General features: G+C 43.0%; 2 protein-coding genes across 2 annotated transcripts; both read right to left on the reverse strand.

Moving 5' to 3' along the window:
- Positions 1-24,812: 24,812 nt before the first annotated feature.
- LOC308090044 (uncharacterized protein) lies at positions 24,813-33,310 on the reverse strand (the record flags this gene model as incomplete). Its single annotated transcript, XM_080435077.1, has 7 exons — positions 24,813-25,397; positions 25,783-26,496; positions 26,740-27,044; positions 27,580-27,605; positions 31,248-31,825; positions 32,190-32,903; positions 33,011-33,310. The coding sequence occupies 7 exons, from the start codon at positions 33,308-33,310 to the stop codon at positions 24,813-24,815; spliced, it is 3,222 nt and encodes a 1,073-aa protein (XP_080291203.1).
- Positions 33,311-47,943: 14,633 nt separating this feature from the next.
- LOC308090045 (UDP-glucuronosyltransferase 2C1-like) lies at positions 47,944-50,180 on the reverse strand (the record flags this gene model as incomplete). The annotated part of the gene is made up of 3 exons (XM_080435078.1): positions 47,944-48,528; positions 48,910-49,623; positions 49,881-50,180. 3 exons carry the CDS (start codon positions 50,178-50,180, stop codon positions 47,944-47,946), a joined length of 1,599 nt encoding a protein of 532 aa, XP_080291204.1.
- Positions 50,181-72,089: the final 21,909 nt, after the last annotated feature.

The following is a 72,089-nucleotide window of genomic DNA, read 5'->3' on the forward strand; positions in this document are numbered from 1 at the left end:
CTGATTTCCTCATTCTGGTCATCTTATTTAAGTTAACCAGAGCTCTCTTCTGAAGTCACCCACAACACAAAACATTGTGGAACAACACCGATTCGCGCAGGCGTTAATATCTACATACATTTATTAGAGAATCATGAAATATTTGTTTGTCGGTGTGTCCTGGACATAATTTTGCATCCACACTGGTAGTTACAAAGTTACAGGCTACCACTCATTTTCAATGGAAGCCAGCGATATGAAGATACAAAGCGACACCCGGCATTTGTAGCTGCTATAAAATCTACAAAGCTACCATTAAAGTTGAGCTGGTTGCAGCTACAAGGGCTCACACTGTAACGCTTCTCCCCCTTATCACACGCTTCTCACACACACACAGTCACACACACACACACACACACACACACACACACATACACACACACACACACACACACACACACACACACACACACACACACACACACACACACACACACACACACACACACACACACACACACACACACACAAAACACACACACACACACACACACACACACACACACACACACACACACACACACACACACACACACTTTCCCATGATATTGTTTCTTCCATGAAAAAGCTGAATTTGATTACCGGAGTCTCAAATGCAGGTCCACGGGTCATCAAATTATTGGCTCAGGAATGTGACAAAAACAAAAAAATCGCCATGAATTCAAGGCTTCACGGGGTGCGTAATTGATAGAAAATAAGTATGTTTTTTGGATGAACTACTCCTTTAAATGCCTTTTCATTTCATGTGTACAATCTATATTGCATTTAGGAAATATACTTTAGTCATAGTTTGTTTATCAAAATACCTGGCTACCATGATAGTAGCCTACCAATAACTATCCCTCAATCTGTATAGTTTTAAAATAACCCCAACAGGTCGGGTCGTTTTATGAATGTGCACAGCAATTCAGTGTTGGACAGACCACTGAATCTGGTTTTTGTTAATGATTCTACCTTCTGTCTAATAATTTGATATGAGATAAATGAGTTTCAAATGCCTCCAAAATTCCATGACACTGGACAGATCTGTCTGTGACTTAATGATCCACCTCATCGCTATCCGGCACAAACCTTGTATCTCCATATTTAAACTTTTTTTGGTGCAAATTAAGGCCCCCTATTTCCTCCAAAAGTAAGAAAATAACTTATCTTCACTTACTGTAACACATCGCAATGTGACATCGCTATTTTAGATATTATTGAAAGTTCTGTCTGTGGTTTTATAAATATTGAACCAATCAAAAGTATCATCAAGAACTTGTGACTAAATAATGACTACACTGGATCCACAGGTTTTTTTTTTCCATTTCTGTTTTGAACATACAAGTTTTCCATCGGACAGCAACGATAAGATACATACTCCATATGTTCTCAGTGTGACTTTCCACTTAACTTTTTCCATTATGATCACAGTCCATATGAATGCATCAAAGTTGAAGCCTTTGTAAAGCAAATTAAAATCCACATCCTGTCGTGCATGGTTTGCAGCTCAAACGCCTTCATTTTTCAGCACTTTTTTTGGTTTTGTTTTGCTTTTGTGTTTTTATGAATGTGTGTTTTCAAAAAAGGCCACATTTATCTGTTTGTCCAAAGTGTTGTCAGATGGAAAGAAGGAATGCGCAACCATAAACCGCATCATGTTCTGTGTATCAGATATAAACGTTTGGCACGTGCCTTACCTTGGGGGAATAGAAAGCCCGGTTTATGGCTGTTGCATGTTATCCAAACCATAATAAAATAAGTACACAATGACAGGTGCACTGACTACAACAAGGATTAGCGGTGTGCAACGCCAAGCAGATAAGAGTGCAGACACACCGTCCTGCGTACACATGTTTCATCCCTATAGTCACTGGCATTTGTGTACAGCAGTGGTTCTCAAACTTTTTCATGTCAAGGACCCCCAAAATGATATGTATCGCGGACCCCCATCTCAAATATTTTGTTCCAGGGACCCCCAGAAGCAAAGATTTGAGTTACAAATGTTTGCTTTCAAATATAATATAAAGATTTGCATTAATGTTCGCGATTTTTCAAAAATAGCAGATCTACAAGCTCATAGCGCCACACTCGGTGCCGTGCTATGAGCTTGTAGATCTGCTAATTTTGAATAGCCAAAGTATAAAATATGGAAAAAGGGATTAAAATGATTGTGACGCTTCATTACCTAATTTTGCTGGGGACGCCCTGGACCCCTGGGGGTCCCCGGAACCCACTTTGAGAAGCAATGGTGTACAGTACGTTCATACAGTACTCCCCTTTTCCACTCGTTGCCCTTATCACAGATGTTACAGCTATACTGTTTTCCAATTACCATAATTTCCATCAAACAAACACATCCTCAAAAATGTTTTCATAGAGGTGTTTTGCACGAGTTCATAGGCCAATGTCAAGCGGAGAGCCATCCGTGTATTTATACAATTACACCCGAAACCTATTATCTTGTTAACTTTGGAAATGCTACACTACAGCAGTGAGGCCATTGGGAATGGATCTGGTGTTTAACCACTTTCAACCTGAATTCCCTATTTTGGCCATGTAATTAGGTAGGTCATATACGTCATGTAACAATGTATTAAGGCTTAAGTGGCTAAGTTCATCGTCACGTGATTCATACCTTATTTTGCTCTCAGGTTTTAATTGCGTACATACTGTACAGTACAGTGGCAGCAGCTGCAGAGGAGCTGTCATAACATGTATTTCTCACTCGCAAAAGGGCATAGCAGTGGCGGCCATTTTGTGGTTCCACATATAGAAAATATTTATATTCATTATTTTAATTATTTCACCAGGCACCTGGTGAATCATGACCATAAAGCATTTCATTCTGTGTCAAAACACATTTGAAAACTGCCAAAAAAAAGGGTATTTATTGAATAATAGTACTGTATATAATATAATTAAATAGTCAAATCTTTTTTGACACTGAATCAACGTTTTTTATGGCCATGATTCACCGGGAGCCTGGGTGTCTTGGTTCCAGGCTTAAAATGATTAATATGAATATTTTCGGAAATCTCTATCGGGAAAAAATGTATGGGCTTTCTATCAATGGAACCACAAAATGGCCGCCAATGCTATGCTCTATTGGGAGTACAGTGTGACATTTTACTTACGTACAGTAATACTACAGCATCTCGAGTAAAGGTCTAGAAGAGATTAATCCTGTAATGGACCGCTCAGGGACCGCTCAGCTAACACCGGACAGTGGGCCACAATTCATGGAGTAATAATATTACTCCATGACTTGTGGCCCACTGTCCGCTGTTAACCTCCCTGAGCACTGCACACAGGCTGCATAATGTCTGTTTCAACATCATTAAAATGATCCATGGTGGTCCTATACAGTTCACGCTCACTGAGGACACAGAACATTGAGATTCTGGACAAGGAATCACAATGCTGTCACACTACGCTTAAGATGAATAGCAGGGGTTCCCAGGCGTTTCATTTCAAGACCCCCCCCCCCCCCCCCCCCCCAGGAATATTTACTCACGACTTATAAAAATGGGTCCGTGACCCAATAATGGGTCACGATTTTTTACTGAATACCATATTTGTCACGGTCCGCTCCTCGGGCCTTGACTTTGTTATTTAGCCTTTGACTGCCCTTATAAGGTCTTGGACTTATTAGGACTGTTCTGTATCCTTGACTGTCCTTTTAAGGTCTTGGACTTATTAGGCCTTTGTTCATTGTTGTTCTGTATCTAGTCTTGTTATTTGTTACTCTGTTGTTGCCCTGCTTTTGTGTACCTTTATTTTGTAGTATTGTTTTCCTGTCTGCCCCTGTAGTTCTGTACCTGCCTTGTCTAACCGGTCTTGTGATTGCCAGTGTTTCCACCTGTGTCCTCTTAGTTCCCCAGCCTATCCCTGTGTTGATTGTCCAGTTGTGTTCACCTGTGTCTAGTTAGTCCTTGTGCATTTATACCTCCCTGTTCTCAGTGTTTGGTTGTTAGTTCATTGTGATTTGTTACGTGTGTTGTATCTTGAGTTGAGTGCAGTTAGTTTGTAGGCTACTCCTGTTCTTTTAGTTAATAAATACTTAGAACCAATTTGTTCAGCCTCTCTCTCCTGCATTTGGGTCCTATATTCTGCCCTGACTCCCTGTCAATATTAGTCAGAAATGTAAACGGCACGAGGTACAGTCAGACATTAAAAGAGTAGTTCATGTAGTAGTTTTTATCGCATTCCTGAGCCAATAATTTGATAACCGGCGGAGTCTCCTGTATAGGAGACACAAAGAGTCTCCTACCGGATACATAAGTATTAGTATGATATCATCAAAATATTGTCTCAGGAATGTGACAAAAACAGAAAAGTCTCCATGAATTCAAGGCTTCATGGGATGTGTGATTGATAGAAAATAAGCAATTTTTTTGGGTGAACTACTCCTAGGCTAAAAGGATAACAAAAAAAGTCATGAGGACTTGTTTTCATTGTGGTCCTATGTATTAATTTCATCAACATAGCATAACAAATATACACAATAATAAATGTCATCAACCATTACAAAACACTATATGAACAAAGGAAAAAAAAATGCGGCAATGAATGACACCTCCTTTCGATGGGAATTTACATTTACCTCTTCTTGTGGTCTCCTGATAGATGTTTTTCAGGCTAATTGAGAACCAGTGATTCACATCATTCAATGGATGGTGTCAGGGAATTCCACATTTTGATGGCAGACCCAGTGTTTGGGGAAACAGTGGAATGGAGAATAGAGAGCTGAGCAAAAAGAAGGCCTCACATGCATAACCTAAAATGTGCATACACACGCACTTAAGCGTATAGACAGACACGGACACTTTTAACACAGCCGTCTCTGTAAAGTTGCCAGTGTACACACTGCACACACACACAGTCTCGTGCACAGTCAGGCGCACACTCAGAGTTTTTAGCTTTGGCACATCAATCCGTTTCAATGACAAAGCCCAGGCCATCCCTCCATAGGCCGCTGCTATCTCAGCGCACCACCAGGCCAGCTAGCCTAGCACCGGCAGCGGTTGGAACCGCAGGGAACGGCAGCGAGGTTGAACTCGTCGTGGGGACGGGTATAAACTCCAACAAAGGGTCGGCTTTGTGCACGAGGAGGAAGGCAGGACTGACAGTTTGGTGAAAACATTGTGGGGAGGTTTTTGTGGCACGTCCTCCGGAGCCCTTCACTTTGCTTTTGTTTCACCATCCGTCACTCAGAGAAGATAAATAGCTACCGCCACAGACATTGTGGTGTCAGGGTTTAAACGGCTCCAAAGCGGTGGGCATTGCTGTGTAGGCAAACTATGGCAAAACATGTGGTTAGAGTTTATGTCGGGGCGGGCAGCTCTAACCAGACATTGACCTGTTCTTGACTCAGCCCTCACAGACTCAGTTGTTCAGTGGTTGTCTCTTTCAATGTTCAATTATCCAAAGCGATTCACAATGTGCAAGAGATCAGAGTAAGTGTGGCATGAACCCTAGTCAGCAAACAAGAGGGTGAACGGTCACATACTGTATGTGCACAGATGGAGTGCAAAGAAAAACAACTTAGTGCTAAGTAACTAGAACTGTCTCATCAAGTCAATGACGCTATAATGTCTATCTAAATAACAATGTGAATAAGTCACTAACATACTTCTGCATCGAATAGCTATAGCATTATGTCAAAAAAAGAGGCGGCAGAAGTGACAAAAGGAACAATAATAATTGTTATTGTTGTGAATTCTCAGACTGGTGGAAAATGGGGAATCAGTCTGCAGTCCTGACTGAGGTGGAGGTCACTCAACAGCTTGGGAGCCCGGAGACAAAACGCTCCAAGCATCCCAGACTCTTCTCCCTCCGGCTTGGAGCGTTTTAGACAAAAGTCTGAAAGAAGCCATGCAATGTCTGCTCACAGCATGGCTTCTATTGCCTTCGAGGAGAGAAAGCATGCACACAGGTGCAGGTAATCTTGTGTAATTAACACCCGGCTCTACTTCACGCATGCCGATCTGCACTGCAGTCCATGTGTGTGCACGTGCACGTGCGGCCCAGATTGCTTGTTGTGGCGAAAGTTGAATTCCGTTACAGTGACAAAACAGGTGGACCACACTGCCAAAATAAATTTGCAAGGTATGCAACACTAGAAAAGGTGTGCACAGCTGACCGACACATTACCAGGGCAGTCTCCAGTGAAGCGCTGAGAGCTTCTCTAACGTGAACAATGTCACATCCCCTCTCTCTGGCTTCAAGAGTTGTGTGTTGAAATCCGTGGCTCCCCTCAGATGGTCTGGGGCAACAGAAAGGGCCTATTGTCCTATAAGTCTGCCATGAGTGAAGGCTTATTGGAAAAACCTGTTGGATGAATGTCATGCAGTCAGAAACATGAGATCCAGGCTCATGGACATGACTCAGATTATCTCACTCTATTCCAAGAGACTCATAATAAGTATGAATTCACTCCATGGAATTAAACAGTCACCTAAACAGGCCCAGCATCCGCCTTTGAAATTGAGTCTATTTAGGAGGTGACAGTTCATATGAATGGCCTGTAGTTTTGCTGTTTTACCCCTGCTGGTGTCAGAAGAAATAACTATTTTTTTTGCCAAACTTTAGACTTGATTTTATTACCTTAATAAACATTGTCATAAATACTATGCTTCCAGTCGCTAGTTTAAAGTCTTCTTTCAATCACCATGATATGAGTTTTGGTAAATTAAGGTCCCATTTATTAAAAAATGTATGATAAAGTAGGGTATGCTCTAGGAGGGGCGGGAGGATTTGATTGACAAGCTACATAACCAATAGCATTCATTTCCGGTTGCATACATACATACATATATCCTACAGGATATGACGCGATATAGAAATATCGCGTCAAAAACGGATTTGAAATTGCTGAAAAATAAGCTTTATTTACGGTCTGTAGAGTCTATGGGCGGAACGCTGTCCATTCCTTTTACAGTCTATGGCTACTACCCTAAGCAAACTCAAAGCTAAGAGCATTACCAAAACAATTTTGAGTTGTTCTGCAACTAGAAATGTCTGAATTGATCTGTATTCATGACATTTAACCAAGTCTATTTAACCAAGACTATCTTCACCTCTCAGCATCTTTTTAACCAGCACTCACACTAAACCACAGCAATGTTAACCACAACATTTTGTTTTCTTTTGTTCTGCATTCAATTAGTCAAATTTGCCTGTTTACAATTATTGCTGACAATAGCCACTCACAGCCAACTTGAACCGAAACTGGTTCCTCACAGTGGTGCCATAGAGAAAGAACCCTTCAGACCAAGGTTCTTTAAAGAACCATTTATTTAAATGCTTCTTTAAAGACCCCTTAACCACTTAAACCCTAATATACTTCATCAACTGGTGTCCCCTAAGGCTCTATACCGCTTTTTTCCTTACACCAAATCTCTTAGTTGAAAATAGCCGACATACAAGCCCACAATGTGTTGCGTTGCAACACGTTGTGAGTTTGTAGATCTGCTATTTTCTGTTCCGTAGAACAGTGGTTCCCAAACGTCTTAGCTTGAGACCCAAAACAGAAATTGTATGTCTCCCCAGGACCCAAACTAGTGAAAATAGCAGATCTACAACCTCAAAAATGTATTTTCTGAAAATGTTAGATTTTGAAAAGCTTTAGAATTGTATTTTTATTGTTGTAGTAAACAAAAAAAGATATTTACTTGTGACCCATGAAAATGGGTCCACGACCCAAACATGGGTCCCGACCCAGTTTTTGGGAAACACTGCTAAAACCATATGAGGAACATTGAGAACCATTTGCTAAATTAAATGGTTCTTTAATAGGAGTGTTTAGGATTCTGGAAGCCAGATTCACATTTCTGAGGAGCCTGGAGACACTTAGTTGTGTGATTGCTTAAGAAGTGACACTTTCTAGAAATTATGACATATCCTACTGCTTTTTTACAGCTCAGCTGTTTCATAAACACCGTAAATCACTTTCCTACCCTTTATCTTGCTCTTTATCAAGTTTGCATTACTTGCTCTTTATCAAGTTTGCATTACAAGACAGTGGCATACACTGGTTCAAGGTTCTTTATTGTCATGCATGAAAGATGTAAGTTGTTTGCCTGAAAGATTGTTAGTTTACCTGCAAATGGAATCCTGAAATAGGCCTATATTATTTTTAAATGTTCATCTTTTTTCTTTTACGGTTCATTGAGTGAAGAGAGACAGGAAACCAGTGTGAAACAGTCGAGGCGTGACAGGAGTCAGATAAGAACCGGGGACTGGCTGCACCACCAGGCACCCCATGAAATAATTCTGAAATATTATATCTAAAATATGATATTATAATTTGTATAGGTGAATGTGGATTTATTTGCATAAATTAACTAGATTCCACCGAAAATGCTTCGTATTTGATCAATAACAAGGATGCCGCTTTTCATGGCTAATTCAGTGGGATGGTGGCCCGGAGTAAATTTTTTATTAGATATCCTGGAAACGTCATTCAGTTTGCAAACGTTATACAATGAACAATGAACTTGCGAGGTTCATAATTCAATGCTAGAATGTACAAATGTCACCAGAATTGTCAACAAGGGTTGTAGAGTTTAATTCCCTCACTAAAACGTTGAGAGCAAACACATTTTGGATAATATTTTTCTTATTTTCTGTTACACTACAATTGATTTGAATGATACATTCAGAAGTACAATAATCCTCTGTTTGAGTGGTGCAGGGTCTTTGGAAGACTTGAACTCATCGTCAGTCGATGCCTGTTGTGTTTCCTCCAATGTTAAACCGCTGTACCAGCTGAATATGACCAGCTATAGTGCTGGAATTCATGAAGTGTCTGAGACAAGACCAAAGTGCCATTCAGGAGGACTCCTCTTCATGATTAATGTGCTGTGTGACACGACGGGGTGCCAGAGATGCATGTCACCCCAAATGTGTCAGCCTCGCTGAACCCAGGCAACACTTCTGACAGGGACAGGAAAGTTTACTCATGTCCAGCTGTTTTGAGTTGCCAGCCACCATGCATGACCTTCAGTCTACTCCCAGAGGAGTATAGGGTGGAGACACAGAGGATCATCAAAGATCCAGACACGCAGGACATTTATTATCAAATAAAAATAGTTTCAATTCAAATTCAATTCATTCACTAACATTTCATTTCCAAGGACCCCCATAACTCTGACAGTGTACAAGTCGAAGCAAATGGACCCGTAAGGCCATTTGTACACTGTCAGAGTTACAGACCTCACCTGTAAGGGTCCATTTTGAACCTCCTCAAGGGTTTTTCTTGTTATTTTAATATAATTCAAATCCAGTATTATCTTGTGTATTGTGTTGGCAACATGAGTGAGTAACAAATAATCCCTCTTGATACTTGACTATGGTCTTGAATTGTAAAGTTGTTTCTGTACATCTGCTCCGTTATCCCAATTTCTCTATCCGTGTGTGTGATTGTCTGACCATAGAAGACAGGTGTGTGTGGACACTGGTTTTGGAGCCTCATGCTGCAACTCTTCAGCAATCTAGCCTCTATATAAGCTCTCTTCACTTTTAGTCAGAGCCTCGCCTGTTGTGCTCTCTGTAGTGTACCTAGAACCTGCTTGATTCCTCCAGTTTGTTTGGTTTTTGGACCTCGCCGAGGCTGATCCCAGCTTAGTAGCCAGCTCTAACTTTGGCCTCAAGTCTTGGCCAGTTGACTTTTCGCCTATAACCCTGTTTGAAGACCTCACTCGATAGCTTCGAGCCATCGTGGAGAGTGAGGTTCCAAACTGAGGTTCCAAACTTTTGCCTTATGATTTTTGTCTTTTGCCATATGTTTTGTTGTTTGCTTGGCTGGCAATGCAACTCTTATTCTGGATGAATCCTCTGTATTATGAGTCTGTTCTTGGGTTCAACTAGCCTATTCAGCTTAACAAATGAGGACAACTTTTACATTTTAACACGTTAGAAAAATGTCCCCTGTGCTGTTTTTGACGTTTACATTACAGGTTATGTAACTACAATCTGTTGAGAGCATTAAAGTACATACACGTATCTGAATACAGAGAATAGGATAGCAATCTATGCGGTATATCTCAAAATATCATAATATAACATATCAATTGCATACGCCACCCAAATCCCCCACAAAGATTGTCCCATGTTTTATGTGGCTGCTGAGCGATTTTCAGATTGAATGGAATCAGTGATGTAGTCCAGGACCCACCGGGGACCCCCAGGGGTCTTTGGGGGGCTTTCCAGGGGCTGGGATAGGATATTGTGGAAAATACAAAAGCCAAATTTAAAACTATTATACGCTATTAATATGAATGAATTTGCACTGGGCGTTAGGTTTGGGTTTAGGTTGAGAATAAAAACATGGTGTTTTATTCTCAATCAGAGTAATCTCCTGTCATGCACGCACACACACACACACACACACACCACACACACACACACACACACACACACACACACACACAGAGAGAGAGAGAGAGAGAGAGAGAGAGAGAGAGAGAGAGATGAGAGAGAGAAGAGAGAGAGAGAGAGAGAGACAGAGAGAGAGAGAAGAGAGAGAGATGAGAGAGAGAGAGAGAGAGAGAGAGAGAGTAGAGAGAGAGAGAGAGAGAGGAGAGAGATGAGAGAGAGAGAGAGAGAGAGAGAGAGAATGGGAGCCTTGGGAGGCAACTGGGGTTAAAAGAAATGTCAAAGAAATGTAACTTACTGTATTGTGCATGTCGTTGCCATTCACCACGGGTGGCTGTTGCATGTGCACACATGCATGTTCATCTATAGTATGTTATACTGTACTGTTATACCATTGGCAATTAATAAACAGGTTTCTGCACAGCTAGGCATGAACGCAGCACTCTTTACATTATCTATGTGTGTGGTAGAAGTAGTACCAGTAGTAGTAGTCGTAGTTCTACTGTTGAAGTTGTGGTTTTTGTGTTAGGTTCATTAGAGAGAGAGTAAGAAACCATAAGCAAACATTCTGCAGAAGTTAGAAATTATGTCTCGGTTTTAGCGTAGAATGCATAATTGTTGCCCATTATATTGTCATTTCATCCATTATTACTTGCTTAGTTTTAGTGAACAAAATTGACGACCATTTAACTTTTGTTCTGTTTCATTTTGGGCCATATTATAACGCTATTCTTATCCAAGTCTACTATAAGCAGCAAACAGTCGTTTTCCAGAAGCCCCTGGTTGCCAAGGTAAATAACGAGGCTTCTAAGACAAAAAAAAGAGAGCAGACCCCTTAAAAAAAACTCATGGCAGAAAGTTCGGTCTGTCAATAAATGAATCAATTAAGTCTCAGGGGTTTTTGCTTCCGATCCCCAAAAAAATGTCTGGGATTTGATGTGTACCAGAACCCAGGCAAATAAAGGTGGTTGCAGCTCAAGGCCAAAGGTCTATATTGGTTTCCACTCTACAAGTTTCCAGTTTTCAAAATCATTCAGTGTTTATCGGACCGGCCTGCTTGTGACTGCATCATACTGGGCTCCCCAGTGAGACACACACTGATTTGTACACTCTCAAGAGCTAAATTAACGCTGACAAATTTTACTGTGTAGGGCAGAAAGAGTGAGTGGCATGTGCAATACATCTCTTCATAGTTTGTATTCTCTTAATTTGAAGCGTTTTCTTGAGCAGGCGTCTTAATTGATAGACTTGCTATCAATCATGTCACCCATAAACACATCTGCAACAATTTTGCAATGCACGTTGCGTACCGTAAATAATAGCTACAGTATAAATACACACACAAATTGTAGTTCTTCAGTGGTTTTATACTGTAACACCACTGCTGTACAAAGAACCAGTTTAGCCCCTGTATGGTTCTTTAGAGGTTTTTAAACTGGCCCTCCAGTTTTCATTCAGTTTCAGCTTAGTTTAGGCATTTATTTAGCGCTATTTGACAAAGGTGCTATGGCACCTTGTGAGGTACATCATCACAAAAGGTTTGCCTTTGATTACAAGCCAAACAACAACTAGTGCTGTTTAGTACCGTTTTTATTTTTAGTGAAGGCGTGCATGAAGCACATTGTTCATAACCCAGGCTTGACTGCTCTCTAACACAGAACACACACAGAAGGTAATCATTATCCAATCAGAAATGATCACAAAAACCTTTGTTTTGTTTCTATCAGTGAGGAACAAGATCGGTACAACATGAAGAAATTCTGTGTAACTTGCACTTCTGTGTACCTGCAGGACGGAGTCCAGAACAAATTCCCCTACAGGGAACAGTACATATATACAGTAACGTATCTTATGAAGGTGAGACAGAGTTGAGGACTTCTTTAAAGTCCCCGTTCACATGTCCCATGGTGTGCTATAAATCCTCGGAAAAATCCTCTCTGTTCAATAACTGTTTTCTCCAACCAAAATGCCCTAAAGCAGCTTAATAGTACCTTTTTCTTTGCTCTATCTTTGGCCTGCTTTAGTATTCCATATCCTATGCATACATTTGATCCTCCAGAATTTGGGTAATCCACAGAGAATGCACCAAAATAACTCGCCACGACCAAGCAGCCATCCATTAATTTCCTCCTTGACGGCCCGGCTCCTCGGCAGACGGGACAGCACGGGTACCACGGTGGTGTCAGTGGTGTGATGGGAGAAGCGCTTGTTTGTTATCACAAAACGTCCGTGCATATACTCCTCACTGAATAATTCTGCATTTGGGAGGTTCTGATTGGCACGCACCTCGTCTGAGTTGCTTTCCCTGCATCAGACCTCTTTTCAGTGAATTCCAGTCTAACATTCAGATTTGAGTTGTGAAACTACTGTATATTAATGTTTTGGAGATATGCAGTGCACAGAAAACAACCAGAAGCTTAAAAAAGACATAACAAAACTATACTAAACTAAACAAAAAACTCTATTCTTGGGGGAGTGGATCTTTCACTCTTTTTGTACGGGCAGTTCTTCCAACAGATGTTGGGGTCAATAACCTTGGCTTCCCTCCGAGGAGCTAAAACAGTGTTCAGAGTGTGAGGGTCTTAAGGTCGCAGACGAGGAGCGGTTGACACGGGGGCGATCATTGTTGTTTTGTCCTCCTGCGAGTAGCGGGGGGAAAAAAGCTGACCACGATCCAGCTCTTGCCACCCGCGGGTGTGTGCACGAAACGAGCAGGAGCATGAGAGTTTCACGGGACCGCGCCCGCTCGCCTCATCGCCCTTCAACGTCTCCGCGCGTCCCAAATAATCGCCCGCCTCTCATTGAAAATGTATTACATAGGCGCGTCAACCGCTCCCCGTTTGAAACGACCTTTACAGTGACCAGAGACCCCGTGACTCTGTGGTTCTCCATCTTGGTCGGACCGAGGGTCGAGTTTGAGTCAGCGACGTTGTTTGTTTTTCACAGTTGGAATATGAACTTTAATATGAACTTTTGGCTTTGTCCATGCAGGCTTGCTTGGCCGAAGCCAGTGCTCTCCAACATAATACAGAGGAATAGAGCGGTTGCAACACACTTGAGGAAAACGTCAGGTCAGTCCAGACATGGTCAGGTCTGGTCCAAACTGCAGATGTGATCAAACAGGGTCTTATGGGGAAAACCCGGAACCTGGATTTTGTAAATGTATTTCAACAAAAGGGACAAAACCCAGGTTTGCTCCTCTCAAGACAAACACAGTGCAGACACGACTGAAATGTGGCGTTTGTTTGTGTAAATAAAATCATGATGTTTTACACACTTTGGCCTGGTCTCTTTCAACATGTGCGTGAGGAATCATTTATGCCTCGTTTCAGTGGTTCTTCCCATTAAGTTTTCCATACAGCAGTGTTGACTCTAAAGGGAACTTTAGGGAAGTTCCATTTGTCATTTTCAAACAGATAGTCTTTTACTCACATTACAGTATATTAGATCATGGGTTTTCAAAGTGGTGTCCACATTTAATTACACTATGCTTCGCTTCACTTCAAATTTAACTTCAAAAAGTGACTAATCTAACAAACTGTTTCAACATCACTACTATGAATTTATTTCTCACATACAATTATGACATTTAAACAATATTAAATTAAAGTGCATTTTAACTAAACATCTTTTCATATCAGGGTGCCTAGAACATAATGATTAAAAATGGGTTCCGATTGCCCTTCTATAGAAAGTCAAATTTGGAGGTCCATGATATGAAAAAGTCAGAAAATCCTTGTTTTTTTTATCCTGGTAAAACAAGTCTTTTTTTACACTTTCAACACTCCACATTATACTGTGAAGACACAAAAGGATCATTGTTTAAACTACAATCAGTTTGTCCTTGTAGACCTCTTCTTAATCCCCACATTTAATACCCCATCATTCCTTCCTGTTGAACGCACTGCTGCACACATGCATGTACAAACAACCAGTGGTGGGAAAAGTACAACATTTCTTTCTTTTAAGCATCAATACTGAAATATAGGAATACTCTGTTACAAGTAAAAGTCCAGAATTCTAAATGTACTTGAGTAAGAGTACAAAAGTGTTGGCATCAAATTGTACTTAAAGTACCAAAAGTACTCATTATGCAGAATGTCTCATTACCCAGTTTTCAAATGTATACAAATCTTTTGTGAGCTTGTAGATCGGGTATTTTCAAATGGCCAAAATGTATATACGGCTGAAGTGGTTAATGTATGTTTTGTGATAATAATCCAAATCTACAAAGTAAGTAGGCCTAGTAACTAAAGTTGTCAAATAATTGTAATGGAGTAAAAGTACAATATTTGCCTCTGAGATGTAGTGGAGTAGAATAGTATTGGAAATTGGAGATACTCAAGTAAAGTACAAATACCTCAAAATTGTACTGTTACTTTACACTGCTGCAAACAACACACATGCACGAGTGCACGTATGCGTGCACACACACACAGAGTTCTCCTCTATATTTCGGTATAAAATACATTTACAGTTCCAAGCTTCTTCTTTCACATCAGCGGATTTACAGCCCTTGGAGCGTTTTCACAGATTTCCCGTCATCATATCATCTATAAGCTCACAGTCATGTACTGTATATCTACCCCATGATAAATGTAATGTAATTCTGCTTGTAGTGGGAGCATGGCTCCCTCACTCATCCTGTAAATCAAGGCCATATGACCTCAGGACATATCGAAGACAATCCAGACAATGATTGCTTCAAGGTGCTCTTCTCTTCTTCTTCTTTTTTTTACTGTCGGACAGAAGATAAATTGTTTTGATAAATCAAAGAACTTGTTTTGTAACTTTGACTTAGTGAAAGGCTATGGATCTCCGTCCTAGCCTTGCATACGTTGAGTAATCATTTGAAGTATGCGGTATGATGGATTATAAGGATTACCGCAAATGCACGGGGAAACAGAAGTAGCGTTCATGTTCCCAGTTTTCCATGAAGACACTAATTTCACAGCGCATACAGTCGTCTCCGCTTTCACCTTTCGGTACGTAGAGTGCCATGACATCACGGTATCACAGATTTCAGTCGACTGTACCTGCCATCCCTCTGTCACTCTCATCTTTACCGCATTTCTGTTGCATAATGATCAGTGAAGCAATGACATGTCAAGTCATGTAAAACTTAAAATGTAAAAATCTTTAAACAGAGAAAAACTGACATTAACCCATTTAGACCTGAGGCTGATTCTAAAAACGCCTTCTAAATCCTGACCTAAACAAATGTATGTTTCTATATACTGTACATAACAAGAACCCCAAAAGGGGTTCCCGTCCTGAAAGGTATAGTTACAAATAGGGGTTCCCGCCCAAAATGGGTTAATATATGTACAGTATATAAGCGCCATTTGCTATCTGCTTTATTGATCTACAAGCTCACAAAGCCTCGCGTTTTTTGCCTCTTGTGATTTTTTTTTTGCCTCTTTTTTTGCCTCTTTCTTATATAATTTGAGTATTTGGCCAATGTTTGACCTGACCAGTTTTTATAGCATAGTTTGTTGATTACTTTTGCAGTAACAGTCTTTTTCTTTTCTTTTTTCAAAGTGCTTGAATTGTCACTTCACTGTCATCTGGGGACCCCCTCCCCCCCCTAAAAGCATGCAGGGACCCCCCTGGGGGTCCAGACCCACAGGTTGAGAACCACTGCCCTAAAAGACACTGTGGCAGTGGGGTGTGTGGTTTGTTGTGCTGCTATTGTGTTGGGAAGAAATGACTTTCAAAATGTATTACATATTTACTTCCTGACCATTTTTGTTTGTATTTCAAACCATGTGAAATGTATTTCACTGAATAAATGACAACGTTATGCTGTTGTGTTCTCTTATTACTCCACAGTGGAAACTTTCACCCCATGATAATAATCCTGCCCAGGAGATGAAACCTGATCTTCTCCATCTTGCTGAATATCTGGTGTGGGTTATGTATTTTACTAGACACATTCTGGACAGTGGATCCTGTGCATGAAAGAGCCGACACTGTCTGTTCACCGAGCTTGGCAGGAGAGCCAGGTCACCGGGTCGTGTACAGCATTGGTTCTCAAAGTGGGGTCCGGGGACCCCCAGGGGTACTTGAGGGGATACCAGGGGGTCCCCAGCTAAATGATTTATAGGAACCAAATGGACCCTTATGGGTCTGTAACTCTTGAGAGTGTACAAATGGAACCAAATGGACCCTAACAGGTCCATTTGGTTCCATTTGTACACTCTCAGAGTTAAGTTAACATTGATTTTACAATATAAATTGGGGTCCCAGAGATAGAGATGCCATTAAATGAGGGTCCGTAACCTAATGCATGTCAAACTGGGGGTCCTTGAAATTAAAGTGGTTGAGAATCGCTGCTAGAGCCGTAAAAATCTTCTCTTATGGGGGTCCCTGGCTTATCTTTTCAAATGGGGGTCCGCGGGCTAATAAGTGTCAATTTGGGGGTCCTTGACATGAAAAAGTTTGAGAACCACTGGTGTACAGTCTGTACACAGTAAAATACCGAGTGTTTATTTAACTCTGAGTGCTGTGCACAAGCTTAAGTCTAACCAAAATGTACCTGGAAGTGTGTACCTTTTGGTTCCATTTATATACACACAAGTTAAATTAACACTCAGGATCAAGTTACTGTTACTAATTCATTTAAGAGGTATATACAGTAGCTCTCTGCGGTTACTGTTGATCCATTAAGACCGGGAACAAATCTTTGTCATTTTATGATTTCTTTGGCTATTAAAACATAGCAGATCTACAAGCTCATAGCGCGGCACAGAGTGCCGTGCTATGAGCTTGTAGATCTGCTATTTTTGAATAAAAAATAGTGAGAAATGTTTTAACTCAAATCTTTGCTTCTGGGGGTCCCTGGAACAAAGCATTTTGAGATCGGGGGCCGCGGCCAAATACATATAATTTTGGGGGTCCTTGAGAAGCACTGATATATAAACATACGTTTTTTATGTTTTATTTTTAGGATTTAGAAGACATTTGTAGAATCCCCATAAGCAAAGATTTGAGTTACAAATGTTTGCTTTAAAAATATATATATATTCAAAAATGTGCACAAATTGTCAAGGTTTTTCCAAAAAGAGAGAGAGATTGTAGATCTGCTATTTTTTGAATAGCCAAAGAAATAAAAAAATGCACAAAAAAAAGTCCCATTTCATTTATTTCAGTGTATTCCTACATTACTATAAAGTTAAAGTGCAGAATGCCAGGATTCATTTCACTGCATTTTCAAGCATTTTATAATTATGTCAATGTGTCCAACACACCTTTGCTTGTCTTTTGCACATGCAGTATAGCAATGATTCTATAAAGGGAATGTGGAGGCTGAATTTATTACCTATGTTTACTTAGTATATTTACTTAGTTGTATTCACTATTTACTTAGTTGCATTTAGTCTGTAATTACTTGTAACCAATAACCATCATATCTACACATTGCAACCATTATATTGTATATTCCATTTAGTATATCGTATTAAATACTGTCTGTATTCTAGGGTCTGCATGTGACCCATGATCCAACTGCACAAAAAAAAGCTTCAGTGGAACAATAGAAATGAAACCAAATGATCCCATAGGGTATTAAATGAACTCTCAGGATTGTACTGTATTAATATCCTCCTCTGGTACAGCTGTTGCTGAAGCAGGATTAGAGGAACCCATTGTAGGATTGCCAGGCATCCTGGAACAGTATTAATTTCAGTAATTTATATAAAAATTTAAAAAATATATATAAAAACAGTCGCACGCAACTCAAAATACAGTTTCCTCCCGTACAGTATTGGATTTATGGCACCTCAGGCTTCTGAGGATGATATCTGGGTGTCCAGCCAGGGTCAGGGTGGATGGACATTGATACACACAGAGGTGTGTATCAATGTGAAGTACTCAAATGTTTTATTTATCTAAAAGTATCAATACCGCAATTTAGAAATACTCTGTTACAAGTAAAAGTCCGGAATTCAAAATGTACTTGAGTAAAAGTGTAAAAGTATTGGTATAAAAATGTTCTTAAAGGAGGAGTTCACCCCAAAAATGACTTATTTCCTATCAATTACACACCCCATGAAGCCTCGATTTCATCGAGTTTTTGTGGCATTCCTAAGACAATAATTTGATGACCGTGTGTATTTCCGGTAGACAAATAATCTACTTTGTGTCTCCTACCGGATACATTAGCCGGTAGGAGACGGGAATCAAATTATTAGCTTAGGAATGCCACAAAAACAAAAAAGAATACATGGATTCAAGGCTTCATAGGGTGTGCAATTGATAGAAAATAAGTCATTTTTTGGGTGAACTCCTCCTTTAAAGTACCAAAAGTAGAAAGTACTCATTATGCAGAAGGTCCTTAAAAATCTTTTGAAAATAGCAGATCTACAAGCTCACAACGCGTCACGCGTTGTGAGCTTGCAGATCTGCTATTTTCAAATGACCGGAATGTATATAGGGCTGAAGTGGTTAATGTATGTTTTGTAATAATAATCAAAATCTACAAAGTAACCAGTAAGTAAAGTTTTAAAACAATTGTAGTGGAGTAAAAGGACTATATTTGGATCCGAGATGTAGTGGAGTAGAAGTAAAAGTATTAGAAATGGGAAATACTCAAGTAAAGTACAAATACCTAAACATTTTACTTAAGTACAGTACTTGAGTAAATATACTTAGTTACTTGTTTACACCACTGGTGTCCGGCCGGGGTCAGGGTGGAGGGACATTGGTAGGCTACACACATGTCAGTTAATGTGCTGGACAGACAGACTCTCTCAACAACACCTACTGATAATAAATAAATAATAAAAGCAGCTGTCCGACGCCAGTCCGGGGCTATTATTCCGCGGACGGGTGCTTGCTTAGATCCTTGCTCCTCTCCACCGCTGTCTCCTGCGTCACAGCTGCTCCAGCCGTCTGTCTCTCCTGTTGTCCACTGCCCCCAAAACACCCCGATGGCAGGTCGGACTCACCCCATGGTCAATAACGACATCGTAGTTACTCCAGCCACCATCCCTCCACTTATTCCCCCTTCACTACTAATCGTCGGCGACTCCATCATTAAACACATCCACTTTCCGAATGCAATTACGCGCTGTTTTCCTGGAGCGACCGTCCCGATTATCTTGGAAAAACTCCCAGGTGTCCTCAATTCAATCCCATCGTCCATCACAAAGGTCCTGGTTCATATTGGCACGAACGACTCATCCCGTCACACTTCCGAGGTGACAAAACAACACTTTTTACGCCTCATTGATTTATTAACTAGTAGTGGAATGATATTTTTTATTTCTGGCCCCATTCCAACGCTTACTGGCAGCGACGAGCGCTTCAGCCGTATTGCTAGTCTGAACACCTGGCTCACTAGACTGTGTCGGCTTCATGATCTTAATTTCGTAGATAATTTTAACTTGTTTTGGGGCCACGCCTCCTTTTTTAACCACGATGGTCTCCATCCGAATAAATTTGGAAGTTTAACGTTAGCTGCTAATCTAGCTCTTAACGTACGTCACTACACAGCCCTGACTACTGACCTGTCCGTCAGCTATTGACATCCCCCTGGTCCTAGTTCCCAGCACTTTAGTTCCGCCCTGCTCTCCAGTCCACTGGCTTCTGGGCTCGGACCACAAATCTCATCTCCCATTTGTAATATCATGCCTATTTCTGCTCCTGAAAACCCTGTTACTCATCTATCACACATCCCAATTCTAATAACTTCCAGACAACCCATACTGACTAGAATCAGACGTTGCGTCGAGCACGCCCTTCTCAGACCCCTGAGACGGTCTATTTCACCCCCCAGTCCAGACTCCACTAATTTCACGATGGCTCTCTTTAACACGAGATCCCTGAATCATAAAACCCGTTGGCTGAATGACCTTTTCACTGCCCGCTCCCTCGATTTTTTGTTCCTCACAGAAACATGGGTTCAGCCTGGTGACTGCACACTCTTTCCTGATCTCCTCCCCCCTGACTGCTCCTTTTTTAATTCCCCGAGGCCCCTAGGCATAGGTGGCGGTCTAGCTACAGTCTATAAATCCCATCTATCATGTCGATTGACTCCAGCCACAGACTATTCCAGCTTTGAACTCCAACTATTTGAGCTAAATCTATCCTCCCCTGTGCTCTTTGCCCTGGTCTATCGCCCCCCAAAATCCAAGGATTTTATTATCGAATTTGGAGACTTTCTATCCGGGATAATGATAAAATATGATCACATCATAATTTGTGGTGACATGAATATTCACGTCTGCTGTGAATCTCGACCCCTAGTTAAGGACTTTTTTAATCTCCTTGAGTCATTTAATCTCACCAGATCTATTACCGGCCCCACACATGAAAAGGGCCACACACTGGACCTTGTTTTGTCTTTTGGCCTTACTATCTCTGTTTTTGACGTTTTTCCGATTCCATGCATCTCAGATCACTTCCCCATATTATTCACCACCTCCATCCCTTGCTCAGTGGTTAATGCTGGTCCCCCTGCACGCCTCACACGCTCCATTAACCCCTTAACTGCACCTCAGTTCTCGCTTATTTTCAACCAATCATTGCTCAACACCCTGGTCTCTCCCTGTGCTCTCAGTGCTGAAGCTCTTCTTGCCCTTCTCAACTCCACCTGTACTGACATTTTGGACTCCGTTGCTCCCTTTCGCCACAATAAACGTTCTAAAGCACCACATGAGCCTTGGCTAAATGACTCAACCCGCGCCCTCAGACGCCTCAGCAGGCGTGCAGAGCGGAAATGGCGCAAAGACAGGCTCCATGTTTCATTGGACATTTTACGGGTCTCCCTCTTCGACTACCAGAGAGCAGTGAAAGCTGCTAAATCATTCTACATCTCCAATCTTGTCACCAATAACAGCCATAAACCTCAGGTTCTCTTTAATATTTTCAACTCCCTCACTAACCCCCGCGAAGCCCCTCCCATCGTCCCTTCTCTCGCCCTCTGTATCGAGTTTCAGAAATTTTTTATTTCCAAAATCTCTGACCTCAGGGCAGCACATCCACTCACGGCCTTAGATCCCACCCCCTCTCCATGTCCTGCAACTCTCTCTCAGTTTGAGCCTATTTCACTCTCTGCCCTCACTGACATAGTTATGCTGCTACGCCCATCAAATTGTCCCTCCGACTGCATTCCCCCCCGCCTTCTCAAAGAGGTTTTTGGTGTGGTTGGTCCTAGTGTCCTCCTGCTAATTAACTCTTGCCTCATATCTGGTTCTGTTCCCCCTGCTTTTAAACATGCTGTTGTACACCCACTACTTAAAAAGAAAAATCTCGACGCTTCCATCCTCTCCAATTTTAGGCCCATTTCCCAGCTTCCCTTTTTATCTAAAGTCCTGGAGAAAGTCGTATACTCACAACTTCAGTCATTTTTATTATCCCATGGTCTCCACGAAAAGTTCCAGTCCGGCTTCAAACCTGGCCACAGCACAGAGACAGCCCTTCTTAGAGTTTTTAATGATTTAATTTTAACAGCTGATAACGGTTCCCCTGCTGCACTGGTGCTCCTCGACCTTTCGGCGGCCTTTGACACGGTTGACCACAATATTTTAATATCACGCCTTGAACACCTTGTTGGCATCTCCGGCACTGTCCTCACTTGGTTCCAGTCCTACCTCTCAGATAGAACCTTCTCCGTGCACATAGGGGAATTTGCGTCACCTGCAACTCCCCTCTCATGTGGAGTGCCTCAAGGCTCCATACTAGGTCCGATTTTATTTCTCCTTTATATATTACCTCTTGGTTCAATTTTTGCTAAACACAATATGCCCTTTCACTGCTATGCAGATGATGTACAAATTTATTTTCCGTTAAAAATCGACTCCAATGATCCATTCCAGCCATTTCTCTCCTGTTTCCTCGATGTCAAGGCCTGGATGGACGCCAATTTTCTCACCCTCAACGAAAATAAAACCGAAATTTTAATTTTTGGACACCATCCTGTCCCACCCTCCAACTCCCTGGGCACTTTAAATTCAAACATCCATTCCTCTGCCAAAAATCTTGGTTTTATTTTTGATAATAATTTTAAACTTGACAAACACATCAGCTCTGTTGTCAAGACAAGTTTCTTCCAGCTTAGACTTATAGCTAAAGTCAAAACCTATCTCCCAAAAAAACAGCTGGAAATGGTTATACATGCATTTATCTCCTCTAGGTTAGATTACTGTAACTCACTGTACACTGGCATTGATCAAGCTTCACTTAGGCGTCTACAGCTGGTCCAGAATGCAGCCGCCCGCCTCCTCACCGGCACAAAAAAATGGGACCATATAACCCCAGTCCTCGCCACTCTTCATTGGCTCCCTGTTCATTTTAGAATTGATTTTAAGGTTCTTTTATTTGTTTTTAAAACCATTCACGGCCTGTCACCCTCCTATCTCTCTGACATAATTGAGCCTTATATCCCAACCAGGGCCTTGAGGTCTGCGGACAAGCTACTGTTGGTCGCTCCTACGACTAATTTGAGGAGTAGGGGTGACCGTGCTTTTGCGGCTGCGGGCCCCAGGCTCTGGAATCTGCTGCCCCTCAACATTAGATCTGCCCAGTCGATTGGGGCTTTTAAAACTTTACTAAAAACTCACTTATTCTCTCTTGCTTTTAGTCGTATTTAGCTATCCTGTTCTGTCCTAATGCTGCATTGTTTTGTTTCTTTTTGTTTTTTCTTTTGTTTTTGCCCTGTGTATATATATATATTTTCTTTTTTGTAGATGCTTCTGTGTGTCTGACTTACCTTGTTTTAACCATGTTCAGCACTTTGGTCGGCTTTGGCTGTTGTAAATGTGCTATATAAATAAAGTTTGATTTGATTTGATTTGATACTGATGTTTGACTTATACAATGAGAAGTGCCTTAATGTGTATATAATGTATAATTAATTATCCTAGAATGTAATCATAGTATACATGTGAATAGATGTGTGTAATAATGGTATTAGAGCTGCACTATGTATACAAGTGCTGAAATTTAAACCATTGAGCTAACAGAGCCGGCCTGCTTGCTCAGGGGATAAATTGAATCTTGGTCAAAATTTCTAGGTGAGACATGACCTTTGACACAAACTAAATGTCTCAAGAGCAGGGAGACATAATAGAACCACAAACCGCAAATCTTTGAATATTATATATCCATTTTTAACTCAAATCTTTGCTTCTGGGGTCCCTGGAACAAAATATTTTGAGATGGGGGGGGGTCCGCGGACAAATATATATAATTTTGGGGGTCCTTGACGTGAAAAAAGTTTGAGAACCACTGATATTATAGCAACACACGTTTTCTTTTTTTTTTAAACTGTTGACACATGCTTCCCCGGTTTTAATGGGTTAAGCCCCCATATGTGTGTCCTCTGTGTGAACGATGTGAATGTCTATTGTGTCATTTCCCTCAGGGTGATTAGCCTATGTCACAGTGATCTTTGGCACAGTTGATGGGGACATGACCTAATGTAAGACAATAAGTACAGATGTACATAGAATGAACATCTGTCCTTCCTCACTGAGAGGGGGGCACACAGCAGGTCTGGGCTTCTGAAGACCAAACAATGGGTCATTATTTAGATTACGCAAAAATGTATGTCTGTCAAATCTGGTGGTCGGACCCAACTTTAATAATATCTCAGGGGAGTGGGATAAGGTATAGAGAGTGTCAGACCAAATGTGATGACATCTGCGAGTCGTAAAATCAGAAAATCTCTTATGGAGGTCTGTGCATCTTTGTGTGAGTTGGATGATGAATGATTCAACTCTTCTGTTTGTTTCTGTGCTCTTGTTTTTAATAAATACGTTCTCTGCTGAAATCTCTGGAGTTTTAGGACTTATTAAGTATTGTGCTTTCACTCCATTTCAAAAGCACCATGCCTATTTTAGACGCAATCTATTTACTCGTCATCTGAACTATTATATGAAATGAGAAAAGATCCAAGCCAAAGTGAAAAGAATATGTGAAATCACTGGTAATTACATTTTCTCAGACTTTCCACAACTCACTGTGGAGCAGAGGGTCTTAACATTTGTGCCCTAGGCACCGGTGTGTAATGTTAGTTTTTCCTCATATGTCAATAATACAGGCTTCTCCATCAATAAGAAATAAACCCGTCATTTTTAGAAGAACATTTTATTGGAAGTCAATACTGTAGTAATACCAACAATACACGACCCAATACAACGCCCTTCAAGATTGACATTGCTGCGAAACTGCTTGACGTTCCCATCAGTGCTGCCAGGATGACTCTGATGCCAAAATAGAGAACATTTTCCCCCATATTATACGTATAATACTCCACACGACTACTAAACTGATTCTGATGTCTGAAGAATTGGCTCGTAGGGTTTGTGATTAATTGAGTGATGTCATTTGTGAGGTAAGTGTCTGTTATGTTCAACGACATACGGAACTCAAAGTATTGTGTATGTGGACAAAGTCTACTTTCTATTGGGTCATTGTTGCTTATCCTTGGTTTTTCTCCTTCCTCTGCAGCACAGGAACCTGACCGTGATCACAGAAGTGAACATGAGGAGACCTACAGCAGTCAGCAGAACCAGGAACACATCCACAGAGTAGTACGCGTACCACGGCATCCTGTAGGCCTCAGTACGCAGGTGAGCCGCTCCTTTGTGACGCATCACAAACTCCACCCAGAAGATGGCGTGGTCCATAGGTGTGATGGGTTGATCCCTGTGCAGACCGGAGAGTCTCTGCATGTTCTTCCTGTAGGTGTCTTGGTGGAGCACCTCGTTTAGACCCTGCTCAAAAGTGTGCCCATTGACGTTAGCGAGCTCTATTATCTTTGCAGCTCCTTTCTCCTGCAGACGCAGCAGGTTGTCATACTGGTCAAAGAACAGGGGTATGCCGAGAACGGGCACTCCGTGGTAAATGGCCTCCTGGACTCCGTTGGTTCCTCCGTGGGCAACAAAGGCCTTGACCTGGGAGTGACCGAGCAGGTCCTTCTGGGGCATCCATTCCACTATCAGGGTGTTGTTGCCCAAAGTAGAAGGACGTTCACCGATGTGCCTCCATATTACCTGACAATGAAATGAAGACCAAAAAAGAAAATACGTTTAAACTGCAGATTGGTTTTTGATTATTCAGACACTTAATTTCAATTTATCGCAAACTAAAATCTCTGGCTGTGTTTATGACTGCCCTTCGCATATCTCGAGAACCATTCATCCAATTAACTTCATGCTTGGAAGGTGCATTGTTGAAAAAGAAATGCAGTGTTGAGTGTGAAGTCAATTGGAGGAGCAGTTCTCCAGAAGCGCTATACACGTTTGAATGGCAGCCACGCCCCGAACGGGTACTGTGTTAGGGTTTTAAATTACTGTTTGATTGACCTCGATTGAATGAATCAAAGTTGATTAACATTGACTGAATGTCACATTCAAATGAAAACGAATTGACTGTTACCTTCTGAGGCATTTTGGCGAAGGCGCTGGCGATCTCATCGGCGATCTCGCTCGGTAAAGCCTTGACCAATGTACCCAGAGTCATGATGATCACACCGTGCTCCCCGGCGCTCTGGACAAACTCCTCCAGCTCTGCCGGCAGTGGCTGGCTCAGCTTGCACTGGTACCCCCCAATGTAGATGACGTTTGGCATGGTGGGCCGTGGGAAGTCGAACACAAAATCTGACCTGAACAGCCATATGTCGGCCTCCTGATGGAGTGTTACGATGTCACATCCGCCCTCTATGTATTTGTCACAGACGGCGTTGTAATGGCGCCCCACGAGGATCCTCTGCTGGAAGAGTATCATGCCATGGAACAGCATGTTCTTGACCCTCTGCATGAAGTTCATCTCGTCTGTGAGGCCGGACCCCGGCACAGGGATGTACGAGAGAGGAGAGGGAGCTATGTCGAAATGCCCCTCCCCGCCGATGTTCCAGCGGGCATTGAGCACCAGAGGGAGCTTGAGATACTTGGCCATTATGGCTCCAGCTCCGATGACAGGGTCTGTCAATACCAGGTCATACTGGGCGTCCAGCAGGTACTGCACCAGGTTTTCGTCCTCAAGCATTTGAATGACCATTTCGCCGGTTAGATAATGGATGTTGGACATCATGGAGAAAATGTCCTTGGCGAGTTTAAGGAGTGTGAGTGCTGAGGCGCTTTCCCGCTGCGCCTGTGAAAGAGATTTAAAAATACATAATTAGATGAATTAATGCTTAAATGAGTGCTTGAGTGAGTGAATCAGTGAATGAATCAATGACGGACCGAGTTTCTGAGCATTGTTTTGATTATTTGACACCCTTTTATATTACTTGACTGTCTGGCAGAGTGAAGAATCGATCGATCGATCGATCGACCAACCAACAAGTTTACATGACCCATACTTGACCCAGTCAATCAAACTGTCATGGCAAACCTTAAAGTTGACATCCAAGAACTCCCCGAAGATTTCCTCAAAAACAGGCTCCTGGTGGATGTGGATGGTGTTGTAATGAGGTGAATCGGCTTTGATGTACCAGCTGCTGGACGCCCTTATCACGTCCATACGGTGTCCTCTGGCGTGGAGTTCCTCAATCATGACCTTCATGTTGATCCAGTGGCTCCCATCTACAGGGAACACCAGGATCCTCCCTGCCTCGCAGGGCCATGTGAGCAGCAAGGAGACCAGACATACCCCCAGGAATGAGGACATTCCCCGTGCAGGACACGATGGCATGGTGCCTAGAGAGAGAAAGAAAAAGTTAAAATACATTAGTGATCTATTATCACATGTTATACCTCCTAATGACATTGTGACGAGGTCATTCATAATAACAATGTCTGTGCATGAGTCAACTCCATCATGGGTCAGAGCACCCATGACATATGCTATTCCTTTCTTATCTGACATATGATAAGAAAGGAATAGCATATGTCATGGGTGCTCTGACCCATGATGGTCCGCCCATGATGACCCATGATGGACCCATGATGGTCCGCTCCTCAGCCATTGTACAATGGCTATTTGTGTTAGTTTTTGGACATTTCTCTTCTGTTCTTGTTTCTTGTTGGTTTAGGTCTTTAGTTGTGTTACTTATTAGTTTCTGTCTGTAGTTCTATTTAGTGTTTACTGTAGGTCTTGTAGTTCTGTGTTAGTCTGTAATTCCCCAGGTAATTTGGATCTTATTTTGTAGTAGTGTTCTTGTGCTTCCTGTCTACCCTTGTTTGCTGTTGCCTGTCTTGTCTAACCACACTGATTATTGTTAACCGTACTCACCTGTGTCCTGTTTTCCCCAGCCTATCCTGTGTTAGTTGTATTTTGAGTTCACCTGCGTCTAGTTAGTTCCCTGTCTATTATTACCACTCTGTTTCAAAGTATGTTTGTCAGTCTGTAAAACACTGTTAGATGTGAGCACCAGAGAAGCTGTCTGTTTTCTCACCCTGAAAATCAGAGCTTAAGATCATAACATCTAGTTCTTGATCCTTTCATAATGTGAACTGTGCACTTATTCTCCATCTCTCTAAGTTGTGTGTAAATCAGACACTACCTGTGTATTCCTGTACCCCAAGTCTGATCAGCAACTTCCCTGTTAACCCATTCAATCCGGGAACGCATCCACAAATATCTTCTAAATCCTAACAGTTTTCTGAAAAAACGTATGTTGCTACTGTATATCAGTGGTTCTCAGACTATTTCATGTCAAGGAACCCCCAAATTATATGTATTTGGCGTCCCCATCTCAAAATATGTTGTTCCAGGGGCCCCCAGAAGCAAAGATTTGAGTTAAAAATGTTCGCTTTAAAAATATATATATATTCAAAGATTTGCACACATTTTCACGATTTAAAACAAATAGCAGAAGTACAAGCTCATAGCGCGGCACTCGGTGCCACACTATGAGCTTGTAGATTGCTATTTTTGAATAGCCAAATAAATCTTAAAATGACACTGATGCGTTCCCGGTTTGAATGGGTTTAAATGTGGCTAGAATTATTGCTCCTTGCTCTGCTACCGAGCAAAAATGTGATGCTCCTTTCACACAGCATCACAGCACTACAGCCAGCGGTGACCTAAAGCAACATAGCCTGGTAAACCATCCCGGTCACGTGAATTCACATTATCATTTACCAGGCTAAAAGCAACGGGCCACAAGTCCTTTTCATTGGAAGCCAGCCACATGGAAGATACAAAGTGATGCGTAACTGTTGTTGCTGCATGATGGGCTTGGTGCACAACAAATACAAAGTTGAGCTGGAGTCTACTTTTTTGTGTGTGTGGCAATGATGCAGAGAAGCATAAAAAAAGCTTTCCACTCCCATACTCTCTCCCCACAATCCTTGCTTCCTTGCTTAAAGGAGCACTTCAGCCATTTTCAACCTTATCTTCATACAATTGGTCCTCACTTATGTTCATTATAAGAATTTCCGTGTACTCTGCTGTGTGTCTCATTGGTGGGCCATGGACAGTTCAGACACCTGCCTACCAATGACATCACCTATGGGGATTCCAAGTTAATAGAAACTACAGCTCTATTCTCTTCCCGGAAAGTTTGCATGCTGACATAGAAGCCTTACAAAAATAAATAGTATGAAATCTTGTTTGAAATGACCAAACCATTTCAAAACCTGCCTTACCCCACTGGTAGGCAGGTTTCTTAGCTGTCAACAACCCAACTCGGTGAGACACAGCGAACACACAGAAATGGTACCATGTTATAATGAGCATTATTGAGGATGGACTATGTAAAGAGAGGTTGAAAATGGGATAAGTGGTCCTTTAAATGGAAGAAACTAATTATAGCCGTTAACCAGTTCTCTGTGTGATTTATAACTACCCAAAGGGTGTGAGTTTTTGAAAGTGTGAAGATTTTAGAAAATGGTGAGTTAATTGTTCCAGGAATTGTGTCTAAGCAGCTGAGAGTAAAACTGTAACGGAGCCATTTCGGTTGGCCATAACTTTGTCCTGGGTTGCGTAAGAGCCTGCATTATCACCTTAACATACTAGAACCATATTAAAGATATCCTCTACAAAATATCTTAAAAGGAGCTATAAATAATTATATATCATTAAAGAATATTAAATTGCATTGAGTGTGTGAACTCACCTTTGCTGGAAATGTCCTGTTATAGTCTTCAGGTGGTCACTACTGTACTGTATGTGTAGAAATCATTTCAGTCGAAAGATCCAGTCTCTCTGTGACAGTCTGAACGTGACCCTTAACCTGAATGGATCTCTTATCAGTAGTATCACGAAGTTACACAAAGCACATGTCATTTAAAACCACCGCTGTCTCACAAAAACATGAATGATTCACAAATGTATGCTCTTTCACCTCTTTTTACTATGGCATATGTTTTGTCAACTTATCTATGACCTTACTGTAGCTTTGCCGTGGGAGATTTTCCTTTTTTCCCCTTTTTGTTTTGTAAGCCGAATTACATCACAAGACCATGGGGCCTGTTTCACCAGATTATTAAGGGGTATTAGATTCTACAGAATGTGCTGGACAGAGGAAAGTTGATATGGGTTCAAGTAACAATGCCACAGCTGCCTGAGGAAAGAAAGTAAACAGGAAATACAATGGAAAACAATGATCCAGCAATTTAGAATTTGTATGATCTAAATTATTGTTTATAAACATTTTAAATTAATGCAATGTTTTCCCTCATCTGTTCCACCAGAATACAAAATGGTCACATGGAAATCATGATCCTATTATAGCCCTCTCGGAAACAGCAGGCAATTGTTTGGTCTGTGATTGAGTTTCTTGTTTTTTACTTAAACAATGTTTTTCTCCCAATTTAGACCTTATGCCAATTAATCCTCCCCATAATTGTGTAGACACTGCTATTATACCCTACTAGCTCACCTGCCATTGAGAAGCCCCCCCCCTGAAAGGCGCCACCCTAAAAGGAAGATGTCATTTTAAAGCCCCTGAACACTCATACAAGTGTTTTCATTTAGTCTGGCTGATTACCTCTTCTCAGGGCTGAGTGGGGCCTGGGCATGCACACACTAGTTTTGATAGCAGCTCCCTCAAAAGCATGTTTTTTTTGTTGCACCTATAAGGGAAGGCCAGTTTGTCATTCTTTTGAGCTCATAGGATTTTGTGACATCATAGAATTGTCATTATAGCTCCACTCAGCTTCAATCTGACTATAGGTGTAATAAGCTAAAACAACTGAATACACCTGGAGTGTTAAGGACTGTTCATGGCTGGAGTGGTAGTTATTGTCAGCTATCAGGTAACATTGGTCCATAAACCACAAGAAGAGCTTAGATATTTATTGGAACTAGCATATAGGAAATGAATGGAATTCACAATATGAGAGAAGTATATCATTGGATATACTAATCTATCCCAGGTTAGTTTGTCTTAGCATAATGTTACAGTTAGGGCTGTAATGTTCATGGCATTTGTATTGCAGATTGGTTGTTCTAGTATCTATCTATAAATTCACGAAACCTGCGTCTGTATATCTGTGTGTCTGTCCCAAGGATAACTTGGACACCGTCCGACCAATCAACTTCAAACTTGGTGTGTGTTGGCAATGACCCGAGTGAGAATTTGGCCGGACCAGCGGTTGTCCAGAACCGAAAATCCATGGATGTCTGAATCTGTCTGTGTGTTGGTCTGTGGATGATGCACTGAATGTCTGTGTATGTGTGGGGAGGGTTTAGGCATTGGCCAAGGAGCCATTGCAAAAAAAACGTTTCTCTGTCGCTCTGTCTGTGGGTCTGTCTGTCTCCCATCCATGTACATCATCAACGCAATGTCAGCAGTTTTTGATGACATCAGAGATCCCGGTATCTTCATTATAAGTTGATCGGTCAAATGGTAGTGGGTACCGCACTTGATACTTGCATTGTGTGTGTGCGTACATGCGTTTGTACGTGCATGGTGCTGGTGTATGGACAAAATAAACTTTCTATTGGGTTATTGCTGCTTATCCTTGGTTTTTCTCCTTCCTCTGCAGCACAGGAACCTGACCGTGATCACAGTAGTGAACATGAGGAGACCTAAAGCAGTCACCAGAACCAGGAACACATCCACAGAGTAGTACGCGTACCACGGCATCCTGTAGGCCTCAGTACGCAGGTGAGCCGCTCCTTTGTGACGCATCACAAACTCCACCCAGAAGATGGCGTGGTCCAATGGTGTGATGGGTTGATCCCTGTGCAGACGGGAGAGTCTCTGCATGTTCTTCCTGTAGGTGTCCTGGTGGAGCACCTCGTTTAGACCCTGCTCAAGCGTACGCCCGTTGACTTTGGCGAGCTCTATGATCTTCGCAGCTCCTCTTTCCTGCAGACGCAGCAGGTTGTCATACTGGTCAAAGAACAGGGGTATGCCGAGAACGGGCACTCCGTGGTAAATGGCCTCCTGGACTCCGTTGGTTCCTCCGTGAGCGACAAAGGCCTTGATCTGGGAGTGACCGAGCAGGTCCTTTTGGGGCATCCATTCCACTATCAGGGTGTTGTTGCCCAAAGTGGAAGGTCGTTCACCGTTGTGCTTCCATATTACCTGACAATGAAATGAAGAAATAAAATGAAAGTAGTTTATACTGCTGACTAGTTGTTTTTTTTGACAATTGAGACAGCTTGATTTATTTTCGTGGTAAACTAAAATCTGCCTGTGTTCATGTCTGTCCACATTTCTCGAGAACCGTTCATCCAAATGACTTCACACTTAGCGGGTGTATTACTGAGGACCCAAAGAAGTGGAGTGCTAACTGTGAAGTCGATTGGATATGCCGTTCTGCAGAAGCGGCACATGTTTCAATGGCAGCCATGTCCCGAACAGGTATGTATGTTTTGAATTACCGTCTGATTGAGCTTGATTCATTTAATCAAGGTTTATTTCATTAACAGGCCTAAACAACGGTTACCTTCTGTGGCATTTTGGCGAAGACGCTGGCGATTTCATCAGCGATGTCACTCGGTAAAGCCTTGACCAATGTACCCAATGTCATGATGATCACACCGTGCTCCCCGGCGCTCTGGACAAACTCCTCCAGCTCTGCCGGCAGTGGCTGGCTCGGCTTGCACTGGAACCCCCCTATGTAGATGACGTTTGGCATGGTGGGCCGAGGGAAGTCGAACACAAAGTCTGACCTGAACAGCCATATGTCGGCCTCCTGAAGCAGTGTCATGATGTCACATCCGCCCTCTATGTATTTGTCACAGATAGCGTCATAATGAGGCCCCACCATGATCCTCTGCTGGAAGACTATGATGCCATGTAACAGCATGTTCTTGACCCTCTGCATAAAGTTCATCTTGTCCGTGAGGCCGGATCCCGGCACAGGGATGTATGAGAGAGGAGAGGGAGCTATGGCAAACTGTCCATCTCCACTGGTGATCCAGCGGACATTGAGCACCACAGGGAGCTTGAGATACTTGGCCAGTACGACTCCACCTGTCATGGCAGGGTCTGTAAGTACCAGGTCATACTGGGCATCAAGCAAGCTCTTGACCAGATTTTTGTCCTCAAGCATTTGAATGACCATATCACAGTTCATTGAATGGGCCTGGGAGATCATGGAGAAAAAGTCTTTGGTGATTTTTAAGAAAGCGAGCGTGGAGATGCTTTCCCGCTGTGCCTGATAAAGAGATAAGGAAAATACATCATTGGATTGGATAATTCATTAATGAGCAATTGAATCAGTTACCTTAGTTAGTTACTAACTAAGTTAATTAGTTGGCGTACCTTCATGTGGATTTCCAAGAACTCCTGGAAAAAGTCCTCAAGGACAGGGCCCTGTTCGATGACAATGGTGTTGTAATGAGGTGAATCATCTTTGATATACCAGCTGGTGGACGCTCTTATCACGTCCATGCGGTGTCCTCTGGCATGGAGTTCCTCAATCATGACCTTCATGTTGATCCAGTGGCTCCCATCTACAGGGAACACCAGGATCCTCCCTGCCTCGCAGGGCCATGTGAGCAGCAAGGAGACCAGACATACACCCAGGAATGTGGACATTCCCCATGCAGGACACAATGGCATGGTGCCTAAACAGAGAAAAAAGAGGGGAAAATACAGTAGTGATGTATTATCACTGAGCATTCTTGTGTTTGTTTACCAGTTATTACGGGGCCAGAGCTCAGCTCTGGACCTGTTTTAATGTTCCCCTCTTTTTTCTTCTGCCACTTTTGGCAGTTCTGGCTGAACCGTGCATACGCTTTTTACGAAACTTGGCCATATGGTAGATGGTCATGAAAAACTATCAAGAAATAATTCTCACAATCTTTCGTCAAAAGGTGGCGCTATAGCAAAATGCCAACTTTGAACAGGTACAACTCATGCCCTGTTTGACCTACAGCCATGAAACTTCAATATACATATGCGTCTACTCATGATCAACAACTTTCACACTCTGACTTTTGACCTCTGACCTTTAGATCTCCCACCATTTTGAATTATATCTCCTCCTGGGATTTTTGAGTAATCTGCACGAAACGTTTTACACATGAACTTTGGACCTATGCCGACAAACATGTGCAAAAGATTTTCCATAAGTGAAAAAATGAAGCTTTATGAGCCAATGAATATTGCAGTTTTATGACAATTATTCATCTGCCCCTAACACATACATGCAGACTCACATTTCTTTGAAACTTTGCGGTAATGTTGAGGGTCATTCCAAATATCACTGAAACCAATCTTACTCCAATTGGTCAAAGGGGGGCGCTATAGCGATTTTTTGAAAATGCAAACTTTAAACAGGCAAAAGTCATGCCTCATTTGGCCGACAGCCATTAAACCTGCTTACACATGTGCCTTGACTCATGAGGAACACATGTATCACGTTGACCAGTAAGCTCCGCCCTTAGATTGTCCGCAATTTTGAGCAGTTTGAAAAACACTTAAACCCAGGATTTTTCAGCTATTTGCGTGAAACTGTATCATCTGAGTGATGACCTTTTTCACAGATTCTTATCTGTTGGTCCAATGGCTTCTCCCTTAAACATGTGCCTCACAACCTAAAGGTTGCCAGTTCAAGCCTCACTTGATGCAGACTCATTTAAGTTGAATTGCAAAAAACATGGCTGTATCAATGAATACATGTGCAAACGGTAAAGATAACATGAAATGCTTATTTGAGAGTATGTTTTTTCAATGTATGACGTACTACTTGTAGATCGGCTACTTTCACTAGTTCGTTCTAAGGAGACAAAAAAAATCTTTATTGCTAAATGGTTTGTGAACCAGTGATCTAGAGTAGTTCGGGACACAGAGGCTTGGTTCATAATGGACGGAAATAATTATAGATGTCAACAGATCTGTCAGGGAGGCCTAGCTCAATGAGAAGAGAGGCAGCCTGTGAGTCCGTAGGCTTTTTTATATTTAATTCTTGAAAATTATTTTGTATTTTATATTGCATTCAAGTATTGTGTTTTTATAGTAGAGTCTCATTCTTGCTGGACTAGAGTAATGCTTCCTCTGAAACAGTAGATAAATAATTACTGAAAAAACTACTTCGTGCTAGATAGACTGCCATAGACATAGGCTATAATCAACAGTTCAATTATGTACATGATACATCTTCTTCCTATCAAGGAAAAAAAACTCCAATGTCTTGAATTAATGTATTATTATTTATTAGGACCATATTTACTGCACAGTACTGTACATATAACTACATTGTATGGGCTGACATTGCACACCATCACAGTTGACAGAGATCAGCTTCAACAGCAAGACGACATGTCCTTTGCTGTGTCCAGGGCCGGACTGGGACCAAAATTCAGCCCTGGCATTTTGGTCCGGTCCGGACCGGCCCGGCCCACCACCCCCCCCCCCCCCCCCGGACCGTTTTGTCAACGGGGGGGGGGGGGGGGGGGGGGGGGGGGGGAGCGTTTCACTGTTTCAGCCCAGCCCTGCACATGAACTCTGCAGCCGCACTGAGGCCCCTGCTGGAAAGCATCCCAGCCCAAACATTAACGTAACTAATAATTGGGCCACGCAACCCTGAAATGACCGTAATAATCCTAAAACGGGAACGAAAATATTTGAAATATTTCTTTTTTTTTTGGGTGGCCCAGCGGCCCACTGGCCAGCGGCCCACCGGGCATTTGCCCGGTACGCCAAATGGCCAGTCCACCCCTGGCTGTGTCTGTCCCATGTATGGATCCACTCCAGTGTTGTCCTGTACTCAGCCAAATGATAGAAACTAGCCCTAAATGTAGAAACAGAGCTAGCCCTAAATGTATGTGGTCCTCAAATTGGGTTGAGGGATCTTCAGAGTTCCTTGAAGGTGGTCCAAATGGACCATTACAAGTCTGTAACTCTAAGAGTGTAGAAATAGAACCAAATGGACCAGTAAACTATGAATAAATGCAGTGTTGATGTATTCTTCATGTACTTGACACTGCATTTTTGTTGAATCTCACCACATTTGCATATTTCACAGAATACATTGTAGGTCAGAGAGAATGTAACATTGTTTCTGTGATTATTTTAAAATGTGAATGTATTAGGTCATTATATTATGATACTTTATATTAAGTGATGGTCTCTGTCATGGGGCAACCCGTGCCCTATACATACAGATACTTGGGTTAAGAGCATTGCACGCACACACACCACACAGCTGCGTCTGATTCTTAATCAAGACCACCGGCTGGTTTGGAAGCAACTATTGGAAGTGTGGCAGATAGGTCCTAACCAAATGTCAACACTATAATGTCAATACTGTTGAATGCATTCACAAATTCACAACTAATACACACAAACTTTACAGGGATAAAACATTCAATTTATTGTGTAACATGTGTTAAAAGGAGTTGCTCATTGTTTGTCACCTGTAACTCCTCTGCAGTACTGACACTGTGGGTTGAACTGCCAGACAGAGAATTGACCAAACCATGTAGATTAAGTAGGGGAGGTCCCAGTGGAAGGTGACATGTACTGTAGAGGAGGAGGGGTGTTTCACAATGTTTATGGCAAAGTATTCTATGGTATTCAGAAATTAATTCAAACACAAAATGGTGTTCAGTCTGAAAGTACAATATCTATTTATGTGTTGGGTTATTCATGATATATTTGTCAGCTGGTAGATAAGCTATTTTTGAAGGTTAATTGCTTCCTCTGCTGTGGTAGGATCCTCTCCTATAAAAAGGAGACTGCAGATTCAGAGCTTCAGTTATGCTCGGGCAGGCAGAGAGCTAAGAGCCCAGTCAGAGTTGCCAGGGCCCCAGTGGTGTGTTCTAGATTGTTTTGGAGGGTATACTATAACAATTCCCCCCCAGTTCCCTGACACACACGACACGCACGCGCGTATAATTAATTAATGAAACAGATTGCACACACTCCGTGCGTGTTTCTGCCCCACACAAACTCACCCAGGCCCACTCAGGCCCAGATTCACAGTAACACTGAGTACACTTACAATATGCTTTGTAGTATTATTTTTGTTATTCAAATACGTCTGCACTGTATAAAGCTACACTGACTTTGGTGGAGGAGAAGTGGGAAAAATAAAAACCACAAGAGCATTTCTAACTGTCAACTTTACAGTCTCAATTTGATTTGATGTTTTTTTCCCCCATTTTCTTTAGTAGCTGTGCTTTCTCATTACTATAGTCAAATAAGGCTTAGAATGCTATGCCATATATTGATTGAATACTTTACAAGCAGTTTGTCAAAACAGGAAAGTACAGTTCAATATAAGGCCTGCTAAGAGGATTTTAAATCCAAGAAAGGTCTTTTGTACTGAATTCATAGAAAACTAGAAAAAGTGCTCCTCGGAGCACAGGTCTCCGCCAGGTCACGTAGGTTATTGTGGCCTCCTGGTGGCGCTGTAATAGGCCAATTGTAAAAGGGTGGCATTTCTCCCTCGGCCTAGTGGGAATGTGCATGCATTCATGATTTGAGGCATTTTGTTCCAAACATGTGTTTTGCTAAAGTAGACCTGCTGGTGGCGCTATAACAGGGCAATGTGAAAAGGGTGGCATTTCTTCCGCGGCCTAGTGGGAATGTGCGTGCAAACTTTCAGGGAAATCGCACGCCGCGTTCATGATTTGAGACATTTTGTTCAAAACGGACCAATCCTGCAAACTTTGGAAGCCAACCTTTGCCAATCAGGATGGAATATGAAATAGCGGACAGATGCGTCTTGATCACATGACTATAGAGATACTGTGTACCGATTTGCGTGATGTTTGGATAAAATCTGAAGGATTAATATCCAAAAATGTATTTGACATAAGTCGGCGCTGTAAAAAGCAGATGTGAAAAATGCAGTGCAGATGTTTTTCCTTGGCTTCTAGGGAGTGTGCGTGCAAAGTTTCACGCAGATCGGTGCAGTTATAGTTAGAAATGCAAATCGGCCTGTTATAGCGCCACCATGAGGCTGATTTGAAAAGTTTTAAGTGGCATTTCTTCCTCTGCCTAGTGGGAATGTGCGTGTGCAATTTTATGGCAAGCTGCGTTCATGATTTGAGGCAGTTTGTTCAAAACTCACCAATCCTGCAAACTTTGGAAGCCAACCTTAGCCAATGAGGATGGAATATGGGAAATTGAACAGATCCGGGTTGATCACATGACTATAGAGATACTGTGTACCGATTTGCATGACGTTTAGTTAAAAGCTATAGGAGTAATTTGCACAAATCGGCCTCCTGGTGGCGCTATAACAGGCCCATGTGAAAGAATGGGGGCAGAGGTTCTGAATTGGCATCCAGGGAGTGTGTGTGCACAGTTTCGGAGCGACCGGGCCAACGGTGCCAGAGATTAGCTGCTAACACACAGACAGGACACACGGACGGACGGACACACGGACGGACACACGGACGGACGGACGGACGGAAACATACTCTCTCGCCATGCCTTTCGGCCTGGCGGAGACAATGAGATTCCTGACTGGGAATTGAACCTGGGCTGTGGTGACGATCTTTTCTTATGTAGGTGTATTCATTCTGTAGGAAATGTTGATACATTGTACAACTATGTGGTATGTTCTTCTGCCAACATATAAAGTGTAGCATTTTATATTTATATAACATTTTAAAGAATGAAAACATGTTTGTTCAATAATCATTGATTTTATTGATTACAAAAATATTACAATTAAAATATAACATAAATGTCATTTCACAAACAATATGTAACTACAAAATAAACAACATTATGAAGAAGACAGATTAAACAAAGCGATGAGGCAGAAGACAACCATTTTGTAATTTGTTGTTCTTTTTGTACTATGTTGCATGAGGGGCATCTGTTGGTCTTGTTGAGTTGGAAGTTGTCATTGTATTTATTGCAAAGACTGCATTGTATTTTCATTGTTATGTCGCAAGCTGTGATTTGGGTGATTATAGTACTGCTCAGTGAGGAGTATGGATAGGTGTGATGTATGATGAACCTTCTTGAATTTCTTGTATTTCTGATCCCCATAGATTTCCATCTTGAACTGGGTTCTCAGCATGGATTCTGCAACAGCCTCTTTCTGCTGCTTGATGCTCTCAATCCTTGTCTGGATAGCAAAGCAAATGGCAATAAAATAATAATAGTCACTATAGTACAGGAGTGGGCAACTTTGATGAACCATCCAAACCATGTAATGGATAACACTACCTACCAATTACAAAAATCACTTTGTAAATCAGTAGAACAAACAATTAAAAAGCCCATTATCATGATTACAACAACAGACAATAAATGCTTCATCATTGAGCAAACTCACCCTGGTCATCCAATGCTCTCCTACTGGTGGTATCTGTGGAAGATGGCTTTAAATGTTTGGTGAAGCCATGTGTCAAAGACCCAAATGACCCACATTGCAAAGCAAGTTAGTTGCCCTTAGCAAAGCCTGAACAAATAAGCAATCCATGCTGTATGATAATTTACCATATATGAGGTCCAATTCTGTCTATCCAATTGCTCAGTCAATACACTGTCTACCTGCCAGTCTGAAGGTCTCTGGTTCAAACCCCAAATTAACCATTGCATTGCACACAACATGATCATTTCAATTAATGCATGTGCAATTGTTGAAGATAACATGAAATGCTTATTTGAGAGTATGTTTTTTCAATGTATGACATACTTCATTGTGAAAATAGCCGATCTACAATATACTAATGCAATTTTGAGCAGTTTGAAAAACACTTAAACCCAGGATTTTTCAGCTATTTGCCTGAAATGGTATAATATGTCTCACCTCCGTTTTCACTAGTTCAGGTCTGTTGGTCCAATGGCTTCCTGCTTAAGTGTATGCCTCACAACCTCAAGGTCGCCAGTTCAAGCCTCACTTGGTATAGACTTCATTTAACACTTGCATGACTAAGCTATCAATATGACAGATTTTGAGAATTTAAAGTGGATTATCTTCTCTCATGAAGCTCTGAGAAAGTTCCCCTTTCATGACTTTTCCTAAATATTTGTTTCAAATCATCTCCGTTTTTTTTTTCTTCTGAAATGTATTATAAATATGAAATATATACCATATATACCATCCCAACCGTTATATTTCGGCTAAATTGACCGCTCTCCCTCTCTCTCCCCCAGGCAAGAGTAGTTCACACCTCTAGACCCCCCGCAGAGCGGCCCGTAGACGAGCTGCGAAGCGAGTCTATGCGAGTCCATGTTGCCATGTCTGCTTATTATAAGCGACTTTGGGCTTGTTTTTCACGTCTTTCTATTATTATTAATATTATAATTATATATATAATTACATTATAATGGTAATACTTTTCTACTCCACTACAGCTCAGAGGCAAATCTTGTACTTTTACTTCACTACAATTATTTGAAAACTTTAGTTACTAGTTACTTTGCAGATATATATATATTTTCATACTTGTTTAGATTAGAGCTTCATGCATTTTTATTAGGTATATATTTATATAGAAAGGTCTGACCAGGGACTGGTGTTGCAAATTAGCCTCGGCTATTACCCCATTCATGCCTAACTGTTTTCTCAGGCCTCAGGGCACAACGACACATGCAGTAACATTTTCATAGACCTGACTTATTTCTCTCGCAAAATTTGGCGACCCATTTTCAACTTTCCCTTTCACTGCAAAGCGGTGGAAAAAGATAGGATCTACAAGCATACAGCTTGTCACGCAGCAACTGTTTTATGCTTGAAGATCAGATATTTTGCGCAGGATTGAGCACATTTGTGGAACATAGCATTGTGTTCACTTGTTGCACGGGAGGAGGAGAGGAGACGCATTTGTCAGCGACGTGGACAGCTGATAGAATGAGAGCTTTACGCTCAGACAATAATGTGAATATTATTATTGTGAATAATAATAATAATATAGGTTTGTCACTGGGTTGTTTACAAGTTACTATAGTTCGCTTGCTGCTACTAAATCGAAAGCAGCATTACATCACGGTCATATTATGACAGTCATGACGAAACTTCAACCTGTTTTTTGCACTTTCTCCATTTACAGCCCGTACATCTACATAAACGTTCGGATTTCAAATATAAAGTTTTTATTCCGTGGCCACGGATGTTACAATTGACTTCGGGTGGGTATAAGTAACCGCAACTTCTGTATTGTTAAATAAAAAGCATTTTAATCCGATTGGCGGTCATTTTCTCATAGAGTTATAGTGTATCAGAGTGCAATTACACCTCCCAACCGATAGGGTCACTTAGTTGAAAGCATGGAAAAAATACGGAGAAAATGGCCACCGATCGGATTTAAATGTTTTTTATTGGACAATACGGAGAATATTGGTACTTATGGGTTACCCGAATAGAATTGTAACATCCCTGGCCATGAGGTAAGCACTTTATATTTGAAATCTGAACGTTTGTGTAGATGTATGGGGTGTAAATGGAGAAAGTGTAAACCTTTTGTTAACTTATAACTCGATCTCTTTGTGGTGAACGCTTGTGTTCAAGCATTGTGTTTTGTTCTCCACATCGATGTAGCGAAAATGTGTCCATATCACCTCTTCTCTTTCTCCCGAGCCCCGTGCAAAGCATTTTACCGTTTTATTTTGTAAAGTTTCGCTCTGAAATCTGAATCCTCCTGCCATTCATTTGACGGTGTGACTCTGTGTGTGTGTGTGTGTGTGTGTGTGTGTGTGTGCGCGGCTGCAACTTTAAAAGGGGGTGTGTGTGTGAGTGAGGAACAGCATGCCCTGCGCTGCTTATCAAAGGAGACAGGGAGTGACAAAATCATATAATAAATATATGATATAATATTTCGTCTCGTCTTTGTTCGTGAACTAAAATGACCATAGAGTTTAGTCCAGTCTTTATTTAGTGAACTACATTTTCGTCTCGTCTTTATTAGTCAACGAAATTGCATAATGATTTAGTCCCAGTTATTGTTTATTCATGGGTGGTGGTCTCGTCTCGTCTTCGTCCTTTGAAAAATGTGCGTTGACGAACATATTTCGTTTCGTTTTCGTTAACGAAATCAACACTGCATGGAAGTAAAAATGAGATCCCCACATACACAAATCACAAATCATGATGACATATAGGAGACAGATAGAAATACACACTAGCCTACTGCCTACACTTTCATAGACCTGCCTGCTTATTTCTCTCTCAAAATTTGGCAACCCATTTTCAACTCTCAGCCTTTTAGAAGACAATGGAACCCCCCACTGTTTGGGGGAGAAAGTGTGAACTAGTCTGGAGAACAGAGGGAGACAGTGGCCAATAGGATAGCCTGATTTGGGGATCAAAATGATCTTTTTTCAGGCTTGGTGGAGGAGTATGAAACCTCAGTCATGCGAGTGTTAAAGTGCATTGCAAACAACAAGACTGTATCAATGAGTACATGTGCAATTGTTAAAGATAACATGAAATGCTTATTTGAGGGTGTGTTTTTTCAATGTATGACATACTTCATTGTGAAAATAGCCAATCTACAATCTCACAACTTTTCAGATAGCAACGTGTTTCTGAGCTTGTAGATCAGCTACTTTCACCAGTTTCAGCCAGGGGCTTGGTTCATGACAGAAGGCAAAAATGTATGATCTTCAACAGACAACTTCAGCCTGGACGAAGCTGTAGCACTACTCTTTTTTTCTCTCTGCAAAACCTGGCCCCGTGTTATCGCTGCTTGCAGCTATATTAATACTTGTTTTTCGCTCCATCTCAATTCAAGGCTAATCTTAGTTCTGGCTTAACCGTGCGGTCGCTTTTTACGAAATTCGGCCATATGGTAGTGTTTCATGTAAAACAGTCAAGAAATGAATCTCACAGTCATTCGTCAAAGGGTGGCGCTATAGCACTCAATTGAGCAGGTACAACTCATGCCCTGTTTGACCTACAGCCATGAAACTTAAATACACATATGCATCTCCTAATGACTGACAACTTTCGTGATCTGACTTTTGACCTCTGACCTTTAGATCTCCCACCATTTTGAATTATATGAAAAGCAGTTAAAATCTATCTCCTCTTGGGATTTTTGAGCAATCTGCACGAAACTGTTTACACATGAACTTTGGACCTATGCCGACAAATCGATGCAGCGGATTTTCCATAAGTGAAAAAATGAAGCTTTAATGAGTCAATGAATATTGCAGTTTTATGACAATTATTCATCTGCCCCTAACACATACATGCAGACTCACATTTCTTTGAAACTTTGTGGTAATGTTGAGGGTCATTCCAAATATCACTGAAACCAATCTTACTCCAATTGGTCAAAGGGGGGCGCTATAGCGATTTTTTGAAAATGCAAACTTTAAACAGTTAGAAGTCATGCCTCGTTTGGCCGACAGCCATTAAACCTGCTTACACATGTGCCTTGACTCATGAGGAACACCTGTATCACGTTGACCAGTAAGCTCCGCCCTTAGATTGTCCGCAATTTTGAGCAGTTTGAAAAACACTTAAACCCAGGATTTTTCAGCTATTTGCGTGAAACTGTATCATCTGTGTGATCTCTTTTTTCACAGTTTCTGTCTGTTGGTCCAATGCCTTCTCCCTTAAACGAATGCCTCACAACACCAAGGTTGCCAGTTCAAGCCTCACTTGATGCAGGCTTCATTAAAGCTGTCATTCCCTCTCAATCCATAATCACACCTGCCCTCACTCACTCCTCATTAGTCTCTCTCTCTCTCTCTCTCTCTCTCTCTCTCTCTCTCATTCACCAGGTCAGGTCTGTTGGTCCAATGGCTTCTAGCTTAAACGTGTGCCTCACAAGGTTGCCAGTTCAAACCTCCCTTAATGCAGACTTCATTAAAATTGCATTGCACACAACATGATTGCGTCAATTAATGCATACGCAATTGTTAAAGATAACCTGAAGTCCTTACAATGTATGATATACTTAATTCTGAAAATAGACGATCTACAATCTCACAACTTTTCAGATAGCAACGTTTTGTGAGCTTGCAGATCGACTACTTTCACTAGTTTCTGTTCCGAGGAGACGTACAATTTCTCTATCGGTAGATGGTTAGGGAACCATTGATCTAGAGTAGTTAGCAAAACAGAGACCTGGTCCGTCAGGGACGGAATGACTTATTAATATCAACAGACACTACCAGGGCTATCATATCTCTAGCTCAATGAGAAGAAAGGCAGCCTTGTAGTCCGGAGGTCACCGGTTCGATCCCCATCCCCGACGATGTGTTGAGGTGATCATAATTTAGCATTCGTATGCTTACGCATAGTATTTCTTGAGGTTAGGGGAAGGCATAGTTTTACTGAGGTTAGGGTTAGTGAGGGTTTAAAATGCTCATTTGTTAATTGCATGGTCTCCTTTCTCTCAAGTTCAGTCTTCTATGTTTCTATGGCTTATTGTGCATATTACTTATCATTGCTTCTTTCTTTCTTCTCTCTGCAATCCCTGGCCCCGTATTATCGCTGCTTGCAGCTATATTTACAGTTGTTGTTGTAACACACACACACACACACACACACACACACACACACACACACACACACACACACACACACACACACACACTCTCTCTCTCTCTCTCTCTCTCTCTCTCTCTCTCTCTCTCTCTCTCTCTCTCTCTCTCTCTCTCTCTCTCTCTCTCTCTCTCTCTCTCTCTCTCTCTCTCTCTCACACACACACACACACACACACAAATAAACATTCACCTGTTTGCATACATATTTCAATATTCAAAACTCTTTCTGCAAAACCTTACACAAAAGTGGACATTAACTCAAAAACCACACCTTTCTTCATGTGCAAACACCAAGCCTCAAAATCTTTAACACATCACCCAGAATTGTACGGTCAATAAATAGGGCCTGTCCATGTGCTTTGGAACAATGGATCCTAACAATGGATCCCACAACAAATCCCAGAACTCAAATCAAAGAGTTCAATATTTATTATAGGTGAGGTGATACAGGTTGTAGGCATGCCGGTCCACAGAGCAAAGCAACTGCACTCACACAAAGTAACAACAAAACTGATCCACCGCCTCAAAGTCTTCATATTTTAAAATGGGTCAGGAGCACATTTACATCCTTCCATATCATAGATCAAAAATAAACTCTAACTCTTGGTTCTGTCATGTGAATCATGCACTTATTCTCGTCTCCCCACGTTGGGTTATTCAAACACTGCTTATCTTATCTGTGTATTCAAGATTCAAGATACTTATTGTTGCACATCAAACACTACACAAGAGTCAAATGATTTGGTTGTGAACATTGTAGCAGCAGTAACAACAACAAAGAGATAATACAGAAGTAAGTAGAAGGTAAAGAAAATAGTATTTGTTGAAAAATAAAAAATATTCCTGTACTCATCAATTTCCTCAGACTGTGGCTAGAGTTATCACTCTGTGCTAACGAGAACAGGTGTGAAGGGTTATCTGGATAGTCAGTGCTATCTTACTGCTTGTGTGTGTGTTTCTGCGGGCAAAATATGCTTTGAGACCCAGAAGATAGATGTTTGTACCGGTGGGTGTGCATTTTTTAAGCATGGAAAAGGATTTGAGAAAATGGTGAGGTCTGGGAGTCTATGCCACTGAGGAAAAACTATAATGGAGCGATTTCAGTTGGACATTTTAACCTTGTCCTGGGTTGCATAAGATTCTGCCTTATCACTGAACAAACCAGAACGGTATTAAATATATCCTCATTGTACACAATATGTATTAAAAAAAAGGAGCTAAATAATGAATCTATAATCGAAGAATATTACAATGCATTGAGAGTGAACTCACCTTTTCTGTAAATGTCCGGTTATAGTCTTCAGGTGGTCACAACTGTATGCGCAGAATTCCTTACATTTGAGTTCAAATGCCGGTCTCCCTGTGACCGTCTGAACGTGACCGTCAACCTGAATGGGTCTCTTATCAGTAGTATCACGAGCTTACACAAGGCACATGTCATGTAAAACCTCTGCTGTGTCAACAAAAACATAATGATTCACAAACGTTTGCTCTTTCATCTCCTACTATGGTGTTTTGTAACCTTATCCATGACCCCTCTGTCACCTGTGTAGTTCGTTGCTCTCTAGGCACCGTACTTAGCTTTGTCGTGGGAGTTTTTTCTTCTTATCTGGATTACATCATAAGACCTCTGGACCTGATTATTAAGGGGTATTAGATTCTTCAGAATGGGCTGGAAGAGAGGAAAGCTGGTTTCATGTAATAAATAATGCTTCCACATTTTAGGAAAGAAAGTAAATAGGAAATTAAATGGAAAGAATGATCCAACAATTCAGAATTTGTCCAAACTAAGTATTTATTTTAAATAAACATCTTGAATGTAAAACACTTTTTTTTTCTCCCACACCTGTTTCACCAGTATCTAAATAGTCACATGGAAATCATGATCCTGAGATTGCTCGCTCACACTACATGGGAAACAGCAGGTGGCTGTTTAGTCTGTAATTGTGTTCCTGAGGGTTGAATGTTAATTTGCAACATACAGTAGCTGACCTGGGAGTGGCGTGGACATCCATATGGCAACCTGATGTTTGTAATGCTTCGTGGACAAAATATACACATATATTGTGTGCATTTATTATGTACTGGTAATTTCCTGCATTGGCCCTTATGCACAGGATGTATTAAAATGCTCCATAACCACTTAAACCCTATATACTTTAGTTGAGTCCCCCAGGGCTCTATGCTAGGCCCCCTCCTGTTTTCCTTCTACACCTAAACAGGGGGTCATGCTTATATGCCCACAGCAGTTGGGCTTTGCACCTATACAGCAGGCGAGAGCGGTGAGCTTGTGCTGCCATAAACATGTGCCTTGTGTTTGATTTACAGGTAGAATTTGAACATCAGCATCTATAGGTGCGTGCCGCTGCATATAAGTTAGTTTCCTTGTACAATAGCTTTTGTTGTGGTTGGTGTGTGTGAACTGAACACACATAAAGTAAAACATTCGTAAAATATAACATTCCCCATGCAGGACACGATGGCATGGTGCCTAAACAGAGAAAATAGAGGGGGAAATACAGTAGTGATGTTTTATTATCACTGAGCATTCTTGTCGTTGTTTACCAGTTCAAGACATGTTCATAAAAGGTTTGACCCAGTTATTACAGTTGTTGTAGCACAATCACGCACACACACACACACACACACACACACACACACACACGCGCGCGCGAGCGCACACACACGGATATCAGGAGGCTTATTTGGAGGGGAAAACCAACAAAACATTGTATATCTAAATAATTATAGATTTTTGTTTTGTTAAGATTTGGCTGCTAAGTAGCCAAAGTACCAGCATGTACTTACCGGCAATTTGCTGATGTAAATTACAGCTTGTTTGTCTTAATTCCATAATCCCATTTGGTTCATCTTTTGTATACGCACCGGACTGACATTTCTTGGGGCGGTATGAGTCCATTACAAAACATACAGTGAAATGGTTAATATGTGACCCACCACCACAAACACACAGCCATTGGACATGTTTTAATTTTAGTTTTTTCATGTCATATGAGAGCAGGGAAACATAGCTACAAATTGACATATTGGTTGTGCAATTTGACCCACCCGTTTTGAAGATATGGCTTACAGAGTGATGTCTTGCAGAGATACAGCGAGCTGAGAAAACTGGACTGATTTTAACACCTATCCCAGGGGCAATTCATATTAAATAAGGAAATTATAAATATGCTGCTATTAATTCACATTTAGCCTTTATAAAAGTGAAGCTCTCAACCATTACCAAGCTGCTCCTTCACAAATTATTGATAACACATTCAGGTTCTGTTTCAACTGATTAGGCAGAATATGTTGAACAATCTTATGCCTTGGCTTAGAACAATGGATCCCGAATCCATTCATCTAAACTGAAAAACATACTATGAATAGCTGGAGAAGCTTAAATCTGTCATGTAACTACAAAGTGGAAGATTTAGAAAGTGTGACACATGGAGGAACAAATGTCCAGAAACGAAAACCAATATGAAACCCAAGAGGTCCACAGAGATCATACTATATCCAATTCAAGGCCCACAGAGTTTGACACTGTTGCAGTGATTCTTCCAGGTGCCGAAACTCCCGTCAGTGCTGCCAGGATGACTCTGATGCCAAACTAGAGACATTTTTGTCCATGTTAATAATACTCCACATGAAAAAGTAAGCTGATGCCTGATTGGCTCGTAGGATTTGTGATTCATTGAGTGATGTAATATCTGAGGTAATTTTTCTGTATGTTACTGTTCACTGTATCATGTGTGTGGACAAAGTCAACTTTCTATTGTTATTGGTTATTGTTGCTTATCCTTGATCTTTCTCCTTCCTCTGCAGCACAGGAACCTGACCACGATCACAGTAGTAAATATGAGGAGATCTATAGCAGTCAGCAGAACCAAAAATACATCCACAGAGTAGTACGCGTACCACGGCATCTTGTAGGCCTCAGTACGCAGGTGAGCCGCTCCTTTGTGACGCATCACATACTCCACCCAGAAGATGGCGTGGTCCAATGGTGTGATGGGTTGATCCCTGTGCAGACGGGAGAGTCTCTGCATGTTCTTCCTGTAGGTGTCCTGGTGGAGCACCTCGTTTAGACCCTGCTCAAACGTGTGCCCATTGACGTTGGCGAGCTCTATTATCTTTGCAGCTCCTCTTTCCTGCAGACGCAGCAGGTTGTCATACTGGTCAAAGAACAGGGGTATGCCGAGAACGGGCACTCCGTGGTAAATGGCCTCCTGGACTCCGTTGGTTCCTCCGTGAGCGACAAAGGCCTTGATCTGGGAGTGACCGAGCAGGTCCCTCTGGGGCATCCATTCCACTATCAAGGTGTTGTTACCCAAAGTAGAAGGACGTTCACCGATGTGCCTCCATATTACCTGACAATGAAATTAAGAAAAATTTATTTAGACTGCAGAATAGTTTTTGATTATTCAGACAATTCAGACAATTCAGACAATTCATTTCAATTCATCATAAACTAAAATCTCTGCTTATGCTCTCCTTCGCATATCTCGAGATCTGATTGACTTCACACTTGGCTGGTGTATCGCTTTTATTATTGAGGACCCAAATAAGTGTATTGGTGAGTGGAAGAACAGTTATCCATAACCAGGATGTGATCTGAATGGCAGCCACATCCCGGACGCTAGTGTTTTTTAAATTACCAATGTATTGACCTTGATTGAATCGAGGTTTATTTGATTAACATTGACTGAAGCTCGCATCAAAATGGAAACAAAGGCCAAAAGAACTGTTACCTTCTGTGGCATTTTGGCGAAGACGCTGGCGATTTCATCGGCGATCTCACTCGGTAAAGCCTTGACCAATGTTCCCAGAGTCATGATGATCACACCGTGCTCCCCGGCGCTCTGGACAAACTCCTCCAGCTCTGTCGGCAGTGGCTGGCTCGGCTTGCACTGGTACCCCCCAATGTAGATGACGTTTGGCATGGTGGGTCGAGGGAAGTCGAACACAAAGTCTGACCTGAACAGCCATATGTCGGCCTCCTGAAGCAGTGTCATGATGTCACATCCGCCTTCGATATATTTGTCACAGATAGCATCGTAGTGAGGCCCCACAAGGATCCTCTGCTGGAAGACTATGAGGCCATGGAACAGCATGTTCTTGACCCTCTGCGTGAAGCTCATCTTGTCCGTGAGGCCGGATCCCGGCACAGGGATGTATGAGAGAGGAGAGGGAGCTATGGCAAACTGTCCATCTCCACTGGGGATCCAGCGGACATTGAGCACCAGAGGGAGTTTCAGATACTTGGCCAGCATGACTCCACCTGCGACGGCAGGGTCTGTCAGTACCAGGTCATACTGGGCGTCCAGCAAGCTCTTGACCAGGTCTTTGTCCTCAAGCATTTGAATGACCATTTCACAGGTTAGATAGTGGGCGTCGGAGATCATGGAGAAAAAGTCTTTGGTGAGTTTAAAGAAAGTGAGCGCTGAGGTGCTTTCCCGCTGCGCCTGAGAAAGAAATGAAAAATACATCATTGCATGATTTCATTCATTGATTGAGTGTGTGGGTGGGTGGGTGAATTAATCAATGACTGACTGAATGGGTTTCTGAACATTGTTTTGATTATTTGTCACCCCCTTTTGATTATTTGACTGACAGTGAGGAAATCAAGGACTCAATCAACTAATCAATTAATCAATCAACCAACCAACCAACAAGTTACTTGTCCACCGTTCTCACTATGTATCAAACTGTAATGGCTTACTTTCATGTGGACATCCAAGAACTCCTGAAAAAAGTCCTCAAAATCAGGTTTCTGTTCGATGACAATGGTGTTGTAATGGGGTGAATCATCTTTGATGTACCAGCTGGTGGATGGTCTTATCACGTCCATACGGTGTCCTCTGGCATGGAGTTCCTCAATCATTACTTTTATGTTGATCCAGTGGCTCCCATCTACAGGGAACACCAGGATCCTCCCTGACTCGCAGGGCCATATGAGCAGCAAGGAGACCAGACATACACCCAGGAATGTGGACATTCCCCATGCAGGACACGATGGCATGGTGCCTAGAGAGAGAAAGAAAAAAGTTTAAATACATTACTTACTTAAAATGATTTATCCAGTTATCACAGTTTTTTCCCCCAAAACACACACATTTCCCCAAACCATGAACACTGTTCACCTGTTTCCATGCATAATTATTTCAATAACAAAACTTTAAATGTGGATAAATAAATCATCCATTGCACTTTATGTTCATTCAGAAAATAAACATGCTCAGCTCTGAATATATTATTTTCAAATCATTCCAACATAAGCTCAGAGACCACACACCTTTCTCTAGGTGAAAACACTAAGCCTTAAATTGTGAACACCACCAGAATTCCAAGGTCAATAAATACGTTCTGTCCGTGTGCTTTGGATGAAGCCACTGTCAGAAAGAAGAAAAAAAACATAATGAAACTAGAAAAAGTGCTCCTCGGAGCACAGGTCTCCGCCAGGTCAGGTAGGTTACTGTGGGCCAGCAATGTTCGGAATTCGCCAATCAGGCTGGAATGTGAAAAATCGGACGGATCCGTCTTGATCACTTGACTAAAGATATACAGATTTGAGTGATGTTTGTAGGAGTAATATATTTTTTTTTTTGCAAAAATCGGCCTCCTGGTGGCGCTATAACAGGCCCATGTGAAAAATTTGAGCCATAGGTTCTGAATTGGCATCCAGGGAGTGTGTGTGCACAGTTTTGCTGCGATCAAGCAAACGGACGGACGGACGGACAGGGTGCAAAACATACTCTCTCGCCATGCCTCATGCTTACGGCCTGGCAGAGACAAAAAGTATTCCTGTACTCCTCAGTTTTGACTCTGATCAGCAAATCCTCGGTCAGCTGTGGCTAGAATTATCACTCCTCGCTCTGCTAACGAGCAGATAGGGTTAAGCTGTGAGGTCAAGCTGTCCTTTGCTTCTGCTGAGTGCAGGTGCCAGATAACGGGGGCATTTTGTCGACACTGCCAGGCAAAGGCAAACATAATGTTGATGAGATATTATGACCTGCTCAGACCTAAGATGAGAACACTGATGCTGATGCTGAGTAAGCTGTGCATTTGCTGCCTTTGGAAATACTGTGACACTTCGAAAAATGGGGTATTTTACTTTGCATCAACTTTTCCTTACATGTTATGTCAGTGTGACATTTCAAAGGTCAGATTTCTGACCAAAATAGCACATAGCCTCTACAGTACCGTACAGCAGTATTCCCTTATCCACTAATGTAAGGGCAAGAATTAGATGTTTGTACTGATTGGTGTGCTTCTAAAAGATAAATATTTATCTTATGAAAGAAAACAATTTCTATGCAATTGAGAAAATCTGTAATCAAGCTATTTCAGTTGGTCATGATAACTTTGCTAACCTTTTCCTGGGTTGCATAAGAATCTGCGTTATCACTGAACAAACTAGAGCTGTGTTAAAGATATCCTCTTTGTACAAAATATGTAACAAAGGAGCAAAATAATGAATCAAATAACATTACAATGCATTGAGAGTGAACTCACCTTTACTGGAAGCGTCCTGTTATACAGTAGTCTTCAGGTGTTCACTACTGTATAGAAATCCTTACTGTACATTTGAGTTCAAATTCCAGTCTCTCTGTGACCATCTGAACGTGACCGTCAACACAGAACGGGCCTCTTATCAGTAATATCACACAAGCTTACACAAGGCACATGTCATTCAAAACCGCCGCTGTGTCACAAAAACATCAATGATTCACAAATGTTTTGCTCTTTCATCGCCTGCATCTACGAATGGTGCTACTACTATCAGCTGTCTAATTAGTACTTAGCTGTTCTGTTGGAGTTTTTTCTTTCTTTCTTTCTTTTTTCCCCTCCGGATTACTTCATAAGACCCTGGGACAGGGTTCACCGGGTTATTAAGGGTATTAGATTCTAAAGAATGTGCTGGAAAAGAGGAAAGCTGACATGGTTTCATGTAACAATGCCACAGCTTATGAAAGAAATTAAACAGGAAATCAAATGGGGGAAAAAAACAAATGTATGCAGCAATTCAGAATTAGCATGTTGTACGTACGTTTTTTTTTTATTGATTGATTGAATATTTTTATTAGGCAGAAATGTAAAAAACAGCAAGTACAGTCAAAACACTTTGTCTAAAAGGTACGTCCAAAAAGGTCCTTGTGGTCTTGTTTCAATTGGGGTTCCTGGTATTCAATTCATAAACATACAAAGTAGCACCAAACAGTTCAATATCATCAAATAAACATCCCCAAATTAATATATAAACAAAATATCCACATCGGTTCCACTAGTATTTCAATAGTCACGTGGAAGTCATGATCCCATAACTCATCACATTACATGGGAAACAGCAGGCCATTGTTTAGTCTGAATGTTCATTTACAACATACAGTAGCTGACCTCTACTTATATTATAGGGTATTGGACTGGGAGCGGTGTAGATGACCATATGGCAACCTGCTGTTTGTAATGCTTCATGGACAAATGTACACATATTTGGTTCATTTGTCATGTTCTGGTCATTTCTTGCATTGGCCCTTACACACTTTGAAATGTTTAGGAAAAAGAAATCTCGCAGGGAGCCATTAGGACTGACTGCACAGGACGTATTAAAATTCTCCTTAACCACTCAAACCCTATATACCGAGTTGACCGTAGTCCCCCAGGGCTCTATACTAAGCCCCCTCCCGTTTTCCCTCTAAATGAAATATTTTTTGCCAAAAAGGGGTCATGCCTACAATATGTTACCTTGGGGTTAAGGGTTAAGGCATGGAGGTTAAGGGTTAAGGCCCACGCATGCTACCAAATGAGGTGGTCACCCTATCACCTTTTAGATGATAGAGAGAGCGCTTTCTATGATAGAGAGAGCTCTCTCTATCACCACCGCGGTGATAAGGTGATAAGGTGACCACCGAAAATGGTAGCATGCGCCCACCTTTAGGGGTTAAGGTTTGGAGTTAGTGTTAGTTTGTTGCTTTGCGACACGTTGCAATGCGTTGTGAGCTTGTAGATCAGGCCTAATGTTCACCCCATCATTCTTTGAGACACTCACAGGTATTTGGGGCCGTGTCATTGTCTTGGAGGTTCAAACAGCACAGGTATCAGCAAAACTATGGTAGTGTGAAGGACCTGCAACATGAAAAATTCAGACAAACCCCCGAGCCACAAAAAGGAGTCAACTTCACACAGGAAGTACCTTTGCTTCCACCTTCAATACACTACGCGTGATGTCGATACCCTTCCCATATTCACACAAAATATGTCTCGACCTCACTGTAGCTAAAAGAATAGCGATACTTGGGTTCATGTGATTAAACCTAAACATGCACTGAGGGGGGGGGGGGGGGGGTCACGTAATGCCTGTAAGAGTAGATGTGGTCCTGCAGCTCCCGGCTATTTATTACTTGAAGACTTAAAACTTGATATTTCACTACATCCCTTGGAACCGTACACAACATTTAACCACTTATCATAATAAGTGATAGCGCAGTCTTGTTTTTATTTTTTAATTCGAACTGTGGAGTTATATGACAAAGAAGAAGCGTGGTGTTGAAAAGCGCAAGATGGCGGAGGGAACGGAGCTATTTAACGCTACAAACTTTGAGAAACGAGCTAAAGCTGTCTCGCCAGGCATCCCTTGAGGAGTTTAAAGCTGAAATTGCAATTCTCCGTCGGGAACTGAGTGGAGCTATTGATGCCCTTCGCTCTGAGAAACCCAAACATGCACTTACTCTCACCTCTCGAACACTGTGTTTCTCAGTGACTCTGATTACACCTCCAGGACTTGTGTGGGCGTGCACAAACTAGGTTTGATTGACAGCTCCATCACACCCCAGTTAGTTTTGTTGTTGCACCTCTAAGGGCAGGTCAATTTACCTTGTTATCATTATTTTGGGCCCATAAGTTTTCTTTTGTTTTTGTTTTTAAAGCACACAGTTGTGGCAGATCTTGTGTGTGATATTTTTGACACGTTTTACTCTGAACCACCTGTGCAGGGTTAAAATGCCCTGACACAGGGCAGCGGGTCTATATATATATATTTTTTACATTAACCACTTGAACCCTCGCATCCCTATATTCAGGGGGATACATTAGCCGAAAATAGTAGATCTATAAGCGTCTGGGACGTGTTATGAGCTTGTAGATTGGCTATTTTCAGCGAAGAGGTTTGGTTTACAGGGGAAAAAAGATCAGACCAAGTACCGAGCCAAGAGTCAAGTTTACAAAGTATTGAGAGTTTAAGTGGTTAAAAACACACATTTAACATGAATCCAATACAGTATGTAGTGGGGGGTCCATGCTTCATCTCTCTCTCAGCTAAGGGGTCCTTGGCCTGAAAAACGTTGAAGACCCCTGCCCTAACAGACATGCCATTATGGCCGTAGATACCACAGTGTGACTCCAAACCAGTGTGCTAGTGTGATAATGATATAAAGTGCGTGGACAGCTTTTTAACATTCAAATGTGTTTGTTTACCGTATATAGTAGTTGATTACCTGTGTGGTCTGGATGGATTTGTTAGCACAGTGGAAGAGAATGTTTTCACGAGCATTGAAATACTTCAGAGGATCAGTGGCGGAGCGTCCGGGGAGGCCAGGGAGGCGGCCGCCTCCGCCCCGTGCCGTCAGATAATAAATCGGTAAAATCAGGCAAAAATAAGAATTAAACAACATAACCCTAACCTAACCCTATACCCTAACCCTAAAACCGAAATAAAGTGACAAAAAGCCCCCCAAAAAGTGACCGAAACCGCCGCAAACCCGCAAAATTGTGGGGATGTGCACCCACGCACGCGCGCTGCGCGCGCGCAGGGGGGGCCTGATCACTGTGCTGTGCCTCCCGGCCCGGCTTTGATTTGTTCCGCCACTGCAGAGGATACAAATAACCAACAGAGTTGTCTTTTATTGGTACTTTGAGTTAATCAAAGCACCAAGGTCCCCCATCCGGTCTCCATATAAAGTGTGGCCCTCGTTCACTCAGGCAGTTAATTTATTTTGGCAGTCAAGACTCTCATCTGTCAAACCAAAGGAAGTCAAAGAACATTTTATTGGAAGTCAGACTCAATACAATAGGTTACAGCATTTGACAATATAGCCACTTTGGTTGTTGTGAGTCAAGCTGCACACTCAACCGTTACCACGCTGATCCTTCATAAATTATTTATTGCACATTTAGGTTCTGTTTCAACTGATTAAGCAGAACATGTGGAACAATCTTATGCCTAGAACATGGCGTGGTCCATCTGTGTGATGGGTTGATCCCTGTGCAGACGGGAGAGTTTCTGCATGTTCTCCCTGTAGGTGTCTTGGTGGAGCACCTCGTTTAGACCCTGCTGAAACGTGTGCCCATTGACGTTGGCGAGCTCTATGAGCTCCTTTCTCCTGCCGATGCACCAGGTTGTCATACTGGTCAAAGAACAGGGGTATGCCGAGAACAGACATTCCTATTCTGGGCCAACATTCAGCAAAAATAGGTAAGATATGTCGTGTTACGATGCATTGCGAGCTGGTAGATCTGGTATTTTCAGCAAAGAGATTTTGGTGTAGAGGTGAAAAAAGGAGATGAAGCAAGTCTACCCCTGGGGGACACCGATTAACAAAGTATATAGGGTTTAAGTGCTTTAACCTAAATATGCACTTACCTCCGTGAATTTTAAAGACCCTGAACACTCATACAGGTGTTTTTGAGTTGCTCTGATTCCACCTCAGCACTGTGTGGGCGTGTACGCACTAGGTGTAATTGACATCTCCCTCATCACATATGTTAGTGTTGCTGCACCTCAGGCCAATTTACCTTATAATTATTTTGGGCCCATAGGTTTTTTGTGACATCATAAAATTGTCAGTATACTGTAGTTCCACTCATTCATTCATTCTGACTAGAGGTGTAATCTGCAAGAATAACTGAAAACACCGGTATGAGTGTTTAGGGCCGTTAATGGCTGGAGTGGTTAATGGCTGGAGTGGTAGTTATTTGCACAGTTACAGTAAATACCAGCTGAAATGGCTTTTTGCGTCCATATCCTAGCATATTTCTACTGAACTGGGCTGGGTGTCACAGGTCGTGTCTCAGCCAATCACAGGTAGTCTACAGACTGAATCAGTCAGTGCAACACGTTCAGCCAACCGTCCCATTCCCTCGGGCTATGGGATCTAAGTGCAACAATAGTGGCCAAGTTTGAATCCTTGTTTACAAACAGAAAGCTAGATAAGTTAGTACCTCTAAGATTGTACCTTTAGGGCTGGGCTGCGGCGCGGCGGTCCAGGCACCCTAAGCTGAAATGTCAGCCTGACGGCGTCTTGCCAGTTCGAGTCCCGATCCCGATGACCTTTGCTGCGTGTCACTCCCCATCTCTCTCCTTATTTCCTGTCAGTCTACTGTCCTATAAATAAAGGCATAAAAGCCCAAAAATAAATCTTTAAAAAATATTGTACTTTTAGGGCCTTCGAGTAAACATTAATTTCTTCAAATGTTTTGGCATCTTGTTTCTATGACCATGGATAACTGTGCCTTAAAATTGTGAAAAACATATTTTCTTTCATTTCAGCTGACATTTAACCCATTAAGACCTGAAGCCGATTCTGGGGCCCTGATTCAACCACTTTTTGACTATGCTTGCACCTCCTGGTACTCCAACACCTCAGTGTCACTGAAGACTATAAGCTTCAAACCGCCCAAAACAAACTGATTCGGCTACTCCTCGGATTGGGGCCCATGACCCACCTTTCTCCCACCCATTTTGCCAGCCTAGGCTGGCTCAGGGTGGAAGACAGGGTTAAACAACTAAAAATGGGACTGGCCTTCAAAATTGTAAATGCAAATTTGCCCGATATGCCCCCTATTCCCGCATATCTGAGTAAATACCTCCAAAAGGTTAGCGACACCCACAGTCACAATACCAGAGGGAGCGTTAACAACAATTTGGTACCACCCACCCATAAAACAAACATGGGCAAATTCTCCTTCTACAGCACTGCCACCCAGGATTGGAATAGTCTAACTCCATCCCTCAAAAAATGCAGTTCGCTGGGCTCATTTAAAAGAGCCTTAAAAAAATCACCTTTCAGGAGGCCAAATGAGGAGGTAGTACCATTTTCCCGTTAGACAGCAGACCCTCCCCCCCCCCCTGTTCTTGTACATATTTTTTTCCCCTCTTTTTTATTTTCTTTGTTGTACATAGTGTTATTTATTTATTTATTTATTTATTTATTTTGCTGTTTATTTTGTAATGATATTTGAACTGTGGTGCCACTATATATGCCTATGAATTGAATACCAAGGCCCTCATTGGAAACAAGTCCGCAAGGACTTTTATGAACGGACCTGTTAGACAAAGTATTTTAAATGTAACTGTGCTGTTTTACATTTTTTGCCTAATAAGATATTCAATCAATCAATCAATCAATCAATCAATCAATCAAAAAAACATGTCTCCTAAATCCCAACAGTATTCTGAAAAACGTATGTTTCTATATAAGTTGTGCTCAATCTTTTTCATTCCAAGGACCCCCAAAATTATATGTATTTGGCCGTCTGAAAAACCCCCATCTGAAAATATTTTGTTCCAGGGACCCCCAGAAGCAAAGATTTGAGTTAAAAATATTCGCTTTAAAAATATATATATTCAAAGATTTGCACACATTTTCACGATTTTTCAAAAATAGCAGATCTACAAGCTCATAGCGTGGCACTCGGTGCCGCGCTATGAGCTTGTATATCTGCTATTTTTGAATAGCCAAAAGTGTGAAATATGGCTTTTTAGCTCAAATCAAAAAATTACCAGGTCATAATGGGTTAAATCAGGTAACATTGGTCCATGTAGCACACAAAGAGCTTTATTGCCACCTAAATAGGGTTAGGTGTGCTCTGAGTCTGCACGGATGTATTATCACAGTGGAAGAGACTGCTGTCATCAGCGGTCTAATGCTTCACGGATAAAAATAACTATTCACAGTTTGGTCTTTTGGAGTTCATCGACACTAAAATTGTAAGTTGAACCCCACCATGGTTCTCCATATAAACTGTGGGCCTCATTTACTCAGGCAGTTCCTTTGTTTTGGCAGTCGAGTCTCTCATCTGTCAGTCTGGGAAACGCAACGCATACGGCTAACTGTTCTACATGGCTGGAGTCAGAGAACCCAGCCAGTATAAAACAGCACCGCAAACATCACTATACAACCATCAATAACTCTTCCAAATGACCTCCTGCAAGTGAGACGATTAACAAAGCGTAAATCGAATCAAAGCAGCGTTGCAGTAAAAGCAGCCTGCTGCTGAACGGCAGGCCAGGCTGGCTTACAGAGGTTTTTGCTATGTTACACACGTCTTATGTAATTGCTTCGGGCTGAATAAATAGAAGCCGGCGCTGTACAATATGAAATGTGTTATTTTCATTTCAGTCTGCTACAGCGCAGACTTCATTTTTCAGCCGGGGGTCTGGACGGGCACGATGACTGCATGGAAAAAACCCTGGGACCTCTGACTCACCCACGAGCCACACTGGGGTCTCTACAGCTGCAATCAGTGTTGCCAGGTTTAGCGAGATAAATAAGCAACTACTGTATGAAAACAAGCCCAAAAGAAGCGACTAGGCCACACGAGCACTTTATATTTAAACCTGTATGCATTGGCTATTTGAAAATAGGCGATCTACGAGCTCATGCGATGCGTTGTGAGCTTGTAGATCTGCTACTTTCAAAACAAATCTTGTAAAAATATGAAAAAATGGGGAATATTTTAGAAGGAAAGGGAAGTTTGCACACTGTAGCTCCCAGTAGAAAATGTATTTTAGTTAAACAACACACATCTTTATGAAAAACACAAATGTTGTATGGGGTCCCTGCTACAAAATATTTTCAGATGGGGGTCCACGGCCAAATACATCATTTAATTTGGGGGTCCTTGACATGAAAATGTTTACACTACACTTTAAACTACCAATATTTAAGCGACTTTACAGAAGAAACAAGCCCAGGTCGCTTATGATAAGCAGACATGGCAACACTACTCACAAGCTATAGGCCTACTCTGGGGTCTCTGCAGCTGCAATGCAACACACACACACACACACACACACAGACACGCACACACACACGCACACACGTTAGATTGCCTTATTTGAATGCACGTTTTAACAGGTTACAATATTTTTATGTCTTAGTTAATGCCTTGACTTCGACTCTCTCTGTAATTGCAGCAATAAAGAAAATCTACTTCAAACATCACAATGAGACACACACACGCACGCACACACACACACACACACACACACACACACACACACACACACACACACACACACACACACACACACACACACACACACACACACATCAATATGAGCGAGGCAGCAGCCCCGAAACCAAGTGGATGAGGGGATTTTTCCCCACCTGTCATCTGAGTCCAGACTTGCCATGCAGTTCATCCATACATTCTCTCCCCATCTGAGATGTGTTTCACAGACAGTTAAAGCCATGATCCGTAATGTTGTGGCCTCTTTGTGCTGCTGCCTGTTGATGGCAGAATGGTTGCCAGCTTCTTACGCACTTTGCCTGTTTGATTTAATTTCGTCTGCCGCCATACTGAAAGAGAGCAGGCCAGGTCCACACTCGCCATAACTGTCTCTCCCCAGTGTGTGTGTGTGTGTGTGTGTGTGTGTGTGTGTGTGTGTGTGTGTGTGTGTGTGTGTGTGTGTGTGTGTGTGTGTGTGTGTGTGTGTGTGTGTGTGTGTGTGTGTGTGTGTGTGTGTCCGTGTGTGTGTCCGTGTGTGTGTGTGTGTGTGTGTGTGTGTGTCCGTGTGTGTGTGTCCGTGTGTGTGTGACTGTGTGTGTGTGTGTGTGTGTGTGTGTGTGTGTGTGTGTGTGTGTGTGTGTGTGTGTGTGTGTGTGTGTGTGTGTGTATGGGGGTGGGGGGTATAGAATTCGAGAAATAGACATTGTGAGGATAATTTTACTGGTTCTCACAAGAGAAATGGTTGTTTTATTGTTAGTTAAAACGAGAGTTGAATAGAGTTAAAATAAGAAAAGATTCATGTTGAGGTTAGAATTAGGCATTTAGATATCAGGTTTAGTGGTTGTGGTCGTGGTTATGCCCGGTTTGTACGCGTCGCAGCTCTATTTTCGTTGTGCGACTCCTGCGTGCAACTAAGTATAACTGGCTTTACAGTTAAAGAGCTAAAAATGGCATTTACACAATGCAAAAGTACAGTAATACCAGCGTGCGTGCGTGTGCGCGTGTGCGTGTACTGTATGTGTACGTGTGCGTGTGCACGTGTGTGTGTGTGTGTGTGCGTATTTGTGTATTATAGGCCTACTCCTGTGTGAGTTAAGTTGATGTGGCTGTCACAAACTCCATGGGTTGAGAACTCCAGATAGTAAACTAGGAGTGCGTTTTAACAGGATAGAGTTGACAGATGTGCACTTAAAAGAAAAAAACACACTGTCATGTTGACACCGGAGGAGGAGGATCCTCCCTTCATGTGCCAACTGGCTCCTGAAAGGAGCACAATCTTCAACCTCTCAATTACAGCAGCATTAGATTAGACTTTTGCACAACAAGGTTTCAACACTGTGTTTGTATAATCCGGGGGGAATTAATATTCTCCCATCATCCTGCCAGGACCTTGTTAAACCCAAATAACCTTTGAACAGAAGAAACCTTTGGCTGACTTTAGTTTGGTGCCTACTAGTGTGAGACACACATTGTGTTTAGCAGTAGTTCTCAAACTTTTTCATGTCAAGGACCTCCAAATTGACACTTATTAGCCCTGCAGACCCCCGTTTGAAAACATAGCTGACTACACAGCTGCTTCCAAATTAACCACCTTCCAGCCGGCTTGGAAGTGTCCCAGCAAGCACAATGACGTCATGATGATGTTATGATGACGCCCGGTCATCACCCCGGTGACGTTCAGGACTAGGCCAGATCACAGCCCATATGGGGATGATCTTTATGTCATTTACAGGACGTCATCACCGGGACATCATATGGACATTTGGACAGCAATTTTGGGTGATGAGAAATGTGTTTAGATGACGTCCTGGAAGTGACGTTTTGTGGTCAGGATTAATTTTGGTTGAAATCAGGTGATATTCTGGGCCAGATCTGACTTGTCTTGGTTTTTACTTGATCTAGCCCCAATCGAGACGTCACTGATTGGTCCGGGTCCTGACTGTGCTTGCTGGGGTGGGTCAAGTTGTCAAGGTGTGTCATTGTATGTTTTATCATTGATACTGTAAAATGTATGGCTGAAGTGTACTACTACTCATGGTTTTAAATATGTTTATTTATTGAACTGAAGTTTAATTGATTGTGTGGGTCACCTCTCTCCCCTCTGCAGTGGCAATCCTGTTAATTGGGAAGGTGCCAAGTGCTGCAGAGGAGGAGGGGTGTTTGATTCAAGAGCAATCTCATTTAAAAAGAGACTAGTTGGTGTATGGGCGCCCGGAAATTCATGTGAAGTCGATGGTAAAACCTTCAGTAATTGTGTGTTAACTCATAGGCCTGGTGTTTGCTTGTTGTGAGTTAATTGAATTGCCAATTGCTGTAATGTGTTTTGGTATGTCTCACTCCCTATAAAAAGGAGCATGCAGGTGGTGGTAATCAGTTAGACCTTGGGTGACGCGCTATTAACAGCCTGTGTGAGAGCTCCCAGGGCCCTTAGAAAGTATGGCCTGGTACAGCTTCTCATCTGTTTAGGTGTTGTTCCTTAGTGTTGTCGGCAAGTGCGTTTATTTTTGTACAACTGTTATTTTGGCCAGTCTTATTTTTCGTCTTTGTCTTTGCCGAGGCAGCACTGTATTATGGTCTGCACTGGACTTCTGGTTTTGGAAAGGTGAATAAAAAACCCAGAAGTGCATTCTTGGACTCTCAGGTTGTCTTTTTGCAGCCTTGACTGTTCGGCCAACCATCACAATGGGCTATTTGCCTAATGTTTCCCCCAGAATATGGATGTTGGGGTTCAAGTGGTTGATATTATATACACAAACTGTACATACATACAGTGAAATGTATTTATTTTTTGGCTGTCCCTAAATTTTCTTGGAAGTAAGGGACACCGAGCCGGGTGTCGCTTATATGCAACCCTAGTCGCAGCGCCTGTTCAACAGTCTGATGGTAGCCAGGAGGAAGCTGTTCAGAAAGCTGGTGGTGAAGGCTTTAACATCTCCTTGTTCTCCTTGTCACTCTGAAGCAGAGTAATTCCGCCTGAAAACCAGAAGCTTATCAACCGTTGTCGGTCAGAAACCTCTTATCTCCATATTCTGACCTTTTGTGTTTTTTTCATAAATGAACGCCCTACTTGATCGTCATATTACAGAGTCACACAAAAGCATCAAAAGTAGTAGATCCGCAAGCTCGTAGCTTGTAGATCTGCTGCTTTTGATGCTTTTGAATTTGAATCCTGAAAAGTAACAGTTTGCGGACATAATGAGGTTTCCACCCGACAGAGACGTTATCAGCCTGGGTTCAGGGGGATTGTCCTTTGGATGAGATTGAGATATTTGGTTTCCCTGTGCGCGAGACCCATGGCTTACACACACACACACACACACACACACACACACACACACACACACACACACACACACACACACACACACACACACACACACACACACACACACACACACACACACACACACACACGTGCACACACACAATCATTGGCTGGATTGAATCTTCTATATACCCTGAGGTCATATGGCCTTGATTTACAGGATGAGTGAGGGAGCCATGTCTCCCACTACAAGCAGAATTACATTACAGTTATCATGGGGAGAGATACAGTAACAGAACTTTGGACTCAGAGCTGAGGACGGGAAATCTGTGAAAACGCTCCAAGGGCTGTAAATGTGCTGATGTGATAGATAGATGAAGTTTAGAACTGTGAACGTATTTTATTCCAGATATACAGTAGAGGGAAAAATGTGTGCGTGTGCGTGTGTGTGTGTGTGTGTGTGTGTGTGTGTTCACTGAGTGAAGCAACTGAGAGCTTTTTTGTTTTATAGTTGCTTTGTAGGCTACAAGCAACTATCATTTTTTTTTTAAAGCTCTCAGTTGCTTCACACTGCACAGTAGAGGAGAGACACACAGAGAGTCATATGAAGACAGTGTGTGGTGACTGCTGCTGAATGCAAATAAGACGTTTTGCACCAGACCTTGAGGAACTTTTATCGTTTTTTCTCCCACATCTGTGCTTTTGTGTGTGTGTGTGTGCATGTATGTGTGTGTGTGCGTGTGCGTGCGTGCGTGCGTGCGCGCGCACGTGTGTTTGAGTGTGTGGGTGCGCACGTGCTTGCACATGGGGGCTACACTAACTTTGATAACCCTTCCGTACACAATGTAAATTAAAGAACGGCTATAAACTTTCAAAAAACAATTCATGAGCTGCTGATTACAGGCTGCTTCCTTAGCATATCCCCTGTAATAAGTCTCATACTCTTATAGTTTGAGGTGCATCCGCTAGGTATAACTTCAAACGGCCTGGACCAGAATGTAATCAAACACTCATAATGGGAAACAGCCGAGTGGGAAGACATTCAACACATTACTGCGTACTGCCAATCTGGGATATATATACGGTACATTTACTCAAGTACTGTACTTAAGTACAATTAGGAACAATAAGTAAGGCAGCTTGATGTACAAGTACATCCCCTGGATGGGATCGAACCCCGACCTGCCAAACACTCCACAAGGCCACTGAGCTGTTCCTATAATGGCATGATACACACAGGTACACCAGGTTGAAAGAGGTTAACACAGGCCTGTTCCATGAATTGAAACCGTGACCTTTCTGTTCCAGGACAAAGCTATACGAGAAGGCATTGTACTTACCCTGGAGGGTGGAAATAAAACATATTGATTAATGAACGCGTCTGTCGTCTGAGGAGGAGCTAGATTAGAATATCTTTCCCTGATTAGTCGGCTTTCATCTGTCATCGATCTTGTTTGTTTTCTCCCATTAGGAAAATAGAACAAGGAAGCGAAACAGAGTGAGGCTGCTTCCAGTGATATCCACTGGGGAATGAAACGTGCATGGTATGGTCATCATCTGATAGCAAAAAGTTTAAACACTGCGTCACAATGGAAGACAACAAAGGAGATGCTCAGCGTCGAAGTATGTGTGGCGTTTATTTGTGCAACAGAATAAGTCTTGAGGCGATGACGATGATGACGGTGATGATGATTATGATTTATGCGTTTGACCTCCAACAGGAAGATACTGTAGAGGAACCCTCTTGATGACTAGATGATCCGTGAATGAGACTTGATTCGAAAATAATGTCTTTGTGAAGAATAAAGGGATCATGGCTATGATAAGAAAGGATCATAGCAGATACCAAGGACAATATAGCGACTGGCCAAGACATACTCTAGCCACTATGCGGTCATATCTTGGTCAATTGTTTTTGTTTATTATTATAGGTTTGTTTTTCTTGACCACACATTTTAAGTATGTTATTTAGTTAGCATGTTGTTTACCTGGTATCCTATATTTTCAATGTACATATTGTTATTTAGATAGTATATTAGACAGTTCACTAGTAAGAGACCACACCTTCTGCTCAAGTTAAACAGTATTTATTGAAGGGAAATGAAATGTGTGTGTATTGATGAGGAGCCCGAGGTGGGGCGAGACTCAGGGTGGGGGTGTAGTCTCGGGAGCCAGACGACCATGGTTACTCGGCCCTGGAGCTGTCTGTCGCCTCTGCTCCGAAAAGGCTACATCGGTTTGTGGAGATGACCAGAGGGTCTAGGCGGGCAGCCACTTAGCCCGTATCGGAGATCCAGTAAAAGCGAGTCGTTGATAACACCCGCATATTACGTACATGGATCTCTAATATTAGCCAAAGTGAGCTGCTTGGGAGAGGAGCTGATGGAACGCTGCCCCCAAAAGGCTACGTCGGTTGTGGAGGTAATCGGAGGGAGTGTCTAGGCGGGCAACTGTCACATGATTGGAGGCCTTGCCGGGATGCGGTGGTGGCGGTGCCGATCCGGTATGAGTGACCGGAGTAGAGTTGGGGCAGGAGGCCGGAAAGGGAGAGGACTTGGCGGAGGTGGTGGTGGAACCAGGAACGGGTGACGATTGAGCCGGTTTCCGTGATGAAGAGGGGGTCTTGAGGTGTGGCGTGCAGGGAACGTCTCGTGGTGACATAACGGAGGATGGGCTCATATGGACTGAGGGGGGAGTCTGTCTTGAAGAGGTGAATGGTGGATGAACGCCCCAGCTGGTCCGTCTTGCTGCGTTTGAGGGTGAAGGTGAGGGATTCGGAGGAGTGGAAGGTGATGTCGGCCAGGCTTGGATGGTGGGAGGGGTCGTACCGGGAGGATGAGGAGGTCAGCTCAGAGCACCGCAGGAAGCCGATGAACATGCTTTCCAGGAGATGTGGGGTGTGAGGTAGCCGGCGCGGAGGGTACGGAGGCAGCGAAGAAGCAGGTCAGAGGTTAGGGGATGACGTCTGGGTGTGGTCGGGACTTCGCTGCGTCGAAGGCCCCGAAGCAGATGTGGGGGTGGGAGATGGCCGAACTCGGGGATCCGTCCAAGAGGCGGAAGAAGAAGCCGACCCCGCTGAGGTAGACATGGAGGGTGGAGGTGCGGAGATGGAGATGGGAGTGGCAGTGCGTGAGGAATGCTGCGATTATGGTGACGTCAGTTGAGGGGAAGGGGGTGCCGGTGTTGGTGTAGAACCTCTTCAATGTGTTCCATGCTGTGAGGTAGGTGGAGAGTGTCCTGGGTGCAAATCCGTTGATGATATGGTGGCGTGACTGGATGAGGAGGTGACGGAGCTGGGGGTTCAAATGAAGATGGTCTTGGAAAATGGAGGGATGGATGTTGGGTGGAGGTCGGCGTCCGGCGCCAGCTGTCGAAACCTCTAGAAAGAGAGACGGGAGAGAGAATCTGAAGTTAGGTTATTGTGACCGGGTATATGGGCGGCACGGATGATAAAGTTGTGGGTGACAGAGGACCAGGTGAGACGGCGGAGGAATGGCATGATGTCGGGGGAGTTGGAACGGCCTTTATTAATGCTGTCGACTGTGGCCTGATTATCGGAGTGAATTAGTATACACTTTTGGGACCACTCGTGGCCCCAGATAAGTGCAGCCACGACAATTGGAAAGGCTGTGGTGAGGAGGTGAGAAATGAAGGGACTGCCTTGGGGGATGATGCGGAGTGCAAAGTTGATGTGGCCGAGTAGGGCTAACAACTGTCGTTTGGTGCAGATGGAGGCCAGGAGGTAATTGTGCAGGAGGAGGGTGATTCTGTTTAATTTCTCCGGGGGGAGGGAGGCCTCGAAAGCTATAGTATCGAGGGTGATGCCCAAGAACTCGAGCTTGGTCGAGGGGCCGATTGTTTTCTCCTCGGAGAGGGGGACGCCTAGTTCAGAGAAAACCCTTCGAATGGTGGAGAGGCCGTGTGCTAAGGGGGCCGAGGGGGGTTATTTGACAGGATCCAACAGAGGGCTTCGGAAACCAAAAGTGAGCCTAACGGCAAAGTAAAAGGAGCCCTTCCAGGCCACCCCGAAAAAAGGCCAAAAGTAGGGGCGTAAGGGCAGTACCTTAACACATTTACCGCCGGGCCCGTAGTTCTACGGGCCGTTAAATCCAACGGTTAAGCGCCAATCCCGTAGCCTACGGGCTGTGGTGCTTTTTCCTTTTTTTTTTAATTTTCTAGGGGGACCATTTTCAGTGTAACACCACCCGATGTCGCCGGAAGTGCGATCACGTTTTTTGTTTCCCGTCTGTCTCCATTCTAAGTCGTACACATAAACCCCTGTAAAAGCCTCTGTAAACATGTAGTTTTTCATCCTCGCATTTCCCATGTTAACTTAAACGGTCAGAACTCAAACATGGCGGCTCCGTTTGACACGTGGTCTTCACTGGTAGAAGCAGTGAGATCTCCGCGATGTTTACAAACAGTGCACAGCTCAATCTTAAGGATTTTAACAAGATCTGTGGCGACGTGAAAAAAACAAAAAACAACAATAAAACGTTGGCACTGGTGAGTACATTATGAGATTAACCTCTGGCGGTCAATGTGTTAAACGCGTTGGTTATATCTGCTTTGGAAAGCATGGCCCCGTGACCGGCGAGATGGATAAGGTTTATTGTGTGATTGACGGTGCAGTATTTCATGGAAAAATCGTGACTGGGGATGGTGCTGTTAATGCTGGGGATGTGAGAGTTGTGGGGAGAGGAGAGGTCCATGATGAGGCGCTTCTTCCCCGAGTACTTGCGGGTCGCCACGCCGATGGGGCTGATCCGGTACACAGGGAATGGTGGTTTGTCGAAGGGCCCCATCATGAACCCCTCCCTTATCTCCTTGGCGATTAGGGTGTCGACTGCGTCTGGGTCGATGATGGCGGATTGCAGGTTGTGGCAGGTGTGGGATGTGGTGGGGTGACGGTTAATCCGGGGAGGAAACCGTGAGTGAACCCGTTGATAAGGAAGTTAACAAATGGCCGGTCGGGGTGATTGCGGAGGGCAGTGGTGAGGGCTGGGATAATGATGGGGGTTTTGAGGTATCGTGCTAGTCACGCGGTAGGAGTGGATGTGGGGTTGTGGGGGCAGGCGGGGCGAGCGTGAGCTCCCCCGCAGAACGAGCAGACGTGGAGGAAACGGCATGCGGATGAGGCGCAACCGGCGTCATTGAAGTTGTTGCATATTTGCCTGCCTGCCTGAAACAGGACGGGCCTCCCCCTAGCGTCGTTAGCGTTAGAGGGCTGAACGGAGCGGGAGAAATTGGAGGAGGATAGCCTGGGGACTATGGAGGGGGGAAGTGCTGCGGATCGACTGCGGGGGAAAAGGGGTGGTGGATTGGTGGTAATGGACAGAAGTGGTTTGCTGTTTTGACGGGGCTTTTGGGTGGCCATGGTGCAGACGGCGGACGGGTGGGAGGGGGCTCTGCACAGGTCGCAAGACAACGTGGCCCTGGCCGTGAACACCCTGCAATAAAGTTCACGGTCCAGGGCCCCCCAGTATGTGTTAGTGTTGAACTGCTGTATGCGGGCGGCTGCTGCGGTGGCGAACAGCACGTGATAATTGTAGTACCCCGTGCCTCCGAACCGAATGGCCAGCTCTAGTACGTTGAACAGATACTGGTCCAATTCGGCCCGACGGCCGGGGTAGACTGAACAAATAATGTCCCTGAAAAGGGAGAAGGAATATGCAAACTCGCTGGGAGTTAGATCGCGGGAGCGGGTGGGGAGGGACTGGCGGAGTTGGGCCAGGAACCCGAATGGAGTAGTAATTTCCCTGTTGCTTAGGGGGTCGATAATGGATGGCTGGAGGAGTACCACCAAGTCAACGTACGCACCATTTAGAATCTGTTGGCGGAGGGAATCGCTGACGGGAGAGTGCCGGGTTGCCTTGGCTAGAGGAGGCTCGGCTGGGGTGGCCGTGGCCAGGGTGTGGGCGGAGGCTGGGGGAGTGAAAGGGTTATAAAGGTTAGCCCCTTGGAATACGGGGAAGGGGTGGGGAAGGGGACCGAAGGCGGGTGCGAGGCCGGAGGACGCCTGCGGGGCCTGGGAGTAAATGGAGGAGAGGAGAGAAAACAGTTGGGCCGGGTTGGGTAATGACGAGGTCTGGGTAAGTGGTGCAGACCGGTAGGAGGTACGGGCTCAGTGGGCGGTGCGGACTGAGGCGGGGGAAGTGGGGCGGCCACAATGGGCGGGGGCACGACCTGAGTGGGCGGGGGCACGACCTGAGTAGGCTGCCCGGTGTGCGGGGGTGCGGCCCATGTGGAGGGTGCATCCCAGGTAGGGGGCGCGGCGGGGGCCGGGCCAAGGCGGGAATGATGGAGTGCTGAGCGTCGTTGGCGGGGACGCCGTTGGGCCGGGGCGGGACAACGTGCTGTCCTGATGTGTCAAACGGGGGCAGGGGTGAGGGGCACACGGCGCCGGGAGGAACGTGCTCTGTGCCGACCCGGGGAAGGCGGACTGTGCAGTTCCGGAGAGGGAGGCGCGCTGCGCCGATCGTCGGAATGTGGGGAGAGAGACGCACGGCGCACGGAGGTGGCGCACGGCGCCGATCTGGCGAAGGCACGCGGTGCCGTTCGGGGGGCCGGGGGGAGGAGGGTGGGAGGGGGGAGGGAAAGAGAGAGAGAGGGAACGAGGGAGGGAGAGAGAGAGGAAGACAGGGAGAGAGAGAGGGCCAGAGGGGAGAGCGTGTACGTGTAACTCACGCTCGTCCATGACGGAACGGCGGAGGACGCACGCTAATACTACCTGATATAAGCTACAAACACTGTTGTATTTAGTTTTAGCTTTAGGATTTGTTTAGCAACAGTGCTGGTGCTGAGATGCTATGAAGGAATGAAAAGGAACAAAGGAACGGCGCTTTACCTGCTGTTTAGGAGCGAGAAAGGCGATGGCTACTTGCTTGTTGGTTTGTTTGTTTGAGAACGCAAGTGAAATCAAACAGGTAAGTGATACGATAGCGGGTGTATTTATACTGTGGTGATTGCTACGTGGATTGGCTGAGAGATAAGCAGCGCAGGTGAACTTGATCATGAACGTGAGTGGCTGAGCAGAGGGCGGTCTCTACTCCCGAACCTACGTTGAACACAACTACATTATGCTAGGTTCATGGTTTACTTGGTATCCTAATAGTGTCTTAACGTACTACACTGTTCTCTCTGTATGTGATTATTTACCTTGCTTAATTAAAAGTCGCTCTGGATTGGAGTGTCTGCTAAATACCTTAGTTGTAGATTGTACAATATGGTGTATTCAAATTACCTTCATATTTAAAGCTACTATCCATAAGGGTTATGTCTGTTAGTGTTGACGTGTCCCTCTCCTGTAATTGAATTGAGAAGTAATTGCAACAAAGTCTGAACTATAATTAAGAAACCAGTAGTTTCCGACCCGACACCCTGATCTTCTCAATGGAAGCTCAGGGAGACTACCTTCAACCACTGCAGATGTGCTAGTTATATTGTAATAATATACTATACCATACAGATGGGTTAAAATTATGTTTTATTCATCAAGTACCGGATTGTATAGCATTAACCACAATAATACAATCTCTCTCTCTCTCTCTCTCTCTCTCTCTCTCTCTCTCTCTCTCTCGCTGTCTCTCTCTCTCTCTCTCTCTCTCACACACACACACACACACACACACACACACACACACACACACACACACACACACACACACACACACGTGCGCGCGCACTCACACTCACACACACACACACACACACACACACACACACACACACACACACTCTCTCTCTCTCTCTCTCACACACACACACACACACACACACACACACACACACACACACACACACACACACACACACACACACACACACACACACACACACCACACTGTTGCAAACGTCTTGGTTTTCCTCCAATGATCATTGTTAAAGCGAGCAAATGTGTTATCAATCAAAGTATACTGACTGACTGAAAATGACTGGAAACAAAGACGTCCTCAACTGGTCAACACGACGCAGTGCAATCCATCACAGAGACACTAGTATAAACACCGGGCCTAAACAATATGGCCCTGAGGACAGAATATTCACTGACAAACCCAGTGTAGGAATCAAGTTAACTGGACTGAGAGGCCGTTCATTGTATTACTTTCTAATTTCTGAAGAATTGATTGATTGATTGATTGAAGTACTTTATTTAGAAAGACATGGAAAAAGTACATGGAAGTACAAATTACAATACAAGGTCCCCTAAACTGGATCGCCCATAAAAGCACAATGGCTTATTTCAAATGAGATCCCCACGCACTCAAATCATGATGACATTTAAGAAAACAGACAAATATACACTACTATGCAGAACATCATAATCAGCTTTCAGATTACTGGTATGAAAAACAAGAAATATGTACAATAAATATTTGAGGAGAGAAGACGTGAGGCATTCTGTTTTGATGACTAACCATTCCCAGAAGTTAGTTTAAGTGATATGTGTCTCAATTTCAGTAGCAGATATGAAACAAAACGTCAATTTGAATACAAAATGTGCACAAAAAAGGTGCACACGTCAACATTTCAAGTGGTTCTATTTGTCAGTGGTTCTCAAACATTTTCATGTCAAGGACCCCCAGATTGATATGTATTTGGCACATTTTTTTTTTAGTAATTTTTTATATGCAAAGTATAAAATAGGGTTAAAGAGGTTAAATGGATTATGATGCTACATTTAAAAAGTTAATTGCCGGGGACCCCCAGGAACCACTTATAGGACCCTTGGGGTTTCCTGGACCCCACTTTGAGAACCACTGCAATTATATCTATATTACAATTGGCAGACTGGCTGAACCTGTGTTTGTACAAAAAAAACTGCGCACTGCGCATGCGTATGCACCGCTGTTGCCAGATCGTGCGCGAGCAACAAGCAACCAGCTTCATGAAAAAACACAAAGCTGCGCACTGCGCATGCGTCGACGCACTTTCTCTAACCAATTTACACCCACTTTACGCTTACAACACCTGGACATGGCAACCTGGACATGCCAACCCAACCTCACTCTCCGAGCCTATCAGCGTCGTCGCTCATCGTTCTGTGATTGACAGCAAAAGTTGGCCAATCAGGTGGCGAGTTCGAGTGAGCCCGAATGGCTCCGAGTGCAGCCTCAAAAAAGACGAAAGGCAGCCATTGTTGTTTGTGCGAGTCAGGGTGCCTTCACTTCTTATTTTCGCTTATTAAACGCTCTCAAACTTCTTCTTTGAGGCACGGAATTCACTTATAACATATCGTTTGGATAGAATTTATTTAATTGACCACATATGTGTGGTCAATTAATCATGACAGAGCCTATTTAAAAATAAAAATTCAGAGAAACCGGCAGGGGCGAACAGTCACACGCATGTATCCGAATAAGGCACCCTACACACAGGGAGAGAGGGGGAGAGAGAGGGAGGGTGGGAGAGAGAGAATAGTTAGCCAAACACAGCGAG

This window comes from Gymnoscopelus braueri, assembly GCF_963280865.1.
Source record: "Gymnoscopelus braueri genome assembly, chromosome: 8".
Lineage (NCBI taxonomy): Eukaryota > Metazoa > Chordata > Actinopteri > Myctophiformes > Myctophidae > Gymnoscopelus > Gymnoscopelus braueri.